The following is a 68,470-nucleotide window of genomic DNA, read 5'->3' as shown; positions in this document are numbered from 1 at the left end:
TATCCACTGGAGTTTCTGGTATCTCCTTCATGCTACGCTCTTTGTTAGACTGTTCACATGGGGCTATGGCTGATCCTTGTGTATTTGAGCGCCTAGAAACCCATTGAATTACTACTTGCTCCAGTTGTCGAATGGTTGTTTGAAATTTATTTACTGTTTCCTTTAGGCGAACCTCTGCTTCTCGGGTTGCCAGACTTGGGCATGATACATAGAGAAGTGGTGGTGGTTGGGAGTGATTGGATTGGTACTGGGGTAAGGAAGGATCATATGGTGGCGAATGGTGAAGAGAAGCTTGTGAGTGTGGTGGTTTGAGGTTATGTTGAAAGGATGGTTTATATGCACGGGGTGGGGCTTGTTGGTAGTTACAAGGTTGTCCACCATATCTTTCAGCTGGGTATGCATTGTAGAATGGTCTTTGTCCAGGATATCTTGGAGGGTGTTGCTGCCTAAAGGGTTGATTAGATCCTCTTGGCTCCATCCATCCTTGATTGGTCTGACCTTGATGCACATTCCTGCTGTAACTTCTATTTCTTTCAACAAAGTTAGAACCAAACTCAAAGCGAGAGGGGTGAGAATTCATGGTAGCAAATAAAGATGAAAAGGAAAAACAAAAATAAATAAACAACCAAAAGAAAAATATTTATAATAACCAATAATAAGGCACACGTTAGCAGTTCCCCGGCAACGGCACCATTTTGACGAGAGAACTTTTGCGTGGTCTAGAAATTTGTGGATAAATCCTCGTTGCAAGTATAGTTTCTAAACCTTCAAAAGTCCTTTCATACAAACGTTTTGAGTGTCACAAGTAACAAACCCCTTTTAAAAATTGTTAACCGAGTATTCAAACCTCGGGTCGTCTTCTCAAGGAACTGCAAGGACGTATGTTCTTATTGTTGGTTATGGAGGTTGTAAATTCGGAGTTGAGAGTGAAGAGTAGATATGACAAATAATTCAAATGGCAATTAAAATAAATAAATACTATAAAGCAAGCTTTTGGCAAGGTAAGAGAAATTGGAAGTCCAACTTAGTTATCTCTCTCAACAATAATGAAAGTTGAATCTAAATTCCATTTAGTTAACCTTTACTAAGGCAAAGGAAAGTCAAGGGACTAATTAGTTTGACCTTCGAATCCTATTTATTTCCTAAGAAAAAGTTGAGATTATTGAAGTTCAATTCAATTAGCAAGATAACGATTATCAATTATGCTGAGTTTAATAATGTTGAGTTACCGATTTCTTAACCAAGACCAAAAGGGAAAAAGTAAAATTATTGGAATAAAAATGTCCTTAGATGAAAAGCAATGGTAACACAAATTAAGGAGAAAGCAATCAATAACTGAAATACCTCAAATAATCATTAATTCAAATCATAACATGGAAAGGGTTCATAAGTCAAGTTGGCAACATTTATAGGTACGAATAAAAGCATTAAAGTAAATATTAAACCTGGATCGAGAGTCACTCTTACAAACTAAGAGAAGTCCTAAATCCTAATCCTAATCCTAAGAGAGAGAGGAGAGAACCTCTCTCAAACTAAATCTAAATCATGGAAAGTGAAAATTGGCGAGCTCTCTCTGAATGGATGCGTTCCCTCACTTTGTAACCTCTGGTCTATGCCTTCTGGACTTGGATTTGGGCCAAAAAGAGCTTCAGAATTCGCTATGAGCATTTTCTGCAATTTCTGGTGCGTGGCCTCTGTCACGCGTCCGCGTGGGTCACACGGTCGCGTCATTCGGAGCATTTCCTTGCCACGCGGTAGCGTCAGTCATGCAACCGCGTCATGTGCGTTCTGCTTAAGGCGCGCGGTCGCGTCAGTCATGCGGCCGCGTCGTTGCTGATTCGCGCTTGGCACGCGATCGCTTCATCCATGCGATCGCGTGGATGCCCGTTTCTTCAGAAGCTCCGTTTTGTGATTTCCTTCCATTTTTGTATGTTTCCTTTCCATCCTTTAAGTCATTCCTACCTTAGAAGATCTGAAACTACTCAACACACTAATCACGGCATCGAATGGTTATAAAGGTAATTAAAATAGTTAATATTAAAGCATAGGAAACATGTTTTTCACATACATCACATAATAAGGAAGGGAAAGTAAAACCATGCAATTAATATGAATAAGTGGGTGAAGGATTGAATAAATCACTTAAATTAAGCACAAAATATATCATAAAATATGGGTTTATCAGCGCCGTTGCCAGGGATTGTTCGGATTTGACAACTAATGGATTATCTTGTTGCTTAGATTAGGTATTGTTTTTAATTTTGTTTGAGTCTTTTATTTTTTTCGAAAAAAAAAATTCAAAAATTTTTCAAATATCTTTGCTTTTCTTTTTTATCTTTATCTTTTTGTTTGAGTCTTTGTTCTTATTCTTGTTAAAGTTTCGAATTTCTTGTTTTCTTTTTCCAAAAAAAAATAGTGTCTTTTGTTTGAGTCTAATGTCAATTCTTAGGTTTGATGTCCTTTGTGTGTTCTTTGTTTCTTTAAATTTTCGAAAATCATTTTGTGCTCTTTCTTGGAATTCAAGTTGTTCTTGTTTCTTTTCTTGTTTTGATCTTAAAAGTTTTAAGTTTAGTGTCTTCTGGTGTTTTCTTTTTTTTGCAATTTTCGAAATTTTGTGTCCTTAGACCTAAAAATTTTAAGTTTGGTGTCTTTTCGTTGTTTTTCTCTTTCTTTATTAATTCAAAAAATAAAAAATATCTTTTCTACTTTTAATTGACATTTTCAAAAATTTCAAAAAAGATCTCAAATTTTAATTTCAAAATCAAAATCTTATCTTATCTTAATTTCGAATTTCAAATTTCAAATCTTATCTTTTAAAATCTTTTCAAATCATTTCTTTTAATTTGATTCTATCTTATCTTATCTTTCTTTTAAAATTTAAAAATCAAATCTTTTTCAAAATTTTATCTTATTGTAACACCCTAACTTTTAGCACGTCATGATCGCACCAAAAGTGAGGCATTACTGACCTGTTTTCCATATTTACTATTTAATACTGAGCCTTTAGTTCAATTTCACGTTTCAATTTTTAAGAAAAAGTTGAAAAGTTTTGTTTCTATTAATTAAAACCACATTTCAAAGATCTTCAAATAATAATAATCACATAATTATTAATAATAATAAATATCATACAAAAGAATTCAAATGAAACTCACATACAATTCCTATCCCTCTGTATAAAATAAAAGCTTAATAACAAAGGTGAGGAAATTCTAGTAAAGCGACTCAACACATAAACTTAACTCAAATAAGACTAATAATTGCCCACAGCTTCAAACTGAGTCTTCGAACCTGTGTCACTGAAAGGGTGGAAGATTTTGGGGTGAGAACAAACCACGCGTTCTCAGTAGAGAATGAAAATGCCGTAAAAGTAGTGAAATAAAATACAAATAATTAACTTTACTTAAAAAAAAAACTATATTTCTATCAAACCTTTTTGAAAATTCTTTTGGTTTTACTTTAGCTAACTAATTACCTCTTTTGAAATCTCTAAACTCAAATCAAATTTTAAATATAAAATTGGTCATATTACCCATCTCTCAGTCACATAATTAATCCTCAACAATCACAACATCAATTCTTAAACACCTCAATACATTCGTAAACTAATAGCACAAGTAAGAGGTCCAAACCAACATACAAACAAGTCAAACAGCAGAATCACAGAGAAGTAATACAAGCAAACACAACCAAATGCAAATGTGCAAACAACATGATGCATGTCTATCCCTAGTGCAGACCATGAGCTCATGTGTCGGTTGCCTACCCACTCCCGACATTACCCGGGCACAAGTCCCAGGTATGGCTTTCCAGATGCATACAGTGTGCTTATAAGTCGTACGGCTAGGCCGCATACAGTGTGACTTTAAGTCGTACGGCTAGGCCGCATACACTGTGACTTTCCAAATCAATAAGCGTACATCTAGAAAACAGTTCTCAGTGTGTGGGCGTCCCCACGTTACATTTGACACTAAGGCCCAAACAATGTCACATCTGCTCTCCTGTGGCAGATAATCTCTTTAATTAATACATTCTTTGATCTTTGTTCTCTGCTCTCCTGTGGTAGAGATTCATTTTCTTAATAAACCGAACTCAAATCATTTTTTTATTTAAAACCAACATCACTCTTTATAACCTTTTCCAAACCTCCAAAACTACTTTATTTACAAGAAGTTCTTCTTTCATACAAAAATCAGTTCTTACTTAACCATGATTTTTCCAAACCAACTTCAAAACCATTTTAGATTTAAACCTCTTTCAAAAGACTAAAAGAATCATTTTTGATAAATCAATAAAACTCATTCCCACTATCTCAAATCGTTTCAAATGCGGATTTATTTTCAATATCAAAGTAACCCTAGATTAAGAAAAGAAAATTATTTTACATAGTATTCAATCAAACCGACTTTCCAACTCAATAATCAGAATTTTCAGCCACAACCAACCAATTCTGCATAATCTCATAAATCAGAACTTTAAACAATTCCATCAAAATCAGAAAACCAACATCAGTCACAGCCTCAATTCAACCAGTCGTAATTCAATTTCATCAATTAAGCACTCACAATAACAAAACTAGTCACGAGATATTTATAAATTATTTGCACTTATTCACTAAACTTTAATGGCATTCATAAATCAAAACGATTAATTTTAAAATAAAATTCCCTACCTCCATACGAAATCAAAACAACGAAAGTTTCGGAAAAGTTTTCTGACCGAACTACTGAAGAAGAAAATATCAGAAATCGTATGTGCTTCCTAGAACTCCAATTGGCCGAACTCAAGAGAAAGAGGAGCTACGTTATCGTCAACTTCTACCGGACAAAAATAATATCAACGTGTAGAAGAGAAAAATACAAACATTTTTATCGGATTAAATTTTTAATTGGAGTTATGAATCACAAAAAATCGAAGCCAAAAATTAATGAAAGGTTACGGCTCATATAAAAGCTCTCTCGGTCTCTCTCTTTTTTTTTTTCTTTAAGCTCAATTGGTGATGAATAAAGGGAAAAAGAAGATAACTACTATTAATAGAAGATTTGTGGTTATTATGAGTTTTATTAGGTGTCATTAGTATGATATATATCTACATCCATACATGCCACGTTTTCAATTCCTTATATATATATATATATATAGAGAGAGAGAGAGAGAGTAATCATAGTAAGTGTAGTAAGCATAGTAAGCCACATTCTATTTCTTTCTTCGTTCTTTTAATGGCTTCGGCCATTCTTTTCTTTTTTTTCTTTTTTTTTTTAAACTTTAATAATAATAATAATAATAAAAATAAAATCAATTTAATATTTATCTAATTAAAATATTTTTTTATAAATAATTTAAATTTAATAAAATAAATAATAATTAAATTAAACTTTAATAATCATAAAATTTTATTTAATTATTTTTGTTAAAAATAATTTTCTTAAAAATTATATCTTAATATAATATATTAGCTCATAAATAGCTAATTATTTAATTTTTAAAAATCCGGGATTTTACATCCTACCCCATTTATAAAAATTTGTCTTCGAAAATTGATATAAAATGAAAAAAGTCCAAACTAGCTTTACTTTGAACACATTAGGAAAAAAAGCAAAATATTTTGGCATATATAAGATGTAACATATAAGGAAGAAGCTTTAAGGTCTCAACATATATATATATATATATATATATATATACAGTTTTCAAATCCAGGATATTCTTATGGCTTAAAATATAGGAAAAAGTCTGGCGCAAAGAGGAAGATATAAGATAGGCTCGATGCAAAAAGGTTACAAAGCAGGCTGGTATTAGAATGAAGCTTTAAGGTCTCAACAAAAATATATATATATACAGTTTTCAAATCCAGGATATTCTTATGGCTTAAAATATAGGAAAAAGTCTGGCGCAAAGAGGAAGATATAAGATAGGCTCGATGCAGAAAGGTTACAAAGCAGGCTGGTATTAGAATGACGGGTATATCGTTTGCACATTGAACTCACAAACTCCACCTTCCGCGTCCGCAAAACATATCCTAAAGAACTAAAATATCGCTTGCTATATCTAACGATCGTACGTGTCGCTAAAACAAGTCTCAAGTCACTCAAAAAGATACAAGACCTCAGAGAAAGGACAAACAACAAGGACAATATTCACAAAGATTTCTACGTTTCTCTTTAATGCATCAACAAGTCCAAAATTACATCAAAGAATACATGAGCCAAGTAAAGAGTTTAAACAACACAAGGCAGTTATCCAAGGAATCGCACATTACTCTAAAACAAGCTTGAGTTACCTAAAAGGATATCAAACTTAGGAAGAGAAGAACAAAATTTATAGACGGGGTTCACAAAAATTTAAAAAAATATTTAAGAATACAATCAGACAGGGAACAAATCAAATCAAAGCTTCTTCCCAATAAGAAGTTAAGACAAGAAAATCAAGAAGATACCAAGGATACAATCCGGTAGGGATATTCATGAGACGCAAGACATGAAGCGAAGAACCAAATTGCATTTCAAGGAAAGCAGACATATGCCTTTAAGATCATCGAGAATGCATATGAACAGGGAACATGATTGGAGAATAAGCAAACTACTTTTTAAGAAAGAAACCTCGAATATGAACTTCAAGGTAAACCATAAAGGAACAAATCACATGAGACTAGCAGAGTCCAAAACACGTAGCCGAGTAACCTCGGGATGCATCCTCTAGCATTCCCCAAACCCTGTAATTAGCATTACCAATTACTTCTATTTCGTCTATGATAATCCATTAGTGTTCCTATACATAAATCATCAGTATTAAGTTGGCCAGACCTAATACCATGAGAGATGCAACGGTCGACTAACAGCATTAATCAATAGACAGTCATGCATTTAAAACTCAAACTCTTGTCATTAAGACAAGTCCTATTGCATGACAGACACTCAGAGTATGCAATGAAGCATAATCAGTCCATTCCCAAGGCTCTAACAGGAACGAACTGCTCTGATACCATAATGTAACACCCTAACTTTTAGCACGTCATGATCGTACCAAAAGTGAGGCATTACTGACCTGTTTTTCATATTTACTATTTAATACTGAGCCTTTAGTTCAATTCCGTGTTTCAATTTTTAAGAAAAAGTCGAAAAGTTTTGTTTCTATTAATTAAAACCACATTTCAAAGATCTTCAAATAATAATAATCACATAATTATTAATAATAATAAATATCATACAAAGGAATTCAAATGAAACTCACATACAATTCCTATCCCTCTGTATAAAATAAAAGCTTAATAACAAAGGCGAGGGAATTCTACGAAAGCGACTCAACACATAAACTTAACTTAAATAAGACTAATAATCGCCCACAGCTTCAAACTGAGTCTTCGAACCTGTGTCACTAAAAGGGCGAAAGATTTTAGGGTGAGAACAAACCACGCGTTCTCAGTAGGGAATGGAAATGCCGTAAAAGTAGTGAAATAAAATACAAATAATTAACTTTACTTTAAAAAAACTATATTTCTATCAAACATTTTTTAAAATACTTTTGGTTTTACTTTAGCTAACTAATTACCTCTTTTGAAATCTCTAAACTCAAATCAAATTTTAAATATAATACTTGTCACATTACCCATCTCTCAGTCAGATAATTAATCCTCAACAATCACAACATCATTTCTTAAACACCTCAATACATTCGTAAACTAATAGCACAAGTAAGAGGTCCAAACCAACATACAAACAAGTCAAACAGCACAATCACAGAGAAGTAATACAAGCAAACACAACCAAATGCAAATGTGCAAACAACATGATGCATGTCTATCCCTAGTGCAGGTCATGAGGTCATGTGTCGGTTTCCTACCCGCTCCCGACATTACCCGGGCACAAGTCCTAGGTATTGCTTTCCAGATGCATACAGTGTGCTTATAAGTCGTACGGTTAGGCTGCATACAATGTAACTTTAAGTCGTATGGCTAGGCCGCATACAGTGTGACTTTCCAAATCAATAAGTGTACATCTGAAAAACAGTTCTCAGTGTGTGGGCGTCCCCACGTTATATTTGGCACTAAGGCCCAAATAATGTCACATCTGCTCTCCTGTGGCAGACAATCTCTTTAATTAATACATTCTTTGATCTTTGTTCTCTACTCTCCTGTGGCAGAGATTCATTTTCTTAATAAACCGAACTCAAATCATTTTTTATTTAAAACCAACATTACTCTTTATAACCTTTTTCAAACCTCCGAAACTACTTTATTTACAAGAAGTTCTTCTTTCATACAAAAACCAGATCTTACTTAATCATGATTTTCCCAAACTAACTTCAAAACCATTTCAGATTTAAACCTTTTTCAAAAGACTAAAAGAATCATTTTTGATAAATCAATAAAACTCATTTCCACTATCTCAAATCGTTTCAAATGCGGATTTATTTTCAATATCAAAGTAACCCTAGATTAAGAAAATAAAATCATTTTACATTGTATTCAATCAAACTGACTTTCCAGCTCAATAATCAGAATTTTCAACCACAACCAACAAATTCTGCATAATCTCATAAATAAGAACTTTAAACAATTCCATCAAAATCAGAAAATCAACATCAGTCACAGCCTCAATTCAATCAGTCGCAATTCAATTTCATCAATTAACCTCTCACAACAACAAAACTAGTCACGAGACATTTATAAATTATTTGCACTTATTCACTAAACATTAATGGCATTCATAAATCAAAATGATTAATTTTAAAATAAAATCTCCTACCTCTGTACGAAATCAAAACAACAGAAGCTCTGGAGAAGTTTTTTGATCGAGCTGCTGAAGAAGAAAATGTCAGAAATTGTATGTGTCTCCTAAAACTCTAATTGGCCAAACTCAAGAGAAAGAGAAACTACGTCACTGTCAACTTCTACCGAACAAAAATTATACCAACGTATAAAGGAGAAAGATACGAACACTTTTATCGAATTAGATTTTTAATTGGAGTTATAGATCACAAAAAATCGAGGCCAAAAATTAATGAAAGGTTACGGCTCATATAAGAACTCTCTCGGTCTCTCTTTTTTTTTTTTTTTCTCTAAGCTCAATTGGTGATGAATAAAGGGAAAAGGAAGATAACTACGGGTTGGTAATATTAATAGAAGATTTGTGGTTATTATGAGTTCATCAGGTGTCATTAGTATGATATATATATACATGCATAGTAAGCATAGTAAGTGTAGTAAGCATAGTAAGCCACATTCTATTTCTTTCTTGGTTCTCTTAATGGCTTCGGCCATTCTTTTCTTTTCTTTTTTTTTTTCTTTTTTTTAAACTTTAATAATAATAATAATAATAATAATAATAATAATAATAATAATAATAATAATAATAATAATAATAATAATAATAATAAAACTAATTTAATATTTGTCTAATTAAAATATTTTTTATAAATAATTTAAATTTAATAAAATAAAAAATAATTAAATTAAACTTCATTAATTATAAAATTTTATTTAATTATTTTTGTTAAAAATAATTTTTTCAAAAATTACATCTCAGTATAATATATTAGTTCATAAATAGCTAATTATTTAACTTTTAAAAATCTGGAATTTTACACTTATCTTGTTTCAAAATCAAAATTCAAAAATTAAAATTCAATTTTCAAAATCTTATCATATTTTAATTCAAATTCAATTTTTAAAATTCAAATTTGAAAATCAAATCTTTTCAAATCTTATCTTTCTAGATTCTTGATCTTTAAAATTTTAAATTTGAATTTTAAATCTTTAAATTTTAATTTTCAAAATCTCAAATTTAAATTTCAAATCTTTTAAATTTTAAATTTCAAAATTTCAAATCTTTTAAATTTTAAATTTTTAAATTTTATCTTATCTAGTTTGACTTTTTTTTTTAAATTCTAAATTTCAAATCTTTTCTTTCTTTTCGAATCCAAATTTCAAATCTTTTTGTTTGACTTTCTCTTTTGGAATTTTAAAATTTTCAAAATCAAATTTGTTATCTTTCTTTTCGAATCTTGTTAGTTTATTGTTTATCTTTCTTTTTGAATTTCAAAAATTTTAAATCCCTTTCTTTCTAAATTTTTTATTTTATTTTCGAATTTTTTAATTTAGTTTTCTATTTTTATTTATTATTTTTGAATTTAATCAAAAAAATTTAAAATTTTTAAATTTCTTTTCCCTCTTTAATTTTTGAATTCTAACTCTTTATTCTCTTCTATTTCTTTTGGATATTTCACTCGGAGCTCCTTATACTGTGACATAGAGACTCCCATTTTTCTTTGTCTCTTATTTATGTATGCAAGAATACCGAAGTCACTATGGATCAAAAGGGGAATACACAAATTGGGAGACCTCTGGGTTCCTATACATTTGACACTCCTACTGACTCAGATGACTTTAAGGTCAACTTAGACTAGATCCTATTATTACGACAAAAGTGCCAGTTTCATGGACACCCACAGAAAAATTTAAGTAAGTTCATCTCTGACTTCCTGCAGTTCTATGACACTGTAGAGGCCAATGGAGTGGACCCTAAAGTTCCCATACTAAAACTCTTTCCATTTGCTCTGAGTGCTCAAGCAAATGAATGGTGGCATATGGAACTCAGAGGAAATGTGAACACCTGGGATAAGGTTGTTAACGAATTTCTGAACAAGTTCTCTCTCTCACAGAGATTAACTAAGCTAGTGACAGATGTTCAGACCTTCAGGTAGAAGGAGAACGAGTCCTTCCATGATGCTTGGGAGAGGTACAAGCTGATGTTCAGGAATTGCCCTCTCTATATATATGGAGGAAGACTATCATCTTCTATGAAGCCATCTCTTAGATAGCCAGGAAGACAGTAGATCATTTTGCAGATGGTTCTCTGTACTTTATAGAGACACATGAAGAGGTAGATGAGCTCATTGAGATAGCTGCCAATAATCAGTACTTATACTCCTATGAGGAGACCCCAGTTAGGATAGAAGTCCTAGACATGGAGTCTGTAGCCGCACCCCCTGCAGAGATTTATAATGCTCCTAGTGATATGAGTGGTAACTACCCTCAAGAGACATTTACACCCACGACCAGTGGACACCTGAGCAGGGTAATATTCCTCTTACTGAGTTGTTTGAGGAGGTGCATCCCTATAGGGCCTTCACAGAAAACTTGATGCTCTCTGGGAAGGAGACCTTAAAAGAAGGTGGAACAGTAGTCTTCACCAAAGAGGCCAACCCTCAGGAGCCTGCTACTGAGGGATTGAAGGCAATCTAGGACCAGGAGGATCCTGAGAATGCCATTGAGCACACCCCTACAGAAGAGAAGGAACCTCAAGTTGATTCTTCTTTGGGCGTGCAAGAGGAGCCTGTGATTACCACAGAGCTCGCCCTTCAGAGGTAAAAGAGCCTCAAGAGCTACCTTTCCTAGGCATGCAAACAGAACCAGAAGATGAGACTATGGTACTGACCAAAGAGTGTAGTGCTTTAATCCAGAATGAACTACCAAGGAAGATGCCAGACATAGGGAGCTTTCAGCTCCTATGTCCTATTAGAAAGATCACTTTTGACAAGGCCCTTTATGATCTTGGCTTGAGTTTAAATCTGATACCTTCATCTGTGATGAAAAAGCTGAGAATCCAAGAGGCACAAGAGATAAGGATTACCTTGCATGAGGACTGGATGGTGTTCGAGGTTGTTCACTCTCCATTACCCCCGGACAAGGGAGGTACTTGCATAAAGGATTCAGCATTGAAGCATCCCCCCTTGATTGAAACCAATTCAAACCCTTCTAAGACCAAACGTAAGTTTGGTGTTGGATCTATACTATCCACTAAGGAGGAAGGCTACAAAGGGAAGATGCCTAGGGGTTGGAAAAACAAAAATATCCCTACTGAAGGCTTTTCACCATGAAAGATGGTAATACTCACTTATCTCATCATAGTATTCACCATGGAAGAGGGAAATGGCACTAAGGGACACCAGCATATTGCTGCAAGCCTAACCCTGCCTCATGCAGTGAACAAGAGCCTGTCTCTTGAGCATATTCAACTAATCTATGAGAGTATAGGAAGGACGCTCCCAGTAAGGAGTAAGAGTTTAGTCCTCTATGATTACCTTCCTCCTTGAAAGGAGCTGTCCGTCAAGCTAATGACATTAAAGAAGCGCTTGTTGAGAGGCAACCCAACCATGAGTAGAGTATTTCTATTCTTATTTCTTTTGTTTATTTTCATTTGAGTTTATTTTAGTTTATTTTTAGAGTTTTCCTTTGTTTTTAATATTTATGATCATGTGCAGTAGTTAGAACAGAAATAGAAACAGTCAGAGCTGAAAACAGAATACCCTAGAGTAGAGACCTTGCTGGCGTTGAATGCTAGCTAGGGGAGGCCAGAGTGGGCATTCAATGCCCATGAAGAGCACAGTGCTGGCATTGAACGCCAGCCAGAGAGTTTAAAGTTGGCGTTGAACGCCAGTCAGGGGTAGACACTGGGCGTTCAACGCCCAATAGAGGCTCAGACCTAGCGTTGAATGCCAGGCAGGAGGCAGACTCTGGGCGTTTAACGCCCAATAAGAGGTACTTAGCTGGTGTTGAACGTCAGCCAGGAGCAAGAACTGGGCGTTCAACGCCAAGAAAGTGGCAGGGAATTCGAATTCCCTAGCCTCCTAGGACCAGTAGCCCACAGAAACTCCACCTACCCTACCTACCTCACCCTCTATCTCTCTCTCTTCTTCTTCTTCTTCTTCTACTTTCTCATTCCCAATTGTTCATATTTTCTCGAGGACGAGCAAAACTCTTAAGTTTGGTATTGCAAAAGCTTTGCTTTTTGACTTCTACCACTCCTAAGTATAGCACCAAAAACTAGTGAAACCTCAAGGAAGAGGAAGGGAAAGGCACTTGCCTCCACTTTTCCCAACCTTATATGTCACCTATGTAATCCAGCTAGAATTGTCATAGAAGGAGGAATCTCCATTGAGGAGGATAAGCCCATCACTAAAAGAAGGATGTAGCAAACTAGAGAGCCAGCACATGGACCATAGAAAGAGCATGTGGAGCTGCCTCAACAAGAAATCCCTGAGATGCCTCAAAGGATATATTTTCCTCCCTAAAATTAAGCTCTCTTAGAGAATTAAGCTCCAGCATGGATCAACTAAGGACGGGACATCAAGATCACTCCAACATCCTCTATGACATCAGAGAAGATCAAAGAACCATGAGGGAAGAACAAAGAGTTATGAGGGAAGAACAACAGAAGCAGGGGCGTGACATAGAGAAAATTAAGCACTCCATTGGATCCTCCAGAAGGAGTGGTGGCCACCATCACTAAGGTGGATTCGTTCCCTTTAATCCCCTGTTGCCTATGTTATTTTTTCTATTTTCCATGTATTTTGTTTTATTGTCTGTTTCTAGTGCATGATCGTCTGTCTTTATGTCTTAAAGTTATGAAATATTCCATGCATCTCTCACCTTGCTTAAAAGAAATTTTTAATTAAAAAAAAATAAGATGCATGAATTTCGAGTTTTATATTAGGAATAATTCAATTATGTGATGTGGTGGCATTGCTTTTGTTTTCTGAATGTATGAATAAATAGTGCATATTTGACGTTGGAGTTAAAGAATGTTGGCTCTTGAAAGAATGATAATAAAAGTGAAATATTATTGGTAATCTAAAAAATCCAAAAATTGATTCTTGAAGCAAGAAAAAGTAGCAAAAAGTAATAAAAAAAGAGAGTATGCGAAAAAAAAAGAGAAATGATCTTGCCTGGAAAGTAGATCGGCTTTTACTCCTTGAAATCAGCCGAGCTATATGCTACAAGGTTGGACGTCTGTCCCTTCAGGGTCCGAGCTTCTGATGTTCGTTGTAAGGTATAAGAACGTGAGCAATGCAGAGGAGGTGGAGTGTACCTGCAAAGGCACTCCGATGCTTAAGTCAGTAATGGTATCAAGTTCAGAATAGAAAAAAAGATACTTTACCTTCTCTTTTATAGATATTTTCTCGTCCGTTGCATCTTTAGATGATTGTTTTGTCCGTTTCTGATAATTGGTTTGGTAACCGATTTTATCCTTACCATTTGGGATGTCGGTTATAATAATATTGATTTTGCCGAGTTATAGCTCATAAAGGCCGAATAATAACGAAAAATGACGAGTTATGATGATGGCTGGTTATGAGGCTGAGTTATGATTTGTATTAATGGTGACCACATCACAGCCCCCAAGCTTAGCCTGAGGAGGATTTTAATGAAGCAGGTTGAGCTTTGTTTTTGATGAGTTATAACTCGGCTTGCGTGGGTTAGTGGATGAGCCCCCAGATCAACTTACTTCATTAAAAGATGGTTAAGCGTTTTGAATTTTGGGTACGTGGGGAGTCGTGTCCGTTATTTTCTGATGAAAGAGAAAGAATGATGGTTGCATTTAAGTTTGCTGATTCCCAATGTTGGGTTCACTGTTTGATGTGGCTTTGGGAGTGGGGGTTATTATTTGGAACTTTCTGTCCCTTTGAGTGCTTGAATCCCTTCAGATTTTTCGTTGGTTTTTGTTGGCTGTTTGTTATATGCTTGCTTCTTTGAAGAATGAGTAAGAGAGGTATGAGTCTCTTTTCCTCTTTCTGATCCATTTCTGCGTTTTCTTCTCTCTTCTTTTTGTTATTCTGATACTGTCTGTGACGCTAATGGGTTTTGAGAAAGAGAAAAAGGATAAGGTGGATTGGTCTTATGATTGGGTGGGGGAAGATGTTAAATCAAGGGTTTCACTATTTTCTGATGATGCGGCGGTGAAGGAGGTTGATGTGAATAGAATAGTGAGGGCGGGCTCTGGGGTGAAGGTGAAATTGTTACCATGTAGTGTTAATGATAGGATTTATCACCGAGAGTCGGGGTTTGGGTTCTTCTACATGCACAGTTGTGTGCTTGAAGAGTTGCGGGTTAGGCTTCCGTTTACTGAGTTTGAGTGTCAGATTCTTAAGCAGCTCAACTGTGCGCCTTCACAGCTTCATCCTAATGGGTGGGCTTTCCTGAGATCCTTTGAAGTTTTGATGGAATATCTAGAGGAGGTGCCGTCTGTGGATTTATTCTTTTCTTTATTTCAAGCTAAAGGGGTTTGGAAGGGGGGGTGGGTGAACTTCAATAGTACTCCGGGATTTGGGATTTTCAAACTTTATAAATCTTCTTTTAAAGACTTCAAAGAGATGTATTTTAAGGTCAGAAGTTCAGAGGAGGATTTCCCATTTTTTATTGATGAAAATCTTGCTGAGAAATTTCCTCTTTTTTGGTGTTCGGAGCCGCAAAATATACTCGGCCCCGAGGTGATATCGCCGAGGAATGAGTGTCTGATAGAGTTTTTGGTGGAGAATGTTGATCGGAAAAATTTGATATTGATGTATGAGTTGCTGAAGTGGGATGATGATAAAGATGCTGTTGTAGAGTATTTAGGTGAGTTTTTAGGGTTTACATTAATGTTCGCCCCCCTTTGTTTTCTGAGAAATCTAAAACAAATTGGTTGTTGTAGGTGGAAAGTATCCGGGCGTTTCTGCTGCATCTCTGAGGACGCGGTTCAAGAATAAGAATCTTGAGAAGGAGGTATCGTCATCAAATGACGAGAAGGTTGTTGGGACTGGCGAGGTTTCGCAGCCTCGTCAAGGGCGGAGGAAGGTGATTGTGAAGAAGAGAAAGAAATCCGACCTTGTGGAGCTATCAGATGATTCTGATGAAAAAGAGTTAGCTGTCCCTCTGGAAGAGATACAGGCCTTTATGGGAAATCAAAAAAGGCTTCACGAAGTTTCTGAAGAGAGCGAGGCATTTTCGGTGTGGGGAAAAGAGTATCCTTACATGGCTGTTGTGTACGAGTATTGTCAATCGTCTGCGGATGTGACTCTTGCAAAGGAGGTCGGGGATATGGCCATTGGTCAATATATGCAGGTAATAAGTTACTGAATTTACCTTATTTTTCCTTTGGTAGTCTTATGGGTTTATTCTGCTTTCTAGGTTGTTGGGCTGTGCCTTGCAAGTCTTGGGCGAAGTCAGGAGTTGAAATATAAGGGAGTTGCTTCTGAAAAGGGGGAGGTTTCTGTTTTGAAGGAGGAGTTGGTTAAGTGTAAGAGTCTTGTTGCCGAGCTTCAAGCTCGTCTGACTGAGACCGAGAAGATGCTGAAAGAGACTAAGGAAAGTTATTCTAAAGATGTGGAGGATTTGAAGAAAAAGGAAAGCGATTTGGTGAACGTGCAAAGTCGTCTGATTGAGGTGACTGCTCAATTTAAGGATATGGAGAAGAAAAAGGTGGATGAGATTTTGGATTCGTTTGTTAAAGGTTTTGAAAGGGCAAGGTTGCAGGTTAAGTTTTTAGTTCCGGATGCCAATATTTCTGGCATGGATCCAGGGAAGATAGTTCGAGATGGTCAGCTTATTGAAGATGATGGTGATGCAGAGGATGGGGTTGACAACGTTTAGAAAAATTTCTTTTGAACTTGTTTTGTATATGTTTAATTTGAATGTGTATTGTAAGTTGATAACAGTATGGCTCTTGTTTTTTGAACTTTTGTTAGATTGACTTGTTTGAATGTTTAATTTGGTGCTTTTTATAAAAGCTGTTTGTGACTGTTCGGATGTTTTTCCGAATTTATTGGTTTTTCTGGTTTGAGTATGTTATTTGATTTGTAGCTTAGACGAGTAGTGGTATTTGTCCGAGCTGTATGGATAGATTGATAAGATCAATTTGATAGAGTAGCAAAGATAAGACATTATTCGTTTCATTTATATTTGAACCTTTTACATACAAAGGTGCAGGTAGGCTAGCCTCGTTAAAACCTCTCCAAGCAAAACCCTTTGGGATAAAATCTTGGTAGTAGGAAAAAGAGTACAAGCCTGTCCCTGTCTTTTTAACTATAATATTTCTTTAAGGAAGACACGTTCCATGTGTTAGGCAAGATTTTTCCATCCAGTGACTCTAGTTTGTATGCTCCTTGGCCGAGTGCTTTGGATACTCGGTATGGGCCATCCCAATTGGCTGCGAGCTTTCCATGTGTTGGTGGTTTCCGAGCAGTTTCTGTTTTGCGAAGGACTAAATCTCCTGCGACGAAGGATCTGTTTCTGACCGTCTTGTTGTATTGTCGAGCTATTGCTTGCTGCGCTGCACGTTGTCTCAATGTGGCGATTTCTCTGACTTCTTCGATGACGTCGAGCTCGGATCTCCGAGCTTCGTCTTGATTGGTGATATAAGTTCGGATAGAGTTCTGGGAGATCTCCAGTGGTATCATGGCCTCTGAGCCATATACCAATCGGAACGGCGTCTCCTTTGTTGATGTTTGTGGGGTGGTGTTGTATCCCCAAAGGACTTCAGGTATTAGCTCGGCCCAGAGTCCTTTAGCGTCATCTAGTTTCTTTTTTAGTGCATGTAAGATGACCTTGTTTGCAGCCTCAGCTAGTCCGTTCGTTTGAGGATGTTCAACAGAGGCGAAATGTTGCTTTATTTTTAGATTCTGCAAAAAAGTTTGGAATTTCTGATCGGCGAACTGGCGACCATTGTCAGTTGTAATATGCTTAGGTATGCCGAAACGGCAAATAATGTTTTTCCAAACAAATGTAATTATTTGTTGTGATGTTATTTTTGCTAAAGGTTGAGCCTCCACCCATTTGGAGAAATAATCAATGCCGACAATAAGAAATTTTACCTGGCCCGGTGCTGTAGGGAATGGCCCAAGTATATCTAGACCCCATTGGTTAAATGGCCAACTGATGTCCGAGTGATGTAACTGTTCGGCAGGTATGTGTATCAGTGGTGCATGTATTTTGCAATTGTTGCATGATCTGATTTTCTGTTGGTTGTCCTGCTGCAAAGTCGGCCAGAAAAACCCAGCTCGAAGGATCTTTGATGCTAAGCTCCGAGCTCCTGTATGGGTGCCGCAGATTCCTTCATGTGCCTCGGCTAAAGCTATGTCGGATTCGGATTTGTTGAGACACTTGAGTAGGGGCCGAGTATAACCTCTTCTATACAGTTCTCCATTAAGGATTGTGAAGGAGGATGCTTGCCGTCGAAACTTTTTATTGTTTTCGACCCCTTCTGGTACAACACCTGTTTCTAGATAGTGTATGAAGTCGTTCCTCCAATCTGTTACCTGTGAAACACTTAACACGTTTATCAGAGTAACAGTGGGTGATGTTATTGTGAACTGCTGTAGTGTAGATAGTTTGGACTGAGTACTGCCGAGCTTAGATAAGAGATCTGCTCTCTGATTTTGTTCACGTGGTATATGTTCTATTTCAAATTTGACAAATTTCTGTGATAATTTCTTTACTAATAGCAGGTATTTAGAGAGTAGAGGATCTTTTACCTGAAAGAGGTCATTTACCTGCTGTACGACTAACAAGGAATCACAATATACCTTGATCGTCGATATTTGAAGATCTAAGCAGAGTCTGAGTCCGGCGAGTAATGCCTCATACTCGGATTGGTTGTTGCTTGCTTTGAAAGCTAAGTGTATTGAGTGTTCCAAGATGAATCCATCTTCGGCTTCGAGACGAATTCCTGCACCACAGCCTCCGTGATTCGAAGAGCCGTCCACATATAAAATCCATTGTTTTGCATGATCTTCCTCGGATGGGATTGTAAGCTCGGCAATGAAATCTGCCAGGAATTGTGACTTGATAGGTCCTCTGGAGTGGTATCTTATGTCGAACTCGGATAATTCGACTGCCCATTTTATTAGTCGTCCTGCAATTTCTGGTTTGTGTAGCACTTGTCTTAATGGGGGATCGGTTCTGACATGGATAATATGGCTCTGGAAGTAAGGTTGGAGACATCGCGCCGAGAATATAAGTGCTAACGCGAGCTTCTCGATCCTTGGATAATTGAGTTCGGCCTGCTGGAGAGTTTTGCTAACAAAGTACACTGGATGCTGAACGTTGTTTCTCTCTGTAACAAGGGCTGAACTTATCGCCCAATCAGTAACTGACAGATATAGAAATAAATCTTCCCCTTGTATGGGTTTTTGTAGAATCGGCGGTTGTGAGAGTGTTGTTTTTAATTTTGAAAAGGCCTTCTCACAATCGTCGTTCCACTCGAATTTATTTTTCTTTTTAATTGTTTGGAAAAAAGGAACAGAAGTCGAAGCAAGGCAAGGAACAAATCTGGAAAGTGCAGCGAGTCGTCCGGTTAGGCGTTGAACTTCCTTGACTGTTTTAGGGCTGGCCATTTCCAGCACTGCTCGGCATTTGTCTGGATTTGCCTCTATTCCCCTGCATGTTAGTAAAAAACCTAAAAACTTACCCCCTTGAACGGCGAAGGCACATTTCTCGGGGTTGAGGCGCATGTTGTACTGGCGGATCTGGCCGAATATTTCTATAAGGTTGCTGATGTGATTATGTCCGGTTTTCGTTTTGGCGACCATATCATCGACATAAACTTCGATATTCCTGCTGATTTGTTTGGCGAACACTTTATCCATAAGGCGTTGGTAAGTTGTACCTGCGTTCTTTAATCCAAATGGCATAACTTTATAACAATAGTTACCAAAATCAGTGATAAAAGCTGTTTTATCTTGATCGGAGGGGTGCATTAATATTTGATTATACCCTGAATACGCATCCATAAAACTTAAAGTAGCATAGCCTGATGCGTTGTCTACTAAAGAGTCTATGGATGGTAGGGGGTAAGAATCCTTTGGGCATGCTTTGTTTAGATCGGTGAAATCGACGCACATGCGCCACTTACCGTTTTGTTTTCTTACCATTACCACATTGGCTAGCCATGTAGTGAATCTGATCTCCTTGATAAATTCGGCGTTGATGAGCTTTTGTGTTTCTTCTAGTGATGCTCTCTTCTTTTCCTCGCCGAGTTTTTGTTTCTTCTGTTGTACTGGTCGAACTGCCGAGTTTATTGCTAGTTTATGACTGATAATGTGTGGATCGATTCCGGGCATGTCTGATGGTGTCCATGCGAAAAGGTCGGCATGTTCTTGCAGGAAGGTTGTTATTGCCTGCAACTCAGATGCATTGAGTGAGGTACCTACATATGTGAATTTATTAGGGTTACTGTTAAAATACACTTTTTGTAGTTCATCAGAGGGTTTTGGGTGATTGAGGAAATCAGCTCTTGGGTCCAGTTCGGCTAGCGTGTGCTCCTTTTGGTTTAGGCCGACGTTATTGACTTGTTGCGTGGAGCGATTTTGGAATTTCATGCTGATGTTGTAACATTGTCGTGCCTCTTTATGGTCGCCATGAATTGTTCCAACCTGGTTTTCCTACAGAAGAAACTTTACACAGAGGTGAACTGTAGATACAATGGCGCCAAACTTATTTAGAAAGGGTCGGCCGAGAATAATGTTATATGGGCTGAAACAATCGACTACTAAATATTGAATATCATTAGTTTTTGAAAGAGGTTGCTCACCCAGTGTGGTTTGTAACCACACTGATCCGAGTATTGGAACTCGTTCTCCTGAGAAGCCGACCAGGTCTCCTCCTGTTGACTGTAACACGTTGTCGCTGAGCTTCATCTTTTGAAATGTAGAATAAAACAGAACATCGGCACTGCTCCCGGGATCCAAGAGTACTTTTTTCACTAATAGATCCCCTATCTGGAGGGTGATTACCACAGGGTCGTCCAGATTTTGTATATTGGAGTTAAAGTCGGCCTGTGTGAAAGTGACTTCTGGTTGTGGGTTAGTGATTGCTTCATCTTGTTTCGGTCCTTCTACCGAGCATATTGCTCTGAACGACCTTTTCCTTGCCGAGTTTGTGTATCCCCCACCTGCATATCCTCCTGAAATACAATTGATTATACCTCGTGGTCTTTCGTATTGGCCTGAAGATGCCTTCTCTTTTCCTCGGTGTTGTTCAGAAAGGTCGTTTGTTGTGGAACTAGGGCTGCGTTTTTGGATGTGACCATCGATGTATTTGTCTAGGTGACCTTGTCATGCTAGTCGTTCTAAGAGATCTTTGGCGACCACACAATCATCGGTATTGTGGCCGTGTTTCTGATGGAAAGCGCAGTACTTTGACTTGTCCACATTCTTTGCATCCTGGTATGTGTCGGCCTTTCTTGGAGGCTTAATTAGTTTGGAGTTCAAGATCTCCTTGATTATGTCTTCCCTCTTAGTGTTAAACTGCGTATAAGAATCAAATCGAGGTGTTAGTTTAAAACTTTTCTTAACGGTTGAGTTCTTATCTTCTTCCTGGAAGTGTGACTTGTCAGACTTCCGAGCTTGTCTGAGCTCCTCGATGTCAATTTGTCCTTTTGCTTTCTCTCGAAATTCTGCTAGAATCTTTGGTTTTGCTACTGCGATCGTTTCCTGGAACTTTCCGGGTCGGAGGCCGCTTTTAATTGCGTGCAGATGGACCTCGGGGTGGAAATCTGGTATGCTGATTGCGACCTTGGTAAAGCGAGTCATATACTCCTTTAAGCTTTCGTTTGGTCCTTGCTTGATAGTGTTCAGGTAATCGGAATCGTGCAAGTATATTGCAGATCCAGCGAAATGTTCTTCAAATAACTTCGCCAACTGATGAAAGCGCGAAATGGACCTGCAGGCAAAGCACACAACCAATCAAGTGCAGGACCGTCTAAATAATTCAGAAAACAACGGCATAAAACTGTATCTGATGCACCATTGACGATCATTATTGATCGAAATTTCTTTAGGAACTTCCTCGGGTCTCCGAGTCCATCATAAGGCGTGAGAGTCAACGGTAGAGTGAACCTCTTCGGCAGTTCGAAGTTCATTACTTCTTCTGTGAAGGGGCCTACAGGGTCCTCGGACTCTTCTTTCTCGTCTTCGGGTTGCTGCCCTTCGTATCGAGCAGTTTCTGAAACATGAGTCGGTTGGGACTGATGTTCTTCGTCTTCTGCCTGTTGGCGATGGGTATCGTTGTGCTCAATCCGAGCATGATTTAGCTCAGCAATTTGAGCAGCCATTATTTGGTTCTCGTCAGCCATTCGCTGATTAGCTTCTTGTAGCTCAGTTACCATTCGCATAAGTTCGGACAGTGAAGGAGGCGGTACGTCAGCCATGGATGTAGATGGAAGTGATGGGACCAAAAGAAAAAATATGATTTCCTCGGCCCCACGGTGGGCGCCAATTGATCTTGCCTGGAAAGTAGATCGGCTTTTACTCCTTGAAATCAGCCGAGCTATATGCTACAAGGTTGGACGTCTGTCCCTTCAGGGTCCGAGCTTCTGATGTTCGTTGTAAGGTATAAGAACGTGAGCAATGCAGAGGAGGTGGAGTGTACCTGCAAAGGCACTCCGATGCTTAAGTCAGTAATGGTATCAAGTTTGGAATAGAAAAAAAGATACTTTACCTTCTCTTTTATAGATATTTTCTCGTCCGTTGCATCTTTAGATGATTGTTTTGTCCGTTTCTGATAATTGGTTTGGTAACCGATTTTATCCTTACTGTTTGGGACGTCGGTTATAATAATATTGATTTTGCTGAGTTATAGCTCATAAAGGCCGAATAATAACGGAAAATGACGAGTTATGATGATGGCTAGTTATGAGGCTGAGTTATGATTTGTATTAATGGTGACCACATCAAGAAATAAAAAGCAGAAAAACCAATAGCTCTTTAAACCAAAAGGCATGAGCAAAAAAGCCTATAGCTCTTTAAACCAAAAGGCAGAGTAAAAGGATCCAAGACTTTGAGTATCAATAGTTAGGAGGGCCTAAAAGAAATATCCTAGCTTAAGCAGTTCAATTGAGCTGGTTCCCTAACTATATGCTTGTGGTGTGAAGGTATCAAGTGAAAAACTTGAGACTGAGTAGTTAAAGTCTTGGTCCAAATCAAAGAGTGTGCTTAAGAACTTTGGACACCACTGGCTAGAGATTCTAGCAAAGCTGAGTCACAATCCGAAAGGGTTCACCCAGTTAAGTGTCTGTAGCATTTATGTATCCGGTGGTAATACTGAAAAAAAAAGTATTTAGGGTCACGGCCAAGACTCTAGAAGCTGTGTTCAAGAATAAAAAAGAGCTTAACTAAGAGAATCAATAGTATTATCTGGATTCTAAGTTCCTAAAGATGCCAACTATTCTGAGTTTCAATGGATAGTGTGATGCCAAAACTATTCAGAAGTAAAAAGCTACTAGTCCCGCTCATCTAATTGAAACTGAGCTTCATTGAGAACTCTAAGATTTATTGTATTCTTCTACTTCTTTTTATCCTACTTTGTTTTTAGTTGCTTGGGGACAAGCAACATTTTATGTTTGGTGTTCTGATGAGCGGATATTTTATACGCTTTTTGCCATCATTTTCATATAGTTTTTATTATGTTTTATTTAAGTTTTATTAAGTTTTCATAGGTTTTAGTGCAAAATTCATATTTTTGGATTCTACTTTGATTTTGTGTGTTTTCATGCAATTTCAGGTATTTTCTGGCTGAAATTGAGGAGCTTGAGCAGAAGTTTGATTCAGAAGCAGAGAAAGGACTGCAGATGCTGTCAGGATCTGACTTCCGTGCACTCGAAAGAGTTTTTCTGGAGCTACAGAAGTTCAAATGACACGCTCTCAATGGCTATGGAAAGCTAACATCTAGGGCTTTTCAGAAATATATAATAGTCCATACTTTTCTTTGGAATTGAAGGCCCAACACTGGCGTTCAACGCCAGCCACCAGCCCCAGTCCTGGCATCCAGCGCCCACAAGGGAGCAACTGGAGTCCGAGGCCCAAAAGGGGGTCCCTAGCTAGCGTTCAACGCCCCTAAGGGACATTAGCACGTGGAAGACACTCAAGCTCAGCCCAAACACTCACCAAGTGGGCCCCAGAAGTAGATTTTCACACTATCAACTTAGTTTATCATATTTCTGTAATCCTTAGTCATTAGATTAGTATATATAGGAGAAGATCAATCATGTTTAGGATCCTCTTCCTCCCCTATTATTTTTGAACACTATTATGTACAGTATGAGTCACTAAACCTCCTAGGTTAAGTTTAGGAGCTCTGCTGAGTTTTATGGATTAATAAAAGCACTACTGTTCTATTTCAATTGGTATTTAATTCTCTCCTAAGATGTATCTTCGTTCTTCAATCTTATGAATAAGTTGAACCGTCACAAGTTATCTTTATTCTACATGGGTTCAGAAGCGTCTTTTATCGGATATCAATGAACCACTAACTTGAGGATGCATCTCGGCTAATCCACAACTTCGTTGGGGACTTCTCGAGACATAGTTCCACGGAGGTATGGGGAGATTAGGGTCTTTGTGGTAAAGGCTAGAATCAAGGCGCAGCATTCTCTGATCTGGAAGATTTGACCTTGTCGGTGGCGTTTTGAGTAGGATCACCAGGGGGATGAACTGCAGGAGCTTCACCCTCATTCAAACTGGATGTATACTGAACCTGGTGTTCAGCCTAGAGGAAGATTGACGGCCTCTCAACCGGCGTTGATCACATACAGCCTGCTATAGAAGAAACCATTCATAGTTAAAGTAGACAGTAAGAATGTATTGATCCAGAAGAATAAAGCATCTCCGAAGCCTTAACCATCTTCTTATCATTAGATTCACAACCACTGAGTAATGTTATTTTTATTTTACTTTTATGCGCTTAAACAACTACATATCTTTTCTAATCGCCTGACTAAGATCTGCAAGGTGTCCATAGCTTGCTTCAACACAACAATCCTCGTGGGATCAACCCTGACTCACCTCAGGTATTTCTTGGATGACCCATTGCACTTGCTGGTTCAGTTGTGTGAAGTTAATTTCCATGCCCCACGCAACCTAGAAACAAATGTCTGGATTAGCTACCAGATGTATCGGGTTTTGGCAATTTAACCGACACATGAACTCATGTCCAGTAGGACAGGCATGCATCATGTTGCATTTGTTTGCTTTGGTTGGGTGTGCTTAATTGTCTTGGTTTTCCTATCTGATAAATTTTGTATAACTGGTAACTGTGATACTTGTTGTAACTGTTCTTTAAATATGTTTGCCTTTTATTTGCTTGTGTTTGTAATTATCTTTCTATTTTGAGTACTTTGGTGGTAGACTGATAATAATGATGATTTGTTTTGAAATGGTTCGAAGGCCAGGTTGAGTTTATTTAGGCCGGAGGCTGAGCTAGTTTAATTTGTGCCATAGGCAGTGACTGGTTGGACCAGTGGTGAGGGTTGGTTAACAATGATTTATTAGTAAGCGGTAAAATGTATAGAATGTTATGTTACGTGAAAGTGAAAGCAAGGGTTAGAGTTAAATGAGACAGAAAGTAAACTGCAGGGTTAGAGTTATATTGTGACTTGGGTACCTTAGAGAGTTTTTCCAAATTTATGGTTCAGTTTATTCCTTTAAGTTTATATCTGAATGTCAAAGTTCTAGGATTACCTTTGGCTTTCTCGGGACCTTATTTATTATATATGTGGGCACCTTAACTATACTGAGAACTCCCGGATCTCATCCCATACGATATTGTTATTTGTCAGATGCAGGTTGAAAGGCACTTCGGTAAGCGTCTGGAGTTCATTCTATAAGCGAAGTGTTATATCTTGTGACTCCGTATTTTGAGCTTATATGTTTATTATTATGTATTTAGATTATCCTCTGTATATTTAACGTTATTTTGTCCCTCTTAGAGGTCGATGTGGAGAAACAGGTTGTTGTTTTATCTGTTTTGGGATATTTTAGGTTATGTATATTTATGTAAATATTCTCCGGCCAACATCGACTTCGCAGGTTGAGCCTGGAGCTTGAATATTTGTATCTTTGACATTCATATATATATATATATATATGAATGTCAAAGATACAAATATTCAAGCTCCAGGCTCAACCTGCGAAGTCGATGTTGGCCGGAGAATATTTACATAAATATTTGTATCTTTGACATTCATATATATATATATATATCTTACGTTTCTTTGTAGGCAAGTTTTCCATTTACGTGAGCATTACAACTCTTGTTTTTTTAAACTTTCCTTCAAAGGCTCCTCGGTATAAATTCCTTTCAACTATTATTATATATATTTTTACTTTTAGAGGTCATAATATCTAGCCACCTCAGTTTTATGACTTAAGCAAAAGACTCTATGTGGTAGGGTGTTATATTATGGTATCAAAGCAGTTTGTTCTCGTAGAGCCTGGGAAATGGACTGACTATACTTCTGAGCATACCTTGGCTGTGTGTACATGCTATTTAGGATGTTTACTTGACATATATAGCATAAATGCTCATGAGCATACTTTTGGATATTTGAAGCATTAGGTTCGAGATATTAAGGCTGATCACCTTAATATTGATTGTTTGGTGTGGACAAGACCCAAGGGGCATCTCGTGAACGCGAGCGAGATGATACGGCTAATTTTAGGGTTGCTGCTATGCAAGCTACTACTGAAGGGATAGAGTAAGTAACTTAGGGATTGTAATGGAGGCGGTGATGGATTAGGTGGGGAGTCTACCAAGGCTTAGAAACTTGTACAGCTAAACAAATGGTCGATAACATTTATTTAGAGAGATGAAGAGATTCAAGGAGTGTTCTGGCAGAGTATGTAAATGATAAAGATCTTACTGGCTTATAATAAGAGTAACGCTGTGGAAGCGCTGTGAATTTGGTGGCTTTAGAATTGTAGTGACGTGAGAAAGGAGTATTGGGATATGAGAATGAATTAAGGATAAGTTGAATATGTGTTTGGAGCATGTTTAATGATTTTAGTTATCAATGTATGTTAAAATGATGAGGTATGGTCAGATTAATGATTCATTGATGTGAATGTGGTTGGTGTTGGCAAAATGGATTGATAAATGATGATTCTGATGCTAATGGATGAGGATTTTGAAATGTGAACATATGAATGTTAATAGATTGATAATTGTGTTTTTATATTTGAGAATTCATGGAATGAAGTGGTTCAAATTTAGGCATGGTTGGTTGTGATTGGATATGGAGTTGTGTTGGGTGTAACACCCTACCACACAGAGTCTTATACTTAAATCATAAAACTGAGGTGGCAAGGTATTACGACCTCTAAAAGTAAAAATATATATAATAATAGTTGAAAGGAAGTTTATAACGAGGAGCCTTTGAAGGAAAGTTTAAAACAAAGGGCGCATCGCTCACGTAAACGGAAAACTTGCGTACGAAAAAACGTAATATATATATGAATAATAAAAAGAGAGTGTCAAAAGATACAAAATATTCAAGCTCCAGGCTCAACCTGCAAAGCCAAGGTTGGCTAGAGAATATTTACATAAATATATGGTGCACGAAATTGTAAATCACACTTTTTACAACTCCGACAACTAACCAGCAAGTGCACTGGGTCGTCCAAGTAATACCTTACGTGAGTAAGGGTCGATCACACAGAGATTGTCGGCTTGAAGCAGCTATGGTTATTTTGTAAATCTTAGTTAGGAGATCAATGATAAGAGTGATTGTATTTATGAAAAATAAATAACATAAAATAAATGGTACTTGTTATGCAGTAATAGAGAACAGGTTGTGGTTTTGGAGATGCTCTGTCTACTGAATCTCTGCTTTCCTACTGTCTTCTTCTTCACGCACGCAAGGCTCCTTCCATGGCAAGCTGTATGTTGGTGAATCACCATTGTCAATGGCTACCATCCGTCCTCTCAGTGAAAATGGTCCATCTGCGCTGTCACCGCAGGGCTAATCATCTGTCGGTTCTCACTCATGTTGGAATAGGATCCATTGATCCTTTTGCGTCTGTCACTACGCCCAACACTCACGAGTTTGAACCTCGTCACAGTCATCCCATCCCAGATCCTACTCGGAATACCACAGACAAGGTTTAGACTTTCCAGATCTCAAGAATGCTGCCAATTGATTCTAGCTTATACCACGAAGACTCTGATCTCACAGATTTGAAAGTTCTTTTGTCAGGAGAGGCAATCAAACTCGTGAACCAGGAACCAAATAGATAAACACTCAATCTAAGGTAGAACGGAAGTGGTTTTCAGGCACGCATTCATAGATTGAGAATGGTGATGAGTGTCACGGATCATCACATTCATCATGTTGAAGTGCGAGTGAATATCTTAGAATAGAAATAAGTGTGATTGAATGGAAAACAGTAGTAATGCATTAATCCATCGAAACACAGCAGAGCTCCTCACCTCCAACCATGGAGTTTAGAGACTCATGCCGTAGAAGATACAAAATTCAGATGTAAAAAATGTCATGAGGTGCAAAATGAATCTCTAAAAGTGGTTTTTATAATAAAACAGTGACCTAAGTTTACAGAAAATGAGTAAGCTAAGATAGATAGTGCAGAAATCCGCTTTCGGGGCCCACTTGGTGTGTGTTTGGACTGAGCACTGAAGCGTTCACGTGCATAGGCTATTCTTGGCGTTGAACTCCAGCTTTTGTGCCAGTTTGGGCATTTAACTCCCACTTTTATGCCAGTTCTGGTGTTTAACGCCAGAAAAGGGTAAGGAACTGGCGTTTAAACGCCAATTTACGCTACAAAATCTCGGGCCAAGTATGGACTATTATATATTGCTCGAAAGCCCAAGATGTCTACTTTCCAACGCAATTGAGAGCGCGTCAATTGGACTTCTTTAGCTCTAGAAAATCCATTTCGAGTGTAGGGAGGTCAGAATCCAACAGCATCTGCAGTCCTTTCTCAGCCTCTGAATCAGATTTTTGCTCAGGTCCCTCAATTTCAGCCAGAAAATAACTGAAATTACAGAAAAACACACAAACTCATAGTAAAGTCCAGAAATGTGATTTTTGCATAAAAACTAATAAAAATATAATAAAAAGTAACTAAAACATACTAAAAACTACATGAAAATATCACCAAAAAGCGTATAAAATATCCGCTCATCAATATACATAACCCAAAACAGACAAAACAATAACATGTTTCTCTACGTCGACCTCTAAGAGGGACAAAGTAAAGTTAAACATACAGAGGAGAATCTAAGTACAGAATATTAAATGTAATCTCAATACACAGAGTCACAAATATAACACTTCGCTTGCAGAATGAACTCCAGACGCTTACCGAGGTGCCTCTCGACCTGCATGTGAAAACAGCAACTTATATATGGTATGAGAATCAGAGGTTCTCAACATGGTAATAGTGCCCACATAACTAACATATAAGGTCCCGGAAAAGCCGAAGGCAATCCTAGAACTCCACACTCAAATTATAAAACTTGAATATTCAAGACGGAAATCAAAAATAGGGGTGGGTCTCTAAGACTCCTAAACTTAACCAACCTCTAACCAAAACCCTTAATCCTCCGCCTTTTCTCTAATTCCTCCAACTCCGGTGAAACCACAGACAAACAACAGGCAAAGCAAGCACATGTAGAATATAGATACAACAGGTAACAATTTAGCAAGCAAGCAAAATAATCACATAGGCAAGTCCAATTAATGCAAAATCAAACAACACACACAAATGCATATGATGCATGCCTGTCCTATGGCTGATGATATCATCTGTCGATTATATAGCTAACTCGACATGTCCTGGTGGCTAACCAGGGACTGAAACACCCAATTCGAAGCAAGTGAGTTTGAGCTACAACCCCTTTGCTACTACCTGCTTAACCCAGAGCCAATGGAGTAACCACTACTGCGGCTACTACCCAGGCAAGTGTTTAAAAGCTCAACCTGGATCAAGTAGAATAATCCACTACTGTTGTTACTACCCAGGCATCACAAACACTGACCTGGAGCAAGCGGGATGAACCACCATCCTTGCTACTGCCCAGGATCTCAAATATGCATTCATTCAGTCCAAATCAATCATCATTGTTATCAAATCTGAAACATTGACCAGGAACAACAGGGACGAACCACAATCCTTGTTACTGCCCAGGTATCATAAACCATTCATTCAAAACTCCATAATTAAATTCATTTTTCATAATTCTCCTTCCCTATCTCATACCCGGAGCAAGTGGACATTGCCACTGCTTACTATCTGGGGCCACAAACATTTCATAATCATTCAATTCATTCAAATATCCTACTTCAATATCAATCCTCCTCATCCTTCATTCAAACTCAATCTCTCACTCAATTATCATTCAGTTTCATTCAAAAATATACTTTAAATCATAATCTCATCATTCTTCATACTTTTTCAATCATCGTCAATCCTCCAATTCTATTCATCAATAATTCAAACTTAAAATATAATTCATTCTTTTTTTAAATAAATCAAATTCAAAATGTAATTCTTTTTCTTAATAACTCAAAATCAAATTATAAAATCCTTAAAAATCTAAATCTTTCTAAATAACCACTTCAAGTAAAGCCTCCTATTTTAAAAAAAAAATTTCGACAACATCTCCTCTATAACTTGGATATTTGCCACTCCTCAAAGGTCCCAACCACCAAACCAAACACCTCTTAGTCATTCAAATCATTTCTAGTATCAAAATATTTCAAAATCAATATCAAGCATTTTCATACTATACTAAATACTCTCCAGCCTTTCCAACATCTAAACATTATTCAAACTCCCCTTTCTCAACCTTTATTCAATAATTCCCATTCAAATGCAACAATTCCAATTATGCTCATTCTAAACATACATCATCATCAACCAATATCACACCAACAATACAATACCCAATTATACATATCAATAATTATCAACCTCAAAATCACCAAGCCTCATAAATACCAACAAATATCAATCCTCACAACATCAACAATCCAATCCTATCTTACGGTCAACTAACCTCCGTTTTCATGACACATTACATTTTAGTTACAAGAAACCAAAATCATACCTTGGCCGATTCCTCTCTAAGCTCGAAACGCCTCAATCATCTACTGTTTCTCAAGCTCCAAAGCTCCAACTCCTCATCAACTGAATTTTCAGCTCCCAGATTCAATTTCAAGTTTCCAATATCCACCAATTTAACTCCAAAACACCCAATTCAATCTAACACAATCCAAATTCACTATAATTGACATAGAGTTTTCTAATTAATGATTCATGGAGGATTAAGTGATTTTTTACCTTATCCACTCGAAATTAGGGTGAAACCCAACAATTATCCATCGCTAGAGTATCCCTAAACCATCAAAATCACAGAATTTCCAAAACCTAAATCACAAACTGAAAAGGAGAGGACTGAGCATGAAATCAGAATTTTTTTTACCAAATTGTTGGATGAATTTTGTAGAGAATTCCAAGACGAACGCGTGGCCACTGATGGCTCGTTAATCGGAGCTCCGAATTGAAAGTTATGGAGGAATGAAATTGGAGCAAGGGTTTGCTCTTCACCACTGTTTTTCTCACTCTCTCTTCATCCTCAATGTGTTTCATAATGAAACAAGAGGAAAGGCTGAACTCATATATATTTATGTCGGGCTTTGGGCCCATTACAGGTTCGGTCCAACCAGTTCGGCCTGTCGATCCAATTTCAAGCTAAAATCTTAAAATTAGTGTTAAAATTCATATTTTAATTATTTCTAATTCTTTAAACTATAAAATTTAAGTTTCTAATTTCTTTAAATAATAATTAATTTATTAATTAATTATTTACTAATTATTCAGAGTTTACATCCTACCCCCCTAACAAAAATTTTCGCCCTCGAAAATTTGTTTCTCTAAACTCCATATATGCTTCCTCTTTTCCAATATACGACTCCTTGAGGTCTCATTCGATAGGGTCCAATGGTTATACTAGAGGTCTCAGGCTCAGCCTTTAGGTTCAACAACAAGAGTTTTTCTAACTTCATTCGATTATCTACATTCAAATTTTAGAATCCGAAGGCTACACACTTCTCACTACATTGGTGTCTAACCCACTTTCGCTGCGTCACTCTGATAATTTATCATTACGATATTAATCATTAATCCATTCAACCGGAAACCGGCTTGAATCTCTTTCTCATACTAACTAGACGTCATCAACCTTTACTTCAAATGTATGAGTTCTAATTCCATTAGTTGTCTTTACCACCAGGTATAATATTGCCTCCATCACCGTTTCTAATTTGTTCGCACCATCCCTTTAGTAGAAGTTAGCACAGTAGCAACCACAGAATCAACCGTATTACCTCACTCGTGTTCACGATATGCCATTTGATTTTTGTCCACACTAAACAATTGATATTAAGGTGATCAGTCTTAATATCTAAAGTTTAGTACTTCGAATCTCCAAAGGTAATACTCATGAACATTTATACTATATATGTCAAGGAGACATCCTAAATAGCATGTATAGACAGCCAGAGTATGCTCAGAAGCGTAGTCAGTCCATTTCCCAGGCTCTACAGAAAGGAACTGCTCTGATACCATAATGTAACACCCTACCACACAGAGTCTTATGCTTAATAAAACTGAGATGGCAAGGTATTACGACCTCTAAAAGTAAAAATATATATAATAATAGTTGAAAGAAATTTTATAACGAGGAGCCTTTGAAGGAAAGTTAAACATAGAGGAGAATCTAAGTGCAGAATACTAAATGTAAGCTCAAAACATAGAGTTCCAAATATAACACTTTGCTTGCAGAATGAACTCCAGACGCTTACCAAGGTGCCTCTCGACCTACGTCTGAAAACAATAACATATATATGGTGTGAGAACCGGAGGTTCTCAGCATTGTAACAGTGCCCGCATAACTAACATATAAGGTCCCGAGAAAGTCGAAGGTAATCCTAGAATTCCACACTCAAATTATAAAACTTAAAGACTCAAGACGGAAACCAGAAACAGGGGTGGGTCTCTAAAACTCCTAAACTTAACCAACCTCTAACCAAAACCCTTAATCCTCCACCTTTCCTCCAATTCCTCCAGCTCTGGTTAAACCACAGACAAACAATAGGAAAAGCAAGCACAGGTAGAATACAGATATAGCATGTAACAATTTAGCAAGTAAGCAAAATAATCACATAGACAAGCCCAATTAATCCAAAATCAAACAACACACACAAATTCATATGATGTATGCCTGTCCTATAGTTGATGATATCATCTGTCGATTATATAGCCAACCCAACATGTCCTGGTAGCTAACCTTGGACTGAAAGACCCATTGCGGAGCAAGTGAGTTTGAGCTACAACCCATTTGCTACTACCCGCTTAACCTAGAGCCAGTGGAATAACCACTACTGCGGCTACTACTCAGGCGGGTGTTTAAAAGCTAAACCTAGAGCAAGTAGAATAATCCACTACTACTGCTACTACCCAGGCGTCACCAACACTGACCTAGAGCAAGCGGGACGAACCACAATCCTTGCTACTGCCCAAGTATCACAAACATACATTTATTCAAAACTCCATAATTAAATTCATTTTTCATAATTCTTCTTCCCTATCTCATACCCGGAGCAAGTGGATATCGCCACTGCCTACTACCCGGGGCCACAAACATTTCATAATCATTCAATTCATTCAAATATCGTACTTCAATATCAATCCTCTTCATCCTTCATTCAAACTCTATCTCTCACTCAATTATCATTCAGTTTCATTCAAAAATCATACTTTAAATTATAATCTCATCATTCTTCATGCTTTTTCAATCATCATCATTCCTCCCATTCTGTTCATCAATAATTCAAACTTAAAATATAATTCATTCTTTTTTTAAATAAATCAAATTCAAAACGTAATTCCTTTTCTTAATAACTCAAAATCAAATTATAAAATCCTTAAAAATCCAAATCTTTCTAAATAACTATTTCAAGCGACGCCTCCTATTTTCAAAAAAATCCCGATAACATCTCCCTCTAAAACTTTGACTTTTGCCACCCTTCAAGAGTCCCAACCACCAAACCAAACACCTCTCAGTCATTCAAATCATTTTCAGTATCAAATGATTTCAAAATCAATATCAAGCATCTTCATATTATACTAAATACTCTGCAGCCTTTTCAATATCTAAACATTATTCAAACTCCCCTTTCTCAACCTTTATTCAATAATTCTCATTCAAATGCAATAATTTCAATTATGCTCATTCTAAACATACATCATCATCAATCAATATCACACCAACAATACAATACCCAATCATACATATCAATAATCATCAACCTCAAAATTACCAAGCCTCATAAATACCAACAAATATCAATCCTCACAACATCAACAATTCATTCCTATCTTACAGTCAACTAACCTTTGTTTTCACGACACGTTACATGTTAGTTACAAGAAATCAAAACCATACCTTGGCCGATTTTTCTCTAAGCTCGAAATACCTCAATCATCCACTGTTTCTCAAGCTCCAAAGCTCCAACTCCTCACTAACTGAATTTTTAGCTCCTAGGATTCAATTTCAAGCTTCCAATATCCACCAATTTAACTCCAAAACACCCAATTCAATCTAATACAATTCAAATTCACTATAATTAACATAGAGTTTTCTAATTAATGATTCATAGAGAGTTAAGTGATTTTTTACCTTATCCCCTTAAAATTAGGGTGAAACCCAACAATTATCCACCACTAGAGTATCCCTAAACCATCAAAATCATAGAATTTCTCAATTTCCAAAACCTAAATCACGAACTGAAAAGGAGATAACTGAGCATGAAATCAGAATTTTCTTACCAAATTATTGGATGAATTTTGTAGAGAATTCCAAGACAAATGCGTGGCCGCTGACAACTCATTAATCGGAGCCCCGAATTGAAAGTTATGGAGAAATGAAATTGGAGCAAGGGTTTACTCTTCACCACCGTTTTTCTCACTCTCTCTTCATCCTCAACGTGTTTCATAATGAAACAAGAGGAAAGACTGAACTCATATATATTTATGTTGGGCTTTGGGCCCATTATGGGTTCGATCTAACCGGTTTAGCCTTTTGGTTTAATTTCGGGCCAAAATCTTTAAAATTAGTGTTAAAATTCATATTTTAATTATTTCTAATTGTTTAAACTATAAAATTTAAGTTTTTAATTTCTTTAAATAATAATTAATTTATTAATTAATTATTTACTAATTATCCAGGATTTATATTGGGTGCATTTGGAGTCATTTTTAAATGTAGAACTTTGGTTTGATAAAAGAAATTGGTGAAATAGAGATTTAGAAGTCTTTAGTAAAAACTTGGTTTTTGACTGAACTTCGGCCAGCCATAACTCGGCTTCTAGACCCTCAAATTATTTCAAACTTGTTTCATATGAAAGTTGGGTCTGTGAAGTTTATGCCGTTCGAAGAATGGATGTAAAATATTTTAAAACGAGAAAGTTATGTACGTTGGAAGTTTAGAGAGCAAAGCTGAGAAATTTGCAACATTCAACACTTTTGCCAATCTGCAGAACTTGCGTACGCGACCACCGCACACGATGCGACCAACTTTTTTGGGTTTGGCATCTCGCGTACGTGAGCAAGGCGCTTGCGTACGCGTGACTCCTAAAATCTGCAAAGTGGGTTTTGTGTTTTAAAACATAATTTTGAACCTCTAAACCTCTAATTTTACTCTTTCAGACCCTAAGGATTAGTTTTAAGTGTAGTGACGAGATTAAGTTATGAAAGGAGAGGTTACTTGAAAGTGAAGAAAGGTTTGGAAGGATAAAATTGGGGTCGTGAAGTGTAGAATTGGTGATTATGTATGATTAATGAATTGAGAATGGTAAGGTTTGACTTGTGATGTGACTGAATTGAGGGATGAATGTTGAGATTGACGATGACTGAGTATGGCCCAAATGGTCGAGATGGCAAAGTTTGGGTGTGAACCCGCTTGCATGTTAACTTGAAAATGTTTTCGGATGGCAAGTTGAGGATGGAGGATTCCCACTCTTGTCGTGATGGAGATGTAGGGAAGGTGGAAATGCACCCTTCTTCGTATTGTTTCCCCCATATTCTTCTCTGGTTGTAAGGTAGAAAGGCACACTCATTTGATGTGGAAAGGCACTCTCTTTTGTGAAACCTCCAGGAGAAGTTGGAAAGGCACTCTCCTTCGTTAAAGTTCCTCCTAGGGATACGCAACCTAGAGACAAATGTCTAGGTTAGCTACCAGATGTGTCGGGTTCTGGCAATTTAACCGACACATGAGCTCACGACTAGTAGGACAGGCATGCATCATGTTGCATTTGTTTGCTTTGGTTGGGTGTGCTTAATTGTCTTGGTTTGCCTATCTGATAAATTCTGTATAACTGGTAACTGTGATACTTGCTGTAACTGTTCTTTAAATATGTTTGCCTTGTATTTGCTTGTGTTTGTGATTGGCTTTCTATTCTGAGTACATTGGTGGTGGACTAATAATCATGATGATTTGTTTTGAAATGGGCCAGAGGCCAGGTTAAGTTTATTTGGGCTAGAGGCCAAGCTGGTTTGATTTAGGCCATAGGCCGTGACTGGTTGGACCAGTGGTGAGGGTTAGTTAACAATAATTTATTAGTAAGTGTTAAAATGTATAGAATGTTATGTTAGGTGAAAGTGAAATCAAGGGTTAGAGCTAAATGAAACAAAAAGTTAACTACAGGGTTAGAGTTATATGTGACTTGGGTACCTTAGAGAGTTTTACCAAATTTATTGTTCAGTTTATTCCTTTAAGTTTTTATCTGAGTGTCAAAGTTCTAGGATTGCCTCTGGCTTTCCCGAGACCTTATTTATTATATATGTGGACACCTTAACCATACTAAGAACCCCTAGTTCTTGTCTCATACAATATTGTTTTTTCAGATGCAGGTCGAGAGGTACCTCGGTAAGCGTCTGGAGTTCATTCTGCAAGCGAAGTGTTATTTCTTGGGACTCCGTATTTTGAGCTTATATGTTTATTATTCCGTATTTAGATTCTCCTCTGTATATTTAACTTTATTTTGTCCCTCTTAGAGGTTGATGTGGAGAAACAGGTTGTTGTTTTATCTGTTTTGGAATATTTTGGGTTATGTATATTTATGTAAATATTCTCTGGCCAACCTTGGCTTCGCAGGTTGAGCTTGGAGCTTGAATATTTGTATCTTTGACACTCCCTTTTTATTATATGTATATATATATATATATATATATATATATATATATATATATATATATATATATTCTTCTTTAGATCTACTTGTTTCACTCCGATAGTATCATAAATCGAGTCAATGCATAGGAAATAAATGCATTTTAATACTATTAAGTTAAGTGAAATCGATAAGACGGAATCCGTATTAGACAACTTCACTTATTTTAGTGGATCTTATGAAGCCCGATCATCCAGGACATGATCAAGTCTGATCATAGAAAAGAATCTCTTCAAGTGAACCGGCCTATCCTCTGTAGGGGGGCTTACGCAGTGGTTGGAACAATATATATATATATATTATGTTTTTTCGTACGCAAGTTTTCCGTTTACGTGAGCGTTACGATTTTTGTTTTTTTATAAACAATTTCCTTCAATGGTTCCTCGGAATAAATTCCTTTCAACTATTATTATATATATTTTTACTTTAAAGGTTGTCATACCTCGCCACCTCGGTTTTATGACTTAAGCATAAAACTCTGTATGGTAGGATGTTACATCTTTCGATGGCACGCATCTATATGGAAAATATGGAGGTGTTTTGCTTATTACAGTGGCACAAGACGGTAACAACAATATCCTTTTTGTAGCCTTTGCAATTGTTGAGTCTGAAACCACGGAGTCCTGGTCTTTTTTCCTAACCAGTCAGAGGCGACACATGACCCCACCGGAAGGCATGTTAATTATTTCTGACAGATTCCAGAAGATTAAGACTGTAGTGAGAGTTGACGATGGTGGGTGGCAACCTCCTAGAGTGTTTTATACTTACTATATCTAGCACATGGTGGTGAACTTTATCGTACTAAATAATTAATAACCAAAATACCACACATCTATCGAATTAATAACTAAATTAATAAATAAGTAGAAACAAATTCGACAAATGAATAGGAACATTTACTTAGTAAATTAATAAATATCAAGTTAGTTAATAACTAAATTAATAAACACCAAGCTAATAAATAAACTTAAATTACTAAAAGCAAACCCTATCAACCATTCCTAACAATATATTCATCCAACTAACATATCTTGTACACTAGTTCTATAAAAGTACCCTAACTATGGCTTCACTCATACATGCTCTAACATAAATACAAAGACAATAACACTAACCTCGAAGTCAGCTGCCCTTGCAATGTGCCATGTCACGTTCAGGTGGTTGATGTCCGGATCATATGCATCTGCGCATGCCATACTCACCTAGTAAGTCGATAATATGGTTAGAAGAGGATATAAGTTAGAGAAAATTTGAAGAGATGGGTGAAATACAACTCCAAATGGCGTTGTAAATGAATTGTATATATTGGCCGCATTTAGTCTTATCTCGTTTATAATGTAAACGAGATAAAGCCCTTACACAATATGCGTATAAACGTATTATGGCCATGCTGTTTTGTGCCTTATCTCATTTACAGTGTAAATAAAATACGTGCAATCTTATTTCGTCTATACTGTACACGAGATAAGAAACAAGGTGTATTTTCATATAATTGCCACAAATGGCATATTTTGGTAAGTAAAATATTTATTTTATTTATTTAAAAAATTCTAAATTCAAAGGTGCAAAATAATTTGGTTATGGGTTTAAATTTGGTATTTTAGTTGGAAATGGGTGCAGTGTGTGTATTTGCAGATTGGTGGGTGTCAGAATGCACTTTCAACACGTGAGTGGACGTGTTGCATGCAGACTGCAACATATGGGGGGCGAGCTGAGTCAGCACATGGGTGGGCGTGAATGCCACGTGGCGAAGTCTGGTTGCACGATACTGCAACACATGGGGGGCGTGCTGAGTCAGCACATGGGTCGCGTGAATGCCACGTGGCAAAGCCTGGTTGCACGAGACCTCAACACATGGAGGGCGTGCTTACTCAGCATGAGGGGTATTACATGTGTCGAAGGCTAGTTGGTTGGTGATGTAACACGGGGGGAGGGGGCGTGTTGAGTGCTTTGTCTATATAAGGCAAAGTCCGATACCATTTTCATTACGAGGAAGAGTGTTCTTTGAGTGTGTTGCTAGTGTAATGGAGGATACCACAAACGTGATAGTATATCGCAACGGTGAGATTATACGAAATACTCATGAGGGAGTGAGGTTTGTGTGTCAAAATCCGTTTTCGTTTGTGGTCCCATGCACCATGACATTCATCGAACTTCAGAACGGTCTCTGTCAAAGCATGGAGAACAGTATATTGTACCAGAATCCAGTTATAATTTTTGGTGGTCTAATACAGTTTGATATCATGCCGATCGTTGACAAAGAGAGTATGCAGAATATGTTCCAAATTCACCGGTAGACTCAGATGTGACAACCATAGATTGAGCTGTATGTTGAGTTTGAAAACGTAGAGGCAGATGAGATTCAAAATGATTTAGATGTAGATGATGATAGAGCTGCAGTATACGAAGGAATGAATAATAACAGCAAAGAGGACTTCGAAGCCACTTATGAAGCTGACGATGAAGATGAAGATGGTGATGTGGGAGTCAAAGCCGCAGCGAAGAATGTAGTACTTCACCCCATAGTCAGTCAACCGATGAACGTCCCACCTTTTATGCGTAATTTGGATCTTGATGCCATAAATGCACCAGAATTCCCGGAATATGTAAACATAGGTACGTGATGAGTGAATAATATGTTTTTGTAAATTTATATTTCGGATGGATCAATGAATGATGATTTCTACTTTTTATAGGTGTTGCTGATCCTAAGGACGGAGAGTTCAGGATAGGAATGGATTATAATTCTAGAAAGTATGTCGTCGTAGCAATCAGAAGTTACACTATCTCTAGAGGAGTTGACTACAATGTTTATGAATCCAAACCACTGACGCTCTATACAAAATACAAGACGTATGGACGTGGGTGCGGCTGGCTTATCCGAGCCAGCTTGATACAGAAAAATGTTGTTGGGAGATACGAAGATACAACAGTAGTCACACGTGCACCATGGGAACGATTTCACAAGATTATTCCAAGTTAGACTCGGACACAGTTGCTAAGGCTATAAGGCCATTGGTTGAGAGTGACCCGTCCATCAAGGTCAAATCTTTAATTGTGGAAGTCCAGTCAAGGTTCAACTACACCATCAGTTACCAAAAGGCTTAGTTGGCAAAGCAGAAGACCATTGAAAAAGTTTTCAGTGGTTGGGAGGATTCTCACCAAGCTTGGCCATGGTGGCTCTCGGTCATGACTCAGAAGATACCTGGCTTAATTGTCCAAATAGAAACATGACCCCTGTACAACGGGACTAAGGAGGCGGATGGTGTCAAAATACTTCACCGCGTATTTTGGAGTTTCAATCCATGCATTAGGGCGCTCAAGCATTGTAAGCCTCTAGTTCAAGTTGACAGCACACACCTGTACGAAAAATATAAAGGTACACTTATGGTTGCTGTTGCACAAGATGGAAACCAGAACATTGTGCCTATTGCCTTTGCCTTGGTGGAGGGCAAGACAACTGATGCGTGACACTTCTTTCTAAAGAATCTACGAAGGCATGTTGTTAGAAAAGATGGTGTAGGTATGATCTCAGACCGACATGAGTCAATCCGGGCAGTAGTAAATCGTTCCGGTGGTGATTGGCAACCTCCGAGAGTATGGTGGATGTTTTGGATAAGGCACATCGGTAGCAACTTCTTAAGGGCATTCAAAGTCCCACACTTGCAAAAACTTATTGTCAACATAGGATATTCAAGGACAGTGGAGGAGTACAACATCAACTACAAGAGGTTGGAAGAGCGAGGCGAGGCATATGCTCGGTGGTGCGATGTCATTGGACTTAGACACTAGGTATTGGCATTTGTTAAGGGTCATCGATGGGGCCATATGATGACGAACCTTGTGGAATGCATTAATTCAGTTTTGAAGGGTGCCTGAAACCTCCCTGTGTTGGCACTCGTCCGAGCAACGTATTATCGGTTAAATAGACTTTTTACGTGAAAGAGTGCCGAGACTCACGAACGCAAGCGTGCTGGATTTACTTACTCTGTATTTGCACAACAGTGGATAGAAGCAAACATGAAACATGCTGGGAATTTAGTTATGCACCAGTTTGATAGACAAAATGAGGTGTTTGAGGTGCGTGAAATGCCTAATAGAAAGGTGTTGATAGTTGATCTTACGCGGCGAACGTGTGACTGTGGGCACTTTCAGGTGGAACGACTACCATGTCGACATGTTATTGCTTGCTGTGCAAACCTGTGACTCGATTGGTAGCTATATGTACATGATGTGTATAAGATGACAAAGGTTCGTAAGGTCTACATATTTGAGTTTGTACCATTAGCCGATGCAGAGACATAACCTGCTTATCAGAGACCCACATTGTTCGCTAATCCCGCCTTGAGGAGAACATCGAAAGGTCATCTCAAATTGACCCTGGTGGCTGTACTGAAAGTGCCAGTTGGACTAACCTTGCTGACTGTGCTGAGAGTGCCGACTGGACTGACCCTGCTGAGAGTGCGGACTGTGCTGACTGTGTCCACTATGCTGACTACGTCGACTGTGATATCTGGCCTCACCGTGGTCATTGGACTGACTGTGGTGGCTGTACTGGCTGTGGTGACTGTCATGGCTACCATGACTGTGGTCTGGTGGCTGTGGTATATAGTAAAGAAACGGCTCAAACATTGCATACTGAGGTGGTCCCTGAGGTGCTGGTGGCTGTCGAATTGGTGGCTAGTATGGATGTTGAGGAACGTGCTCCGACAATCTCAGCAGATATTCGTACGAACCCACGTACCAATCTCGGTACTCCAATGACGGTCTAAAATCCCAAGTCGAAAGGGGGTGCAGATCCCGCAACCGAGTGTTACGGTGGTTGCCTCATTCCTTTATCCATTCCCTATGTAAAACTGTCCAGTCATAAAGCTGCACTCCGTGAAGAGTGATGCAATGCTCTCTCAGTGAAATTTCTCTTGGTACCGCTAGGGGGTTGTGCATACCCAAACTGATGCATCACTTGGTTCGCAGGGTGCCATTCGACACACTCGAACGACAATAATGGAGCAATGATGTCACACACCTCAAGGTGTCCATGTAACTCGTCAGGTATGATCAATCCTTCGTACGGCCGCCTCACAAATTGCCAGATAATATTAGAATATTAGAACCCTAATATTAATGTTTGGATACGATAATCACACGAACCATAAATATTTACCTCGTCCATGTTGTCTATCTTCTGCCTAAATACCTCTACGATCTTCGATAACCAAGCTTTGTTCTGATACGAATGATTCCACCTGAAACACGGTTCATCGAAAAAATTAAAAAAGGTGGCCGTCAATCAAATATGCATTTTCAATATAATGAAAGACTAAAATAGGAACTGTTACCTCATGACAAATGGTATCTCAGCCAGTGGAAGGAACTGTTTGGGTATAGACGCAATACACGGTAGTCGCTCCCAAGCCCAAACAAACAACAGATTAAGAGGGCCATCCATCTCCTTAGTATCATACCATGATGCACGACATATTGCTCTGTAAAGATGTGCGAGACATGCTGACCCCCAACTATAAGTATGGATTCGCTCGAAATCGCGAAGCAACGGTAGATACTTCGCGTGGGCATATGCGGTTGACTTATCCGTGAATAGGGTCGAACCCAACAAACAAAAAATCTAGCACCTGACATATCTCTTAATAGACTCCTTGGTGTCCAATGGCTCTGCGTCTCTAATAGTTCGAACCCAACCTAACTTTATATAAGATTTCGAAGAACTACTAACAGCCAGTTCACGACCGAATATTGCGATGCTCTGCCTCTGTAGGAAGTCGCTACTACTATCTGTCCATTCGCTCACAGGCTCTCCATCAATAAGTAGGCCAAATATATTAGCAACATCTTCCAGTGTCACAGTAACCTCACCCATCGACAATACAAACGAATGAGTTTCTGGCCTCCACCTTTCCACCAAAGCAGCTAATAAAGGGTAAAATCCTCTTATCAACCAAATCCTAAAAACGTGATAAAATTCCGTTGAGTGTAAGTAGTTTTCGACCATCGGATTCCACGTCAGCGACGGATCCAGTTTACAAACCATCAAATTCTTGTTTGGCTGGTTCAACAAAAACATATTTATTCACTAAATATTAGTTTAAATAAATAAAAATGATTAAAAATAAATATTTATAATTATAATTTAGATCAATATAAAATATTGTTATTTCTATTTATCTATAAAACACATTTACTTATTTAAATATTATACATAAATATAATTAGTATTTATTTTCGAAAATAAATAAACACAAATAATATTTATTTTTAAAAATAAATAAATATAAATAATAATATTTATATTCAAAAATAAATAAATAAATATAAACAACATTGATATTTGAAAAAAAATTAAATAATATTTACATTTATATAAAACAAAATATATAATTATATTAGACAACTAAAAATATTATTTGAAAATATTATTAAAAACATAATACTAAAATAATAGCATTATATTTAATATAATACTAACAACAACAAAAATAAAAAAAAATTAATTTAAATACATAAAATAATAAAATTTATGAACTTACATAAATTGGATGATCCAAATAATTGATGATATGTTCTTCGGGTGTCGTATAATAATATACCATTTTTAATCACTACAAATTAATAATTTTTTTATATAATTTTTTTCCTTCAAACAACCCTAACTCTAACAATCTTCTTCAGCTTTTCAACTTCTTCTCTCACAGTAAAATTGTGAAGCATTCAACAACACAAACAAACTTAACTCTAACACTCTTCTTTAGCCTCTCAACTTCTCCTCTCACAATAAAATTGTGAAACATTCAACAACAATACTTATGCATGAAAATGGTCCCCAAAAGCTTAATTTATAGAACTTCTTTAAACGTTACTGGTTACTGGAGTGGGGATTGTCCCCTGCATGCAGACCTCCTGCAATACGCCCTCGTGTTACTCCAGACTCTCCGGAAAGAGTAAAGACCTTGCTGCACTGCCAAGATTCAGAAGCAATACGTCCCTGCATGTTGCCGAGGCTATGCCACCCATTACTGCAAACCACCTCACCACGCCCCATGCGTATTTCCATCGTCTGCCACGCCTTTGAAATTCTGTCACCATGTCTCTAACGTGTTAAAATTGACGCTCACAATCTAAAAAAACACCTCCCTTCTCAATATTGGGCCAATACACTAATGTAGCTTTCATAAAAAAATTTCTGGATAATTTTCATAAGTGATAATTTAGAGTAATTCATAAATGAAAATATGATTATGTGGCTTAAACAATACAAACGTAAAGCCTTACGAACTTTCTAATGACCACGTCACGCGTGTGCCACAAGGCAGAGACAGACACACAGACATCACTGTTTAGGTGTAATGAAATACTAGTAATTACTTAATTGATTAATAATAATTAAACAGGAAACGAGAGCAAAGGGAAAATGGGGAGAGACTGAATATTTGAGGGCACACACACGCGTGTCTCCCCAATTTGCTTGGACAAGTCTCTTCCTTTGACGCCACACAGCACAAACCTTGCCGCCGCCACCTCTCTCTTCTTTCACTCCTTCTCCTTTCTCTTCTATGGTTCCATAACACTGACCTCAACCATGCAGGTAACCCTTCCCTCTCTTCTCTCTTATTTCCGGTTTTGAAGGCTGGGTTTACTTCGTGAGCTGCATTGTTTAATGGGTCAATCCTCAATTTTTCATCTTTTCCCTTTTCTGTGCTTTTGGAACGCGTTTCTTGTGCTTCTTGGACGCGTTTATGCTGCAAATAATAATAATAAAAGCATTCTTTTTTTATTTTACAGTTATATGCCCAGTGAAATGTATTTGGTTCCTCAGACTTAGTAGAACTACGGTGTTCTGGTTTATGTTGTTTGGTTTTGTGGAGGTCTAAATTGCCAACAGATTAAAGGGGCTGTGAAAATTTAGTTGCGTGTGATCTATCATTAATTTTCTCTGTTAGTTGGGAAATTGCTGTCATGACGTGCCTATTTTCTTGGAAAAGTTTGTTTCATTCAAGTTAGCTAGAAAGCAGAACTCTCTGTATGCTGAGTTACATATTTGGATTTTTAATTAATCTTGGTCGATTGAGAGTGCTTTCTGTGGGCCTTCTTCCTTTTTGGTTCTGTTATAGTGATTTTGGTATGTTGCTCCTAATGTGAGTCTGACATGGGATAAAACCCATGTCATTGTTCCGGTTCTAGTTAGTTAGACTTCTGATGGCCCTGGAGAGAAGAAAATCTTATGGAGATGTTGGATAGAGGAGCTATACAGAGTGTTCCATTTCTTGGAAGTTTTTATGTGACTGGTTTAGTGTTGTTTAGTTGCTTATTATATTTGGGAAGTAGGATTTTCCGCTGATGGTTAGTGGATATGGTCTTTATGGATGAAATTGTGTTAAGGCACCATTACATTTACCTTCTTTTTACTTTAAGTTTTGTGTCTTAATAGTAGCTGCTCTGATACAAGGTCACCTTGATGATTATGGTGTACACCTTCTTAGATTGTGTCTTGGCTTAGCTAGGTAGGTGGTGTTGGTGTTTCGGGCCTTGATGCTTCTTCTCCTTTACCAAAAATCCAAAGTGCAACTTTAGTTGATGATATGGACGTATGTCATGATAATGATCTATTCAACTTCATTTCCTGCAGAACATGTTACGAGCCAAGCAGATTGGTACACTTTCAAGCAGTGCTAGAACTTTTTTCCTTGGTGGTACACGATGTAATGCAGCCGATGGCAATTCATGCACTTGCTCCGAGGATGAAACATGTGTGTCAAGAAGACAGGACGTGAAAAATGAGGTTTTAAGTGCACAGAAACAATCCTCTGCTGCATCAAGAGCCATATCTGGAGTAGAAGTGCTGGTTTCAGGAAATTCAGCCAATGGGCCAGCTTCCCACAAGATTGAAGGTGCTGACCAATCCACTTGTGTACAACAAATCAGGTCTACTTCTAGTCCATCAAGTATACCAAACTCTGTAACATACGCTAGTCTTGCTGATGGTGTTCAGAACCATTCTGCACACTCAACTCCCCTTAATGCGGACCAGTTTTATAGGGCCGGTATTGCAGCTGTCAATTTTCTTTCTGATTTAGTAAATTATAAGCTTCCTATATCAGATGGGATGGGAATACTAAGCTATTCTAAAAATATGGTTGACCCTGCAAGGGCCCTACCCAACATCAGATCTTCCAATGTGAGACAAATAAGAAGAGAGAATTTTACTAGTGTTCATCCCAAACCACCTGTTTCTACTCCTATAGAGCAGCCATCAAACCATACAAGTAATTGTCATGGTGCAAAGGGAAAAGGTAAAACAAACATAGCTACAGGATTTAAGCATGATGCTTCTTCAAGGACAGAGAAGTCAGGGGTGGCACCAAATCTCCCTTTAAACAATCAAGACCGCAGGGCCTTGCCACAGAGGACAAGAACTCACTCAAACCGCTTTGTGTCAAATTCTGGTTCCAGCATGCAACCCGAAAATCCACAAATGTTGGGAACATTTAGGGAAAGTTTCAATAGACACCCCAGGGATATGAAAATGTCAGCCGGAATTGCTTCGTCCAACAGGCCTTTTACAAACACAGGGCGTGTTGTAGAAATAGTTTCAGACATATTGCGGCAGTTAAAGTGGGGTCCTGCTACGGAGAAGGCTCTATCTAACCTGAACTTTTCCATTGATCCATATCAAGCTAATCAAATCCTGAAGAACCTTCAGGACCATTCACTTGCTCTAAACTTTTTTTACTGGTTGAAGCGACACCCTGGATTCTATCATGATGGCCATACTTACACCACCATGGTTGGAATCTTGGGCCGTGCAAGACAGTTTGGGGCAATAAACAAATTGCTTGAGCAGATGGTCAAGGATGGATGCAAGCCCAATGTTGTAACTTATAATCGTCTGATTCACAGCTATGGCCGTGCAAACTACTTGAAGGAAGCGCTAAATGTGTTCAATCAAATGCAAGAGGTGGGATGTGAGCCTGATCGTGTCACATATTGTACACTCATAGATATCCATGCAAAAGCAGGATATCTTGATGTTGCCATGTCTATGTATGACAGAATGCAGGAAGCTGGCCTTTCTCCTGACACATTCACTTACAGTGTCATAATCCACAGTCTTGGAAAATCGGGTAACTTAGCTGCTGCCCATAGGCTATTTTGTGAGATGGTTAATCAGGGTTGTGTTCCTAATCTAGTCACATACAACATCATGATTGCTTTGCAAGCTAAAGCGAGGAACTATCAGACAGCATTGAAACTATATCGTGACATGAAGAATGCAGGATTTGAGCCTGATAAGGTTACTTATAGCATAGTAATGGAGGTGCTTGGCCACTGTGGGTATCTTGAGGAAGCGGAAGCAGTTTTCATTGAGATGAAACGGAAAAATTGGGTGCCGGATGAACCTGTTTATGGTCTTCTAGTAGACCTGTGGGGAAAGTCTGGTAATGTTGAGAAGGCTTGGGAGTGGTATCAGGCAATGCTGACTGCAGGTTTGCTTCCAAATGTACCAACCTGCAATTCCCTCCTCAGCGCATTCCTCAGGATGCATCGGTTGCCAGATGCATATAATCTTCTGCAAAGCATGGTGGCTCTTGGTCTAAACCCTTCTTTGCAGACTTATACTTTGCTTCTCAGTTGTTGCACAGACGCACAATCACCTTATGACATGGGATTCTGTTGTGAGCTTATGGCAATTACTCGCCATCCTGCTCATGCATTTCTAGTCTCCATGCCGGCAGCAGGGCCTGATGGTCAAAATGTGCGGGATCATGTCAGCAAGTTCTTGGACCTTATGCATTCTGAGGATAGAGAGGGCAAACGGGGACTTGTTGATGCAGTGGTGGATTTTCTTCACAAATCCGGACTCAAGGAGGAGGCCGGTTCGGTTTGGGAAGTGGCGGCACAAAGAAATGTGTATCCAGATGCTGTCAAGGAGAAAAGTTCTTGTTACTGGCTCATAAATCTTCATGTTATGTCTGATGGAACTGCTGTGACGGCATTGTCTAGAACACTTGCTTGGTTTCGCAAAGAGATGCTGATATCTGGGATCATCCCTAGTCGGATTGATATTGTGACCGGATGGGGTCGGAGGAGCAGGGTGACAGGTACCTCCCTGGTTAGACAGGCAGTGCATGAACTGCTGCACATATTCAGTTTTCCATTTTTCACTGAAAACGGCAATTCAGGCTGTTTTGTGGGGTGTGGGGAACCCCTAAGTAAATGGTTACTCCACCCTTATGTGGAAAGGATGCATTTACTTTAGTTGCTCACTGTAGAATCATTTCCCATTGAGCATAGACCCAATTTATCTATCTATCTATCTATCTATATGTTTATTGACTTATTGTTTCATAGATTATGTTGAGATAAAGAAGTGCAGACAAAGCGACAAAATTTTCCCCCTCAGCAGGAAATATAGGGGTGAAGTTTCCTTTTGTTTTCAGTATATAGAAAAAAAGGATAAGAATTTGCTGATTGCTTATCCATGTAGCAAGCCCTTTTTAGGAGTATGGTTGAAGCTTTAGATGTAGATGATTTATAATTTATGTCATATGCATTTTTCATATTCGAAATCTCTATTATCTGGTGTTAATACTTAATAGTTTATTCTTGTTCGGATGAAATACAGCAGCATATTTGATGTTTCCTTTTTTCTTCTCTGGTGTTGAAAAAAACTGGTCATTAATAATTTCATATTGCTCAAAGATGGGGTTGGTCAAAAGGCCAAGGCCCAAAGTATCGGTGCAAAAATACAAAAAAACACTCCCATGGTAACTTATAAGTGTTTTAAATATTTGTGATACAATCATACAAAGTTCAACTATTATTTAATAGTTATTAATTTATATTACTAAATATTAGAATATTTAATTTAATTTTATATATTTTGATTTTGTTTACTTAATTATTAGATTGAATTTTATACTAGTGGATTTAAGATTTTTTTTTATTTCGATATAATACTTCCTAACCTATTGTAATTGTCAGACGGAGAGATTAAAGGAGTGTTACGATATTTTTTGTTTTTGTGGTGAAACCATGATGTGAATAAATGAGGTTGCGTGAGTCTTTTTTTAATTGTATTTAGAAATTAGGTAGAAAATTGAGTAAGTTCTTTCTATTTAATTTTCAAACTTATAGTGTGGATAAATTAGGTTGAAGAGTCTTATTTTTTATTGTATTAAAAAATTAGGTAGAAAGTATCTCTTTGTATTCAATTTTAGTTTATCTTTTTTTGTTTTTTATTTTCAATTAATCTTTTTTCTTTTTCGATTTCAAGCATTATATTTTTATTTAGAGTAAAGGAAAAATAAGTTTCTGATCTTTTTTTTCGCAGACATTTTCGTCCCAAAGATTGAAAAATATATTCATGTCCCTGACCCTTTCAAAACGCGGACAAATTTACCCCTCCGTTGAAGTTACCTAGTTGGACCCGACAGAAAACGCTGACGTGGCTTCCGTGACGCTGACCTGGCCGTTACGGGATGACACATGGACTGTATCTTCTGAAAAGAGGACGTATTAGTTTCCACCACTAAAACGACGCCGTTTCTCTCCAATCCCTCCAAACATACTTTATTCCCCTTCTGCATTTTCAACCAGTATTCTAGATTCAAGCCAAATCAAATTTAGATTTTCAACCAATCAACAATACTTCACCAAATCCAGAAGCAGCAAATTCAGCACTTCCAGTTCTGCAATTCCATAATCATCAGCAATGCATCCAAAACACACAAACAAAGAATCAACAGAGTAACAAATCGCAGCAACATCAGCAAAATTTCAAGAAAAACGAGAGGCAGGAGTTTAAGCAAATTCAGATTCAACAAGCAATTCAACGACATACTCACCAACAACAGAGCACAAATTCAATTTCACAGGCTCAGTTCACAATTCAACCAGTCCAGATTGTGCAATTTATGAAAAACATGTAAGAACTCCTCATAATTCTAGAAAAATTGCTACACTATCAAATAGAATCAGCAACTTACCAGAAATTGCATATAGAGGAAACAGCTCTGGCTGAGGAGGAAGTTGCCATTCAGGGCGGCGGAGCAGTAGCAGAAGGGTTGAATCTCCCATCGACAGCAAGCGGCGTTGGCGAAGCTGCAGTTCTACATCGAGGCAGTGGTGCCGAGGTCGGTGCCGTCACAAAGGAGGAAGGAGAGGACACCGTGCATGATGGAGGCGGCTGGATCCTGAGCGGCGAAGACGGCGTCGCGAGTGATTCCACGGGTGTGCTTCGCGGCGGCGTTGTCGCGACGCGAGGAGCACCGAACGATCATGTGGAGGTGATGCGTGAGCATCTTTCCTATCTTTTCCTAGTGAATTTGCATTTAATTTGTTGAGTTTAATCAATAATTAATTATCTTTTAGCCACTATGGATGCTACTTTGAGTCTTGTGCAATTCTATTTATTTTAGGTAGCATTCGGCTGGATTTGATGGAGTTTCTGCAGCACAAGAATTAAAGGAGATAACACCGAGGAGCGACGTATGCGCGTGCCTGACGCGTGCGCGTGATTTGGAGCTTTCCATGGCGACGCGTGCGCGCACTTGACGCGTACGCGTGAAAAGCGAATTTGCTCAGCGACGTGTGCACGTACCTGACGCGTACGCGTGATACGGGAAGAAGACCAGCAACGTGTACGCATGACTGACGCGTACGTGTGACAAGTGCGAAGTGCAGGAAACGCTGATTTTAAATTCTGATTTAAACTTTATTTTTATTTTGAAATAGGAAAAGATATTATTTTAGTTTTGGAAGATAGATTTTAAATTAATTAGGATTAGATATAAAAAGGGATTGGGATTATTCCACAGAACATCCCATTCCATTAAAACTACCAAAATACATTTTATCAGAATCCTTATTTTTCTCTCTGAACCATGAGTAACTAAACCTCCACTGTTAAGGTTAGGTGCTCTGTCTTTGTATGGATTGATTTTATTATTTTTCTATTTTAATTCATGTATTGATTTAGATTTAAGAATTGTTTTCATTCTTTATCTTATGAATTTGGGTGGAACGGAAGTATGACCCATGTTCTAATTGAGTTCTTGTATAACTTGGAAAAGCTCTTTACTTGAACAACAGTTTGAAAATAATTTCTCCTAAATTCTAATTATCTGGACTTAACGGGATACGTGACATATAATCCTTTTATATTTCGGTAATTAGAGTTTCTATGGCACATAAACTAGAATTGAATTTCACCCCCTAATTGGAATTAATTGACCAAGGAATTGGCGGTTGATGAATTTTAGAGGAGACTAGAAAGGTCTAAGGAATTAGGGTCTAGTCACATATAGTTTGTCATGAATTAAATCTTGCATGATTAAAATAAATTAATAAGAAAAGCCAATCCAGAAAATAGATAATTCTGAAGCCTTAACTGTTTTCTCCATATTTTATTCCCAACTTATTTATTACCTACCTTTTGATATTCTGAATTTTCTGTTTAATGCTTTTTGAACTCTCAAACACTATTTTCTGTTTGTCTGACTAAGCCAATCAATCAATCATTGTTGCTTAATCCATCAATCCTCGTGGGATCGACCCTTACTCACCTGAGGTATTACTTGGTACGACCCGGTACACTTGCCGGTTAGTCTGTGGTTATGAATTTCGCACCAAGTTTTTGGCGCCATTGCCGGGGATTGTTAGTGATTAACAACTATTAGTTGCTTGATTGCTTAGATTAGGCGTTTTAGTTTTAATTTTATTTAATTTCTACCTTATTATTTTCGAATTTATTACTAGTAATTTTTCTTAATTTCTGAAATTAAGTTTGGTGTTTCCTAGTTTGTCTTATTTTAATTTTTCTTATTTAATTTGTCCAATAATTTCGAAAATTTTTAGTCTTAATTTTACTAGTAATTTTTGAATTTTAGTATTTGTTTGTTTTATTCAATATTTTTATCTCTTTATTCAGGTTACCTTACTGGGAATTCTCTACACAATGACGTAGAGAGTTCCATTTTTTTTGTCTTTTGTTTGTTTATGCACAAGAACAGAGACAAAGAACATCTCTTAGACTTTGATCCTGAATCTGAAAGAACTCTCAGGCGACGTTTACAACAAGCAAGACTTTGCAAGGCTGCAGAATCCACTATGGATCACAATAATGCTGTTAATGCCAATGTGAAAAATCCGAATGGGAATAAAGAACAAAGGAGAGTGCTTGGCTCTTATTTTGCTCCTACTGCAGATCTTTATGGAAAAAGCATTGTGGTGCCTCCTATAGCTGCGAACAACTTTGAGTTGAAGCCACAATTGGTCACCCTGGTGCAACAAAACTACCAATATCATGGTCTTCTACACGAAGACCCAAATCAATTTATTTCTAATTTTCTGGTAGATTTGTGATACTGTGAAGACAAATGGAGTGAACCTAGAGATGTACAAACTAATGCTCTTTCCATTTGCTCTGAGGGATGGAGCAAAGCTATGGCTAGATTCTCAACCCAAGGAGAGTTTAGATGCTTGGGACAAGGTTGTTATTGAATTTTTCACTAAATTTTTCCCACCAAAGAAGCTAACTAAGCTTAGAGTAGAGGTTCAGACCTTCAGGCAGAGGGATGGTGAAACTCTTTATGAAGCTTGGGAGAGATACAAGCTACTGATTAGGCAATGCCCTCTGGACATGTTCTCTAAATAGACCCAACTAGATATCTTCTATGAAGGCTTGGGTGAAATGTCCAAAATGTGCTTAGATAATTCTGCAGGTGGTTCACTGCACAGGAAGAAGACACCGGAGGAGACTATTGAGCTGATTGAATTGGTTGCTAGCAACCAATATTTATATTCATCTAACAGGAATTTTGTGAACTCTGAGGCTCCTCAGAAGAGAGGTGTGTTAGAAATGGAAGCTGTTAATGCTATTCTTGCTCAGAACAAGCTTATGTCTCAGCAAATAAATTTACTTACTCAGCAGATGGGTGATATGCAAGTCTCAGCTATCAACACCCAAAATTCACCTCAAGAGGTCTCTTATGACATGATAGGTAATTTTGTACAAAATGAGAATTATGATTATGCTCAATCTTTTTCTGAACAGGTCAATTACATGGGGAGTGCTCCTAGAAATCCCAATAATGATCCATATTCTCAGACCTACAATCAGGGGTGGAGAAATCACCTAAATTTTGGGTGGAGGGACCAACCTCAGAAACATCAGAATTTCAACAATAATTTTCAGGGCGGCTTCCAACAGAACAATCACAATAACCGCCAATTTCAATCTCATCAACAACAACCACCTCCGCAGACAAGTTCTAAATCCCAAGAAGATTCTAATTGGGAGATGATGAGGAGTTTTGTGCAGGAAACCAGAGCATCAATCAAGAATTTGGAAATTCAGATGGGTCAAATAGCCACAAGAGTTAATGAAATTGATCAGAGGACCACTAATAGCTTTCCTGGTAACACAATTCTAAATCCAAGAGAGGAATGCAAGGCCATCACCTTGATAAGTGGACAAGTGACAAGTATTAAAGCACAAGTTAATGAGGAGCCAGTTGAAAAAAAAGATTGCAAGGTTATTCAATTGAGAAGTGGTAAAGTAGCTGGTTCTGAGAGCAAGGTCAATGGAGAGTTAGTTGAAAAAGAAGCTCCAGAAGAGAAGAAGGAAGAAGTAGAGCACGTCCCTCCAAAGCGTGCATACAACCCATTCCCAGACTCTCTTGACACTTATCCTACACTGCCAAAGGCTCCTGAGTACAAGCCTAAAATGTCATATCCTCAGAGACTTCAAAAGGAAACTAACGACAAGCAGTTTTCAAAGTTCTTGAAAGTCTTCAGAAAGTTACAAATCAATATTCCTTTTGCTGAGGTTTTGGAGCAAATGCCTCTCTATGTCAAGTTCATGAATGAGCTATTATCAAAGAAGAAGCTTTTAAAGGGAGATGAGACAGTGGTCCTGACTAAGGAATGTAGTGCCATCATTCAGAATAACTTACCAAGGAAGATGCCGGATCCAGGAAGCTTCCAAATTCCATGCACCATTGGGAGCACAACTTTTGAGAAAGTATTATGTGATCTAGGAGCAAGCATCAATTTAATGCCCTTGTTTGTGATGAAGAAGTTACAAATCCAAGAGGTATAACCCACAAAGATAGCATTACAGATGGCAGACAAATCTATGAAGCCTGCATACGGATTAGTGGATAATATCTTGGTCAAAGTGGGTAAGTTCTTCCTCCCAGCAGATTTTGTGATTCTTGACACAGGGGAGGATGAGAATGCCTCTATAATCCTAGGAAGACCTTTCCTAGCCACTGGAAGAGCTCTAATTGATGTAGAAGTGGGTGAATTAGTGCTCAGAGTGCATAATGAGCAACTGGTCTTTCATGTCTTCAAAGATATACACTCAGCAGGTAAAGAAGAGAGGTGCATGCAGGCTGAGCTTGTTGATCCAAACCTTCAAGAACCCCCTGATGATGCTCAGCAGAAATTGTAACTCAAACCTCCATTGGTGACAATCAATAAAATTCTTCCTGACACCAAACCTAAGCTTAGTGTTGGGAATGCATCATCCGCCAAGGAGGAGGTTCCCAAAAAGAAGAAAGCACCCAGGGGATGGAGAAATAAAAAAATTCTCACTGAAGATTTCTCCCCAGGAATGAAGGTGGTATTGACTAGGAATCTAGTGTGAATTTATATAGTAAACAGAATCCTCTCTCTGGAGCATATTGAGTTGATTTATGGAGTCACAAAAAAGAAGTTCAAAGTAAGGGTGAAAAGCTGAGCCCCTATGATTCTCATCCTTAGGGGAGCTGACCGTCAAGCTAGTGATAGTAAAGAAGCGCTTGTCGGGAGGCAATCCGATAATTTCGTATCCTTAGTTATTTTTCATAGTAGTAGTTTTCTTACTTATTTGATTTTTATTAAGTTTTTACTGTTTTTTTCTGATCATGCAGCTATTTTAGAATAGGAACCGAATACTTAAGGCGACATATTCAAAAAAAAAAAAATGAGCACACGACGCGTACGCGTCATATGTGTGTGCGTGAAAAATAAAAGTGAACAGAGAGTTGCGTGGGAGTGGCGCAGAAAGTGTGCCTTTCACACAAACATGTTCATGCATACGCGTCCATGACGTGTGCGCGTCATTTGCGATTTTGGCACTCCACGCGTATGCGTCAAGCACGCGCACGCGTGGAAGAGTAAAATCGGCGTAAAAGGTGTTTTGCCAGAGAGTTATGATGGTGTGGGGCTGGAACTGTGCTGGGCGCACAAGCCCCACCACGCAGACGGGCGTCCTTGACGCGTGCGCGTCATTTTCCCATCCTGGCCGTCCACGCATACACGTCCCCAACGCGTACGCGTAGCTTGAAATTCGCGCGATCCATGCGTACGCGTCCCTTACGCGTACGCGTCGCATGCGACTCCCAAATTAAACCCCTCAGTGTCTGAATTTAAATCATCCACCCTCCTATCCTAATTCTCTCTTGTTTCTTTATCCTTTTATTCTTCTTTCATCATACTAATTTTTATGTCTTTTCATGTCCCTCTCTATTTTCAGTTCTTCTTTGCTTGAGGACAAGCAAACCTTTAAGTTTGGTGTTGTCGCTTCGCTTATGGATTTTCTATTTATTTTAATAGCACCAAAGGGAGATGAATGTTCTTCATGGAGGAATGAGATGGCCACTAGCATAACTGAGGTGGTTGAGTTCCTTTCATTCTATTTCTCTTCCGTTCTTATTTTGTTGTTTTCTATTTTCTGTTGCTTTGATTGCCTGCATGGTCTTTAGTACTTTCAGTTCTTAGAATTAGTTTCATTTTGTTAATTGTCTCATGTATCACTCACTGAACTTGAATCTAAAAAGAAAAAGATTAAAAGAAGTGATATATTGCATGAGAAATTGAGTTTATATTGAAGAGTAGTATTATTCACTTAAATGTGGTGGTATTTTCTGTGACTCTGAATGCATGACATGAACAGTGCATATTTAAATTTGAATCAAAAGAATGTTGATGTACAAGGAACAGGAATTTAGAGAACTATTATGAAGTCTCTGTAATAAGTAAAAGTTTAATCCTTGAAGCAAAAGAAACAGCATTGAAAAAAAAGGGATATAAAAGCAAGGTCCAAGGCTCTGAGCATCAATGACTAGGGAGGTCAGACATGATTAAAAGCTCAAAGAGTTGTTTCCCTAGTCACATGCTTGTGGTATTCTTGTGTCAAGTAATCCTTGAGACAAAATATTTAGAGTCGAGATCAATTGCAATTAGCAGAGTATGCCAAAGGCTTTGAGCACCATTGTTTGGGAGTAACTGAAAGAAAAATCAGAACTTAAAGAGAGTTCCCCAGTTAAGTGCTTGTGGTGTTTCTGTGTCAAGTAAAACTTGAGACAAAACATTTAAAGTCACGGCTAGGCTCAAGGTGCAAAGCACCAAAGAAAAGAAAAATTGCTGTATTCAAGGGTTAAATTGAGCTACAAAAGATTAGAGAATTCATAATATTATCTGGATTCTAATTCTGAATGACAGTGACATTCTTCTGATTTAAAGGAGAGTGAGATGCCAAAACTACTCAGGATTGCAGTTGTAAACCCCACTATAAGAAGAGACATGAGCTTAATTGAACTCTCACTCTCATGCAAATTCACATTCTAAGCCTATATTAGTTTGGTTGCTTGAGGACAAGAAACAATTCAAGTTTGGTGTTGTGATGCGTGAGCATCTTTTTTATCTTTTCCTAGTGAATTTGCATTTAATTTGTTGAGTTTAATCAAGAATTAATTATCTTTTAGCCGCTATGGATGCTACTTTGAGTCTTGTGCAAGTCTGTTTATTTTAGGTAGCATTCGGCTGGATTTGATGGAGTTTCTGCTAGGTAGCGTTCGCCATGGCGACACGTGCGTGTACCTGACGCGTACGCGTGAAAAGCGAATTTGCTCAGCGATGCGTGCGCGTACCTGATGCGTACGCACGACACGCGAAGAAGACCAGCGACGCGTACGCGTGACTGACGCGTACGTGTGACAAGCGCGAAGTGCAAGAAACGTTAATTTTAAATTCTGATTTAAACTTTATTTTTATTTTGAAATAGGAAAAGATATTATTTTAGTTTTAGAAGATAGATTTTAAATTAATTAGGATTAGATATAAAAAGGGATTGGGATTATTCCACAGAACATCCTATTCCATTAAAACTACCAAAATACATTTTATCAGAATCTTTATTTTTCTCTCTGAACCATGAGCAACTAAACCTCCACTGTTAAGGTTAGGAGCTCTGTCTATTGTATGGATTGATTTTATTATTTTTCTATTTTAATTTATGTATTGATTTAGATTTAAGAATTATTTTCGTTCTTTATCTTATGAATTTGGGTGGAACGGAAGTATGACCTATGTTCTAATTGAGTTCTTGTATAACTTGGAAAAGCTCTTTACTTGAACAACAGCTTGAAAATAATTTCTCCTAAATTCTAATTATCTTGACTTAATGGGATACGTGAGATATAATCTTTTTATATTTGGGTAATTAGAGTTTCTGTGGCACATAAACTAGAATTGAACTTCACCCCCTAAATGGAATTAATTGACCAAGGAATTGGCGGTTGATGAATTTTAGAGGAGACTAGAATGGTCTAAAGAATTAGGGTCTAATCACATATAGTTTGCCATGAATTAAATCTTGCATGATTAAAATAAATTAATAAGAAAAGTCAATCTAGAAAATAGATAACTCTAAAGCCTTAACTGCTTTCTCCATATTTTATTCCCAACTTATTTATTGCTTGTCTTTTGATATTCTGAATTTTCTGTTTAATGCTTTTTGAACTCTCAAACACTATTTTTTGTTTGTCTGACTAAGCCAATCAATCAATCATTGTTGCTTAATCCATCAATCCTCGTGGGATCGACCCTCACTCACCTGAGGTATTACTTGGTACGACCCGATGTACTTACCGGTTAGTCTATGGTTATAAATTTCGCACCAAGAGGCAGTGCTGAGTACCGACGGCGATCCTTGCAGAGGTTGGTTCTGTCCTGCTTGACGGAGAAAAAATGTCGGTAAAGATTTTCACAAAAATATCGCATTGCAAGTATAGTCTGAACCGACAATTAAACCTCAATCAACATTTAATTTGTTTGTCACTAAAGCAAATCCAATAAAAATAAATTAAAGTATTTAAACTTCCGGTCGTCTCTCAAGAAATCGCAGGGAAGTATTTTTACTATTGGTTATGGAAAAGTATCTTTTTGGGTTTTGTAATAAGAAACAAGTAATATAAATAAACAAGAAAATAAAATAACAACTAAGAAAAGTCCTAACAAGGATTGAGATTGGAATTCCTATCCTCATTATCATCATCAATTGTGATGGTAATTGCCTTTTGCTTTCACTTAGTTAACCTCTAACAATGAAGGAAAGTCAAGTGAGCAAAAATCAACTTAAGTTCACAAGTCCTAATCAAAGACTAGATTTAGTGAAACCTAAGCCAACTAGCAAGTCTCAATCACCAATTAACAAAAGAATTCTGATAACTCAAGAGTCTCTAATTGATCAATCTAAGTTAAGAACATAAAAATCTAATTTAAAATCCAACTAAGCATTTTATCAAACACTTGGAAGGCATAACATAAAAAATGATAAAATGAATAGGGAATATTAAATCTAAACAACCAATTACAAACATCAATAACTAACAATAAAAGAGAGTAACAATAAACATGAAAAATATAAATTGCATTAACAGAATCAAATGTAACAAGAGTTTATAAACATAAAAATGGCGGAAAAGGAAAATCAACAAAAGAAGATTACTAAGGTACTAGAACAAATGAAAGTAGCAAAAAACCAAATTAAAGCAAAGTAGAAGTCTGAAATTGAGAAGAGCTAAACCTAAAAGCCCTAAAACTTAGAGAGACGAGAGAGCCTCTCTCTAGAAAACTACATCTAAAATCTAATAATTGTGTGAATGAAGTGCGAATGATCCCCCCTTCTAGCTCCACTCTGTAGCCTCTAATCTTCATTTTCGGGCTTGAAATTGGGCCAAAAATAGCCCAGAAATCGCCCCAGCGAATTCTAATATCTGCAGCACGTGACGCTTTCTCACGCGTACGCGTCGTCCACGTGTACGCATCGCTGCACTATGCGCAAGGTCACGCGTACGCGTCATGTCACGCGTACGCATCGCTTGAAGTATGGCGCGATCATGCGCACACGTCGTCCACGCGTGTGCGTCAGCATCAGCTTCTCAAATCTTCATTTTCTTGTGTTCCTTCCACTTTTGCATGCTTTCTTTCCATCCTCCAAGCCATTCCTGCCCTATAAACTCTGAAAACACTTAACACACATATCACGGCATCGAATGGTAATAAAGGAGGATTAAAAATTAGTAATTTAAGGCCAAAGAAGTATATTTTCAATCATAGCACAAAATTAGGAAGAAAAATGTAAAACATGCGAATTAAATGAATAAATTTGAGAATAATAGATAAAATCCGTTCAATTCAAGACAAAATAAACCGTAAAATAGCGGTTTATCAATCTCCTCATACTTAAACATTAGCATGTCCTCATGCTAAGCTCCAGAGAAACTATAAGAGAGTGAAGAAGAATGGTAGAATTTATAAAACGCAAACTATCTATATGAATGCAACTTAATGCAAAATGCTTTTACCTACTTGGTATCTATCTTTATATATAAGCATATATGTGGTCAAAGTGAGTCAAATTTTCAAGAAATCATATTGCACAATCAATGGCTAAATCAATCATATCAAAACACATTCACAGTTGAATTGAGTTATTCAAAAGAGTTTACAAACTTGCAAGATAAGCAATGATCAAATATGGACATATGGAATTGAGCGGTTGAACCCTCACTGGATGTGTATATGCGCTCTAATCGCTCAAGTGTTTAGGGTTAAAACACTCAAATCTCCTCTAATCATACTTTCTGAAATTTTGTTCTTCATCTAACCAATCAACAAATATTTAGTGTACAAATGCAAATATCATGAGGGCTTTTCAAGGTTGTAATGGGACTAAGGTAAGGGTGAGGATATATGTATGGCTAAGTGAGCTATCATTTGAATCTTTGACTAACCTGAGTTCTCACCTAACACATGCACACACTGTATACAATTCTAAAATCCAGCTTAACCACCCAAAATCTCACTTTTTCATATTTTCACACATTCATGTATCAATTCTAATTCCATCACATATGCATTGATCTTTTTATTGAACTTAACATTGGGGTAATTTTATCCCCTATTCATTTATTTCTTCTTTTTTTTTCTTTTTTTTTTCAATATGAAAGCATAATACATCAATACATATGGTTTCTATAATTCCACATAAGTATACACCCAAATTTTCAATATTTGTCAATAACAAACAAAACACATTCTCATCAACTAAAGTTCTCACATTTTCCCACACTTAGTTGACACACACTCACTATCTTAAGCTAACCAAAGATTCAAATAGGACAATTAATTATTTTTCTGCTTAAGGCTAGTGATGTGATAATATAAAGAATAAAAAGGGGGTTAAAAAGGCTCAAAGTGGCAAACAAAGGTAGATGAAATGGTAGGCTATTTGAGATAAATGAACTATAATCAAATGATGGCCTCAATCACCTAAATGCATGAATATACACTAAATAATGGACATATAGAATGGAACAAACCAAAGATTGCAATCATAGAGAAGAAAATACACAAGAATAAAAATCATGGTTAAATAATATAACCATACAATTAGGCTAAAAAACTTACAGGTTGTGTGTTCTTAGCTCAAAAATCATATTCCAAACTATATATATACATCATGCAAGTTTCAAAAAGTTTCAACTCAAATCAATGTGAATCTTAATGCCCTTTTTAAGAAAAGGGTAAAGTATATTTTTTGTCCCTGAAGTTTCACAAAAATTTCAAAAATACCCCTAGGTTTTATTTTGTTTCAATTTTGTCCCAAAAATTTTCGATTTGCATCAAATATACCCCTGACGGCTAATTTTTCAAAATATTTAAGACCAATTTAACAACAATTTCATAAGAACAACCCTCAATATAAGTAAATCAAGCATAATTTTCATGTATTATTGTTAGATTGATCTTAAATTTTTTTAAAAATTTAGCCGTCAAGGGTATATTTGATGCAAATCTAAAACTTCTGGGACAAAATTGAAACAAAATAAAACTTAGGGGTATTTTTGAAACTTTTATTAAACTTTAGGGACAAAAAGTATACTTTACCCTTAAGAAAAAGATACATTCCTTAAAAATTTCATCATTTTCACCGACATTTCTTATATATATCCTAAATGATATGATGTGATTGTGAAAAGTTAAAAAAAAAAAATCTTAGTTTGATCCTGTGTTCAACCAAATCAATTTCTCATATGCAACGGGATAAACTAAACTCAATTATGCATATTTTTCCAATCACAACTAATAAACTAAAATACTCTATATATATATATATTATCAAACTAAAAAGTTTAGATCAAACTAGAAATCTAAGGTATATACAAGCAAAAGTGCAAAGTGCAGAAACAGAAAAGTACTCAAGACAACTAATATATACAAGAATCCAAAAGTGCAACAAAGTAGAAATGCAAATACTGAAAAGTAAAACAAAAATAAAAGCAAAAGTGTCTAAATGGTTCACCAAAATATAACTCTGCCGATGAAGGTGACCTCCCCACACTTAAATAACAGCATCGTCCTCGATGCTTCTAGATCAGGCTGGGTGAGAAGGGTCATCGCCCACTGGTCCACTGTCAGCTGCAGGTGTCTGTGACTGTGTCAGCTGCTCCGGCTGAGTCTCCTCATGCTGTGCACTCTCATGCTGGTCCTCATCCTGATGGTCCTCCTCTTCCTCCTCAGAGTGCTCCGAGAGTGTGTCAGGTTCAGAGGGGATGTCAGTACGCACAGAAGTCATAATCAGCTTCAGATGTGCATAGTGGCGCTTGTTGTGACGCTCCAACTGCTCATAGCGTCGCTGATTGCAGTGCTCCATCAGATCAATGCGCTCAAAAAGGCACTACACAAGGTGGTAAACTGGATGAGAAGTGGATGATGGTGCTGCTGAAGTAGGCGGTGCTGAAGGTGCTGCTGAGGATGTAGCCGCCTCAGTGGGAGTAGTAGTAGGTGGTCTGTGGCCTAGAGGTCCAAACCGCTTGCCGTGCGGAATGACCTTTTTGCAGTCAACAATTGGTGGTCTCTCATCCTGGGGCTCCTAGGATATCTCAGTGCGAATATCCATCTGAGTGATCAAATACGGGAATGCCAAGGTGCCTCTGACATGTACTCGAGACATATACTTCCTGATGAGTCTTAGAAGGTATAGGTCCTTTCCTTCCAAGACACACCAGATGAGAAGGATCATAGCTGCAGGCACCTCTGACTCATGAGTACTAGGCATGACATAATTGCTCAGTATCTGTTGCCACAGCCTAGCCTCATCATTGAGATAATCAATCTTGATACCCCGTGGAGTTTCCTTCGACTTTTCCATAGTCCACGGAACATCAGGATGAATGGCTATAGTACGCAGGACGGCATCCCAATCAAAACTCATAAATCGAATAGCTTCCTCGGCCTTCTGAAAACCATCTGTATCATCTGTTTTAGGCCAGAACTAGAGGATATCTTGTATTGCCTCCTCTGTGACCAAGATCTGTTTGCCCCTAAGCTGAACTGCATCAAGGATCGTCTGATAATAGTTGGAATAGAACTCACGGACCCATGATGCATTCACATCCGCCAGATCCCTATCCAGAAATACCCAACCTCTTTGTTCAATCTGATGTTCAGTATACTTCCTCAAATCGGTTGGTATTCTGAGCTTCTTTTCCAAGTAGAGTTTTCATTTTTCCACAAATACTGAAAACCTGAGTTCACAGTAAAGATTGGCAAATTTGACTGAGTCGGAAGTAGGTACAAGTTGATCCAGCCTTTTCTTGATCACTAAATTTTTTTTCACACAAAAATTCATCTGATAGAACAACAGATGACTGTCCTCTCTTCCTTTTACTGGAGCTGGCCTTAGCCTTGCCTTTCCCTTTCCTATCAGATATCTTGAAAAATAGAATTCTCAAGGTATAGATGATCAAATCAAAGCAGAGAAACAAAAAGACAAACAATATACAAATAAGACAAACATAAGAGAAATTGAAACTAAAAGTTTATATAAGATGGATACAAAAGTAAAAAGGCACTAATAAGCACAACTTGAAAGAACCTCAAATAGAAAGGAACAAGACTAGGCCAAATTGAAAGTTTATGAAACAACTTCAATGGTCAAGGAGAAGTTAAAATTGAAACAGGACCATGAAGAAGGAAACTTGGAACCTAACTTGAAAGAAAAATTAAACATAAAAGAGGTTCAAAATTCATTGGTCAACAAGGTTCTAATTGACATAGAAATCCGTTAACTAGTTCCTTGTCGTCTCCAATTATGTAATTCGAATAAAGGGAATTAAAGAAGAGCGGAAATGCCAAACAATCAATTCATGAATTGAATTTGGCAATAATCAAGTAGGACTAAAGTCAAAATGTGCCAAATTCAGTTCACAATTGGAAATTAATAGCATAAAGATTTCAGAAAAATTCGGCAGCATTCTGGCAGTAAATTGAACGTTCCCAGATTAAAAACAGCAGCAAAACAACAACTCATATGAATTCAGAGCAAGTCAGGCAAATGAGCAACAATGAACAAAAGCAATGGATTTAGGCAACATTCTTTCTTTTGAATTCAACAACCATTCCACAAGTAAGCAAGATGAATTCAGATAAATTCACATAATTGAATCCGACAATCAAGTTCAAAATGAAACAAGAACACAACAGCAATAGCAACTTAGAATCAGACATTAAGCAAAATCGTCATCACTGCAAACAGTTCATAAATTGCTCATATCAAATAACAATCATCAGCAAGAGGAAAACAGCAAGAACAACTATGCAGCAGCATCAACAAACCAAATTAACACAAGGGCAAGTCATCCGGCAACAAACAAACCAATTACAAAAAAGAAAAGCAACCGTTTCCAAACAGCAGCGGCAGTCAAGACAAGCCTAAAGAAATCCACTAACCAAGCCAGATAGCATAAACAACAAGAATTCAAACCAAAATCCACTACAAAATCAATTAACTACCTAACCACCTATAATCAACTAACATGCATTTCTAACTAAATTAAGCTAAACAAAATTTAACTAGCAGTAAATGACTGAAACAGAACTCAATTAAAGAAAAACGTGAACCTGGGAAGCAAAATTGGGACAGAGGAAGAGAAGGGACAAGAGAAGGGGAAATGGAAGCAGAGGGATGCCGGCCCAGAGGTGGCAGCTGCAACAGCGGCGTAGTGGCTGGCTGTGGCGGCCACTGGTGGTGGCAGGAAGAGGAAGATGGAGCGAGAGAGGAGAAGAGGAAGAAAGAGGGAGGAAGGGTAAGAACGGGGTTGTCAGCGGTAGTTCGGGGTCGCCGGAGCTGAGTACTGGTGGCAATAGGGTTCTGTGAGTTTTAAGAAGAAAATAGGGGAACGTTGGAGGGAAGAAGGTGGAAAAGGGGACGCGAATTGGCTAGGGTTCACGCGCCAGGGGTGTTATCGCATTTAAGTCCACGCGTACGCGTGGATCACGCTTGAGCGTGGAAGAGAGAAATAGGCATCGACGCGTACGTGTCAGTGACGCGTACGTGTCAGCGATGCGAACGCGTGAAGTGAGAGAAATGAGGATGACGCGTACGCGTAAAGAACGCGTACGCGTGGATGAAAATTGTGCAAAACGCATAGTTTCAGCACACTTGGCGCACAACTCTGTTCAATTTGTACTGGGGCAGCATTTACTATGACACGTGCGCGTCGGTCACGCCTACGCGTGGGAGGCCAGAAATGAACAGGATGCCGCGTTTGGGACGCGCACGCGTGGATGGAGTTGTGCGCCTGGCACTCCACCCGCACGATTCCAGCGTAACTCTCTGTTCATTATACTAGAGAGTGAAATTAGCATCGATGCGTAAAAGTGACAGGCTCCCCTTTTTTTTTAACGTTTCTTCAGAAATAACAGGCTACCAAAGCAATGCCAAACATGATTAAGCAAGTGAAACCATAATTTAAACTAAATAAACATAACTAAAAATAAAAATTTAACTTATTACCAATGTAAACAAAAGAGAAAATAGGAAGAATATACCATTGTGAGGTGTCTCCCACCTAACCCTTTTAGTTAAAGTCCTTAAGTTGGACATTTGGTGAATTCCTTGTCCATGGTGGCTTGTGCTTGAACTCATCTTGAAACTTCCACCAACTCTTGGACTTCCAATAAGCTCCAACATTTTCAAGTGAATTCACCAAGACTTGATGAAGTTCTTCACAAGCTTTGAGCTTCCAAAGTTGATCCTCTTGTATGCCAGGATCCCAAATCTTGTTTCTACACCCGTCTTTAAGTGGATCATCATTGTTCCAACCGGGTGGCAAGCAATCCAAATTCTCAATGAAGTACCAAACTCTTCTCTTAGATCCAACCAATTGATCACTAGTCTAACCCTTGCATCTAGCTCTTGAAATCTCAACCTTAATGAGTCTTGATTTGCAACTCCAACCACTAAACATTCTTCTCTTATGCTTAATTCCACAAAGCTTCCTAAGTTGACCATCTGTTTCAAGCATACCATACTCAAGTGGGACAATAAAGCTAATAGATATAAGTTTTACCTACTTAAATGAAGGAGTAGACGGCAACCTAGGTAGAGAAGTCTCCAACGATCTTGACAAAGCATATTCCACTCCCGTCCATCCTTTTCGAAGGACTTCCACCTTTTGAAGAGATTCTTCACATTCAAGCTCTTTCTCACCGGATTCATCCAACTCTTCTCTATCACTCAAATCATAAATATGAGGTTGAGATAAATCTACCTCAATATTGCTTTCAATTTCATTGGGAGAAGGCTCTTCTAACTTAAGAATTTCACTTGTGGATGAAAATTCATGACTAGGATGGCTTGATTCATGATCATCATCACCAAGAGAACTTGCTTCTTGATCTATTCCGTCCAATTCTTCATAGGGAATATGTCTTGGAGGTTGTGCACTACCCTCCTCAACATCAAATGCAAGCTTCTTGGAGGAATACTCTACAACTCTAGATTCTTATGGAGGTTCAGCATCTCCTAAGTCTTCAACCACTTCTTCCTCTTCATCAATTATGGCTTCCTCCAATTGTTCCAATACAAAGCCACATTTCTCACTTTCCACCGGAGCTCCTAATCTCTCCTTCATACTACCTTCTTCGTTAGATTCTCCACATGTAGCCATGGGAGTTCCTTGAGTGTTGAAGTGTAGTGAGGCTAAATTATCTACTACCTCGGTCAAGGTAGCTATAAACTCTAGTGTCGTCCGCTGTATCTCTCTTTACTCTTGAAAAAGAACACCAAGAGTGTCATCCATTGGAGATTGGAGTGGATATGAGGGTTCATTGTTTGGGAGAAAAGGTTCATGATAGGAAGGTGGATCATCATGATAAAAATGTTGTGGTTCAACACTCTCCATCTTTTCCACTTGTTGCACAATACACTCATCCGTAGAAATGCTTTGTTCATTGCATGAGTCCCATAAGTCAAACTTTAGACGGATGGTTGCTTGAAGTTGATCCATTGCTTCCTTGAGATGATTCTTTGACTCTTGTTCTACTTGGCTAACATAATTAGGATCATATTGCTCTTGGGTTGATGGATATGGACATTCCCCTATGGAGGGTTGTGGTGGAAAAGAAAATTCATCTTGTGATTGAAAATTTCTATACATTGGAGGTGGTGTATATTGAGGTGGCGGTTCTTGGGAGTAATTGGGTTGGAATTGGGGTGGCTCTATGTATGGTTCATATGGCTCATAAGATTCTTGGTATGGTGGATATAGGTTAGGATCATATGAAGATGTTTGGTAAAACGAGGCTTGTGAGTATGGTGGTTGAGGGCTATATTGAGGAGGGGGTTCATAGGTATATGGTGGGGGTTGTTGATTGTCACAAAGAGGTCCACCATAACCATTGTCTTGATACGCATCAAAGAGTGGTTCTTGTTCATAGTGCATCGGAGGAAGTTGTTGCCAAGAGGGTTGATCAAATCCTTGTGGCTCCTCCCATCTTTGATTTTCCCATCCTTGATACAAGCCTTTATTGTAATCTCCACTTTCTACAACATAATTGTAACCAAACTCATAGCCAAAGGGGTGAGAATTCATAGTAACAAGAGAAAGTAAAAACAAAAACTAATAAGAAATAATGAAAATAAACTCCTAAACTCGAAGCAACTAACAAAGAAACACAAAGGCAAAAATATTAACAATATACACAATAACCAATAATAAGGCACACATTTGAAATTCCCTGGCAACGGCGCCAAAATTTTGACGGAGGAAAAATGTCGGTAAAGAATTTCACAAAAATATCGCGTTGCAAGTATAGTCTAAACCGACAATTAAACCTCAATCAAAATTTAATTTGTTTGTCACTAAAGCAAACCCAATAAAAATAAACCGAAGTATTTAAACCTCGGATCGTCTCTCAAGGAATTGTAGGGAAGTATTTTTACTATTGGTTATTGATAAACCACTATTTTATGATTTATCTTATGCTCAATTGAGTGGTTTTTATCAATTCTTCACCCATTTATTCACATAATTTGCATGGTTTTAAAATTCCTTCCTTATTCTATGACATATGTGAAAACATTTCCTAAGCCTTAAAATTATTAATTTTGATTATCCTTTATTACCATTCAATGCAGTGATCTGTGTGTTAAGTATCTTCATGCTTCATAGGGCAGGAATGGTTTAGAGGACAGAAAGAAAATGTGCAAAAGTGGAAGGAACGCACAAAATAAAGTTTTGAAGAAAATGGCAGCGACGCGCACGCATGAATGATGCGGACGCGTGCCTAGCGCAAAACACAAGCGATGCGTATGTGTGACTGACACGTACGCGTGGTAAGGAAAATCTCCAAATGACGCGCACGTGTGACCCACGTGCACGCGTGACGGACACCATGACGTTAGGATTTTTGCCAGTGAAGAATGTCATAAAAACAGTCGCGTTGTAGATATAGTCTCTAAACCGACAAAAATCCCTTCGTACAAACGTTTTTGGTTGTCACAAGTAACAAACCCCTTTTAAAATTGATAACCGAGTATTCAAACCTCGGGTCGTCTTCTCAAGGAATTGTAGGGAAGTATGTTCTTATTATTGGTTATGAAGATTGTAAATTGGGGGTTTTGGAAGTTTGGGCAATGCGCACAGGTATATTTTCGAGCAATAAAAATAAATAAATAACTGTAAAATAAACTCTTGGCAAGGTATGAAGACTGGAGGTCTTATCCCAGTTATCCTTATCAATTGTAATGAGAATTGGATTTTTCTCCCACTTTATTAACCTCTAACTATGAAGGTAAGTTAAGTGGATGAATTAATTCTTGAAGAATTCCAATCCTCAATCAACAATGAGTTTGATAACTCAAGAGTCACCAATTATTTAACCAAAGCCAAAAGGGAAATATCTAAATTAAATTAAAAGCAAAACAATCTTAAATCTGAAATACCTCAAATAATATTAATTAAGAAAATCATAACATGAATGTAGCATAAGCCAAATAG

The 68,470-nt window shown here is 37.7% G+C and overlaps 3 protein-coding genes and 1 pseudogene across 3 annotated transcripts; 2 read left to right on the top strand and 2 right to left on the bottom strand.

Moving 5' to 3' along the window:
* The first annotated feature begins 14,634 nt into the window (after window positions 1–14,634).
* On the top strand, window positions 14,635–16,408 carry LOC148572136 (uncharacterized). The gene is made up of 3 exons (XM_088508306.1): window positions 14,635–15,394; window positions 15,471–15,880; window positions 15,947–16,408. The coding sequence occupies exons 1-3, from the start codon at window positions 14,635–14,637 to the stop codon at window positions 16,406–16,408; spliced, it is 1,632 nt and encodes a 543-aa protein (XP_088364432.1).
* Window positions 16,409–20,868: 4,460 nt separating this feature from the next.
* On the bottom strand, window positions 20,869–21,962 carry LOC107633474 (uncharacterized). The gene is made up of 2 exons (XM_016337096.1): window positions 21,598–21,962; window positions 20,869–21,475 (listed from the first exon to the last, which is right to left on the bottom strand). The coding sequence occupies exons 1-2, from the start codon at window positions 21,960–21,962 to the stop codon at window positions 20,869–20,871; spliced, it is 972 nt and encodes a 323-aa protein (XP_016192582.1).
* A 22,267-nt stretch (window positions 21,963–44,229) lies between these two features.
* On the top strand, window positions 44,230–48,441 carry LOC107630789 (pentatricopeptide repeat-containing protein At1g74750). Its single transcript, XM_016334027.3, has 2 exons — window positions 44,230–44,439; window positions 45,481–48,441. The coding sequence occupies exons 1-2, from the start codon at window positions 44,434–44,436 to the stop codon at window positions 48,109–48,111; spliced, it is 2,637 nt and encodes an 878-aa protein (XP_016189513.1). The 5' UTR covers window positions 44,230–44,433; the 3' UTR covers window positions 48,112–48,441.
* A 13,119-nt stretch (window positions 48,442–61,560) lies between these two features.
* Window positions 61,561–62,400, bottom strand: LOC148572135 (uncharacterized; annotated as a pseudogene).
* Window positions 62,401–68,470: the final 6,070 nt, after the last annotated feature.

This window comes from Arachis ipaensis, chromosome B3, assembly GCF_059453495.1.
Source record: "Arachis ipaensis isolate K30076 ecotype BB chromosome B3, ASM5945349v1, whole genome shotgun sequence".
Lineage (NCBI taxonomy): Eukaryota > Viridiplantae > Streptophyta > Magnoliopsida > Fabales > Fabaceae > Arachis > Arachis ipaensis.
Note: the sequence above shows the minus strand (reverse complement) of the source record. Positions and strands in the feature narration are given on the sequence as shown.

What these genes read in the sequence shown, in the direction of transcription:
- LOC148572136 (XM_088508306.1), top strand. Translation starts at nt 14,635, where the DNA reads ATGGGTTTTGAGAAAGAGAAAAAGGATAAGGTGGATTGGTCTTATGAT. An exon ending in TGCTGTTGTAGAGTATTTAG is followed by an intron (nt 15,395 to 15,470) that starts GTGAGTTTTTAG and finishes TGGTTGTTGTAG; the next exon opens with GTGGAAAGTATCCGGGCGTT. An exon ending in CCATTGGTCAATATATGCAG is followed by an intron (nt 15,881 to 15,946) that starts GTAATAAGTTAC and finishes TCTGCTTTCTAG; the next exon opens with GTTGTTGGGCTGTGCCTTGC.
- LOC107633474 (XM_016337096.1), bottom strand. Translation starts at nt 21,962, where the DNA reads ATGGCTGACGTACCGCCTCCTTCACTGTCCGAACTTATGCGAATGGTA. An exon ending in GGACTCGGAGACCCGAGGAA is followed by an intron (nt 21,476 to 21,597) that starts GTTCCTAAAGAA and finishes CTTTGCCTGCAG; the next exon opens with GTCCATTTCGCGCTTTCATC.